At 43.6% G+C, this 72,089-nt stretch overlaps 1 long non-coding RNA gene across 2 annotated transcripts; it reads left to right on the top strand.

Moving 5' to 3' along the window:
* Positions 1 to 34,368: 34,368 nt before the first annotated feature.
* LOC147107567 (uncharacterized) lies at positions 34,369 to 65,027 on the top strand. 2 transcript variants are annotated; one of them, XR_015080832.1, is made up of 4 exons: positions 34,369 to 34,720; positions 34,838 to 35,031; positions 51,061 to 51,138; positions 60,665 to 65,027. It is a non-coding gene; the product is annotated as an uncharacterized LOC147107567 (long non-coding RNA). The 2 variants fall into 2 exon arrangements; XR_015080831.1 differs by lacking the exon at positions 60,665 to 65,027 and adding an exon at positions 51,221 to 55,896.
* Positions 65,028 to 72,089: the final 7,062 nt, after the last annotated feature.

Raw genomic sequence — 72,089 nt, 5'->3', positions numbered from 1 at the left:
CTACCTTTTGCCCTTCGAGGGTGATCTGCTTCGCTTGCGAGATTGGCCCCTTCCCACCCTGCAGCTCCTCCGCAATGGGACCCCAGTGGCTGCAGCAAGGTTGGGGGAAGGCTGCTGAATGTCAGAAACTGAGTCGGAACCTGCCCTTGAGGTACGGCCTGGAGGGCCCGGCTGCTGACTGCTCCAACTTTGCATGGGCGGCAGCAGTCTGTCCTACAGCTGCAGTGGAGAAGTGACAGTGTTGGCAGCAGGAAGGCTGCCATCCTGACAGAGGACAGCCACGGTCCCTGGTCGGATGACACACTGGCACTCCCACGGGGCAGCACTGCAGCATGCAGAGCAATCTGCTGAAGCGCAGATTGCTGGCCTGCTGCGGCGCGGCGAGGGCCGCGGCGATTCGTGCCTGATCCAGCGAGGGTGGCAGCAGTGAGTGCTCGTGTGGCCTCAATCTGCGTCTGCATCAGACCAGCCACTGACTGCATTGCACCACTAAGCACTTGCGTGGAAGCCGCCTGTGCTGCCTGTGCTGCACCAAAGTCCTGCAGACTCCTTGCCAGTGCTGCGCCGAAGTCCTGGACAGACTCCTTGCCAGTGACTCAATGGATTCGGGCATCCTTGCCACTGTAGCCATGAGCTCAGTGTGCCTCTGCTCCACCTGGGCGCCCATTTCAGCGAGAAGCCGCACCTCTTCTGCACTCACTGTAGCAGGACTGGAGGCCAGACTTTCCCTCCGGGGAGAAGGCCACCGAGCTTCCCTAACCACCCCCCCCCCCCCCCACGTTGCTGCAGCCTGCTGGGCCCCGGCGCTTCACCCTCCAGGGAAGACGTGTCCCCATTATGGCCATGGCTGCCTCAGCTGAGGGTGGCACTGATGGTCCAGCTTCCTCTTCCTCCTCGCCTTCAGAATCACTCACAGTGGCAGCTTCAGGGCTCGCCTCCTCACCTGGCGAATCAGCATCTGAAAGCAGGGATGTACAAGAGTTGCTTTAGAGTGAGGACAGGGCGGCAGCGAGGGAGGCATGAGTGCTGCAATGCACTGTATTGGTTCGATAGTGGCAAAGGATGCTGGTGTGAGGCACAAGTGGAAGGAGAGAGGTCAAAAAGGTGATGACCTTACCATTGCTGTCCAGAATAGGGTCGGCATCTCCAGTGGCGACGGGGCCAATCATCCGGCCTGCCATAATCTGCTGGACTCGCTGCTCCAGATCGCTGAGGTCTTGAAGGTGAGGCCGGCCTCCCCCGGTCCGTTGCTGCTGCCTCCTGTTATGGGCCAGCTTGCCCTGCAAGAGAAAGGACGGGCTCTGAGTACAGTGTGAAGCCCTGAACTTGGCTGCACTGCCTCCCATGGTTGAATAACCCTTACAGTGTGTAAAGTGCTGAATGTGCGTGTGAGTTTCATGAAAGGCCCATAGGTGTTGGATGAGGGCTGGGCATTGGGGCTTTCAGGACCCTTTGGCCATAAAGTGAGGTGCACATGCAGGGATGAAGAGGGTACTGAAAAGGGTACTCACCCTGACGACCCGAGTGAGGTCGTTGAACATCTTCCTGCATTGCACAGGGGTCCTAGGCACCATGCTGCTGGAGGTCACTCTGTGAGCCACCTCTCTCCAAGCTTTGCGATAGTCGTTGGGCAGCGGCCTCCTGCCACTGTCCGAAAACAGGATAGATCGCCTGCGCTCCACTGCGCCAACCAGAACCTGCAGGGCCCCCTCACTGAACTGCTGTGCTCGCTCCCTGGCCCTCTCCATGGTCCTAGGCATTAGAATGTGGCAGCAGGTCTGTCCAGGCCGAGAATCAGGGCTCCGATGCACAGGGTGTGGCTGCAATCCAAGATCGAACCTCCCCTTTAAGAGCTGACCGGCGCCAGCGTGTCTGCTTGCAATCGCTAACTGGCCGCACCTGCGCTGCGCCCGCCCTCGGTGGTAGCGCCTCGCTTCTCCGGCTTAGCACCTTAGGACAGTCGTGCAGCGCCTGTTTTAGCGCTCCAAGCACCTCCTGGGGCGAAGCAGGTCAATTTAGCAGTAGGTGGCGATAATTTGCGCTGGGTGCTAAATTTCGCACCCGCTCGCGTATAACGCCCCAAACGTGGCAATACTGAATTTCTCCCCCTATGATTCTAAATTGCCCTGAATAGTGCATAAAAGTCCCACTGTTTTATCAGTGGTTGTCTGATTACCTGATGTTGGAAATTATTTAAAGCTGAATAACATTATGAAGTAAGTTACATGTTTGTGTCACTGAAGTCCACCTTAAGAACATAAGAACATAAGAAATAGGAGCAGGAGTAGGCCAATCGGCCCCTCGAGCCTGCTCCGCCATTCAATAAGATCATGGCTGATCTGATCCTAACCTCAAATCTACTTTCACTCTCCATCCCACTCGAACCCATGTGATCTCCCGGGAGAGGCGAAAAACCAGATAAAAAACCCAATGTGCCAATTTGGGAGAAAAAATCTGGGAAATTCCTCTCCGACCCATCTAGGCGATCGAAACTCGTCCAGGAGATCACTCTGTCCCTGTATTTCCTACAGTACTTACCTTCTGTAAGAGATGATCTCCACCCCAGCCAGGAACAGGCCCAATTTACTCTTGAAGGACTCCTAGCTGGCAGCCTGTTCCTGAGGTCTCCACTAATCCCTGTGAATAGAACCATCTCCTGAAATCTAACAGAATTAGAACACAAAAAGTAGGAACAGGACCATGCTACACAGCCCCTGGGCCCGCTCCGCCACCCACAGGGCCATGACTGATCCGAACTTGGCCTCATGTCCGATTTCCTGCCCGCTCCCCGTAACCCCTAATTCCCCTTACTTCTAGGAAACTGTCAATTTCTGTTTTAAATTTATTTAATGATGTAGCTTCCACAGCTCTCTGGGGCAGCAAATTCCACAGACCTACCACCCTCTGAGTGAAGAAGTTTCTCCTCATCTCAGTTTTGAAAGAGCAGCCCCTTATTCTAAGATTATGCCCCCTAGTTCTAGTTTCACCCATCATTGGGAACATCCTCACCGCATCCACCCGATCAAGCCCCTTCACAATCTTATATGTTTCAATAAGATCGCCTCTCATTCTTCTGAACTCCTCATATGTCAACCCCTCTCATCCCCGGGATTAACCAAGTGATCCTTCTTTGTACTGCCTCGAGAGCAAGTATGTCTTTTCTTAAGTATGGACACCAAAACTGTATGCAGTATTCCAGGTGTGGTCTCACCAATACCTTGTACAACTGCAGCAATACCTCCCTGTTTTTATATTCCATCCCCCTAGCAATAAAAGCCAACATTCCATTGGCCTTCTTGATCACCTGTTGTGTTTCGTGCACCAGGACCCCCAGATCCCTTTGTACTGCAGTACTTTCCAGTTTCTTGCCATTAAGATAATAACTTGTTCTATGATTTTTCCTGCCAAAGTGCATAACCTCACACTTTCCAGTATTATATTCCATCTGCCAAATCTCTGCCCACTTACTTAGCCTATCTATGTCCCTTTGCAGGTTTTTTATGTCCTCCTCACTCACTACTTTCCCTCCCATCTTTGTATCATCTGCAAACTTTGATATGTTACACTCGGTCCCTTCCTCCAAATCGTTAATATAGATTGTAAAGAGTTGGGGTCCCAGCACTGACCCCTGCGGAACACCACTAGTTACTGATTGCCAGTCTGAGAATGAACCATTTATCCCAACTCTCTGCTTTCTATTAGATAGCCAATCCTCCACCCATGCCAGAATATTACCCCCAATCCCGTGATTTTCTATCTTGAGCAATAATCTTTTGTGTGGCACCTTGTCAAATGCCTTTTGGAAGTCTAAATACACTACGTCCACTGGTTCCCCTTTGTCCACCCTGTATGTTACGTCCTCAAAGAACTCAAGCAAATTTGTCAAACATGACTTCCCCTTCGTAAAACCATGCTGACTTTGTCCTATTAAATTATGTTTATCCAAATGTCCCGTTACTGTCTCCTTAATAATCGACTCTAAAATTTTACCAACCACAGATGTTAGGCTAACTGGTCTATAGTTTCCAGCCTTCTGTCTATTACCCTTTTTAAATAAGGGTGTTACATTAGCAGTTTTCCAATCTGCCGGGACCTTTGCTGAGTCCAGGGAGTTTTGGAAAATTATTACCAATGCATCCACAATCCCTACTGCCACTTCCCTCAAGACCCTAGGATGTAAGCCATCAGGTCCAGGGGATTTATCCGCCTTGAGTCCCATTATTTTACTGAGTACCACTTCCTTAGTGATTTTAATCGTATTTAGCTCCTCCCCCCCTAGAGCCCCCTGTTTGCCCAGTTTTGGGATATTCTTAGTGCCCTCTACTGTAAAGACTGATACAAAATATTTGTTCAGCATTTTTGCCATCTCCATATTTCCCACCATTAATTTCCCGGTCTCATCCTCTAAGGGACCAACATTTACTTTAGCCACCCTTTTTCTTTTTATATAGCTATAGAAACTCTTGCTATCTGTTTTTATATTTTTAGCTAATTTACTTTCATAATCTATTTTCCCTTTCTTAATCAATCTTTTAGTTATTTTTTGCTGTCTTTTAAAGACTTCCCAATCTTCTATCCTCCCACTAGATTTGGCTACCTTATATGCCCTTGTTTTTAGTCAGATACTATCCTTAATTACTTTACTTAGCCACGGATGGCTGTTTTTTCTTTTACACCCTTTTTTCCTCAGTGGAATATATATTTTTTGAAAGTTGTAAAATAACTCCTTGAATGTACACCACTGATCATGTACCGTCTTACCTTTTAATCTATTTTCCCAGTCCACTCTAATCAATTCCGCTCTCATACCTTCATAGTCTCCTTTATTCAAGCTCAGTACGTTTGTTTGAGATCCAGCCTTCTCATCCTCTAATTGAATATGGAATTCAACCATGTTATGGTCACTCATTCCAAGGGGATCCTTTACTAGGACATTTTTTATTAATCCTGTCTCATTACACAGGACCAGATCTAAGATTGCCTGCCCCCTGGTCGGTTCAGTTACATACTGCTCAAGAAACCCATCCCTAATACACTCAATGAACTCTTCCTCAAGGCTGGTGCTAATGAATAAAAACCTGTTTGTTCACAACTGAGCAATTCTATCATTGCCTATCACATCAACCATAATACTTGTTGTGACAGCCAAACCTGTTTAATGTTTGAGGATTGCATTCTCTTCACAAGTAGGGTGTTTCCTATATATAAATCTATATATAAATCTACTGCTAAGTATCCAACAGTGTTTATAGTGATAGTGCAGGGCTTCATTCCCCGTGATTGTCTAAATAAGATTTAAAGGACTGTTGTCTCCACTCAGAGGGTTGTGAATCTTTGGAATTCTCTGCCCCAGAAGGCTGTGAATGCTGAGTCTTTGAGTATTAAAAAAAATTCAAAGCTGAGAGATAGATTTTTGGACTCTAGGGGCATCAAGGGATATGGAGACCGGTCGCGAGAGTGGAGTTGAGGTCGATGATCAGCAATGATCTTATTGAATGGTGGAGCAGGCTCGAGGGGCCATATGGCCTACTCCTGCTCCCATTTCTTATGTTCTTATAAATGTTTGGCAAACCTTATTTTGTTTGGAGACAGAGAAAATCCATTTTTGTTAGAAGATTGTGCGGAAGTGATGTGATAATGTGGCATGTTAATTTTATGTCATTATACAATTTGTTTGTTAAAAAGCAGTGAAAGATTTGTTAAATACTTTCTCCATGAATGCAGTGGCGTTTTAAAAATTGTATCTTAAAGTTTCCCACTTTTATACAAAAATGCTACCATCATCACCGATTAACAGACTTTAAAAAAAATGATTACCAGATTATTAACAGAGGGAGATTAACAGAGGGATGTGAATTCCTCACGTTGATAATGTCTTAATTTGTACTCTTTTTTGTTTTATTTTACTGAAATTATCAACAGAGGAATTTTGCCACCAGGGTGTTCAAAGACACTGTCAAGGAAACTGCAGGAGGGATTCTGTGAAAGTGCAGGCAATGATTAGCAAAGAAGCTCCTGTGGTCTGAGAAGTTAAAGAAGTCCATATGTATGGGATCTACCCTATATTTAAAGTGGAATTGTTTTGTGGATTAGGGGAAGCAGAGGGAACTTTATTGCAAACAGTTCTGAAATAGCTTGCATTATGATGTTGGTAGCCTTGGTTACACAGAAGCAATCCCTCTGCTAATATATGGGCCAGTCTAAATGATGTGTTGCAAACACACCCACCGTGGTATTAGGGTAATAATTTTATTGGTAAATTTGTCAAAATTCAGCTAAGTGTGAGGACTGAGGGCATGAACTGGCTTATAAGATTCTTCTGAAATACTAGTGCCCTATAATTACATTCAAAAGTACTTGATTTTTCTTTACTGAATTAGCTGATCTTAGTTACAGTGGAATGCTCCAATTGGCCACAGTGTTCCCCAGCAATGTCAAAAATCAGCCAGGGTAGCCTCATTGCTATCCTGCTAACAAATGCATCTGTGGGAAGAGATGAGAATAGGAATTGGTGCAACTATGATATTCTCCACAATTGAATAACTCGCCAGCAACACTCACTGTCAAGACTAACATCAGAGAAATGAAATTGAACATGGGCAAGGTACCATACAGATGTCAAAAAGCACTAATCCTGGGTTGTATTTTTGTCTGTCTTTCAGCCCTGTGCGTATGAATTTTATTAGAACTGCTTCATCAGAAATCAGTCTTTTCTTTACACATTTAGCACCTATACTGGTTTAGAAAATTCTGAAATAAAACTTAACCTACGCTGCTATTAGATTACATACATTGATACCTTCTTGACAGAAGTTTTGTTTTACCTTATTTGGTGTTTGATCATGAAGGAGTTTTTCAAATTAATTCTGCTTGACATGCAGTGCTAAAAATTACCACAGTTACCACCATAGCAATCCAGCTTAAGAAATGTCATTTCGACCCAATCTTCCCCACATTTAAACCACACTGACATTTAACTTTAATTTGCACTGACTAATATATTTTATAACATTAATACAATGAGGAGACCCATCTTGCATTGGCTCCTGGTTAAGCAAAGCCTCAATTGTAAAATTCTCATTCTTGTTTTCAAATCCCTCCATGGCCTCGTCCCTCCCTATCTCTGTAATCTCCTCCAGCCCCACAACCCTCCGCGATATCTGCACTCCTCTAATTCTGCCCTCTTGAGCATCCCTGATTTTAATCGCTCCACCATTGGCAGCCGTGCCTTCAGCTGTCTAAGCTCTGGAATTCCCTCTACCTCTCTTTCCTTCTTTAAGATGCTCTTTTGAAACCTACTTCTTTGACCAAGCTTTTGGTCATCTGCCCTAATATCAGAATTGGAGGAGTGCAGACATCTTGGAGGGCTGGAGGAGATTTACAGAGATAGGAAGGGGCGAAGCCATGGAGGGCTTTGAAAACAAGGATGAAAATTTTAAGATCAATGTGTTGTCAGGCCGGGAACCAATGTAGGTCAGCGAGCACACAGGTGATGGGTGAACGGGACTTGGTGCAAGTTAGGATACAGGCAGCAGAGTTTTGGGTGAGCTCAAGTTTATGGAGGGTGCAAGGTGGAAGGTCGGCCAGGAGATCATTGGAATAGTCGAGTCTAGAGGTAACAAAGGCATGGATGAGGGTGTCAGCAGCAGATGAACTGAAGTAGAGGCGGAGACGGGCGATGGTACAGAGGTAAAAGTAGGCAGTCTTGGTGATGGAGAGGATATGGGGTCGAAAGCTCCGCTCAGGGTCAAATAGGAAAACCTGGTCTACATGCGGCCTAATCAGCAGTCCTTAAAGGAAACTATTTACCTGAATGCATAGCTGGGAGGTGCAGGAGTGCTCCGCCTAGCTACACTGCAGTGCTGAAGACTCTTGCTGGCTCCCCTTCAACCCTTTCCTGATTGCGTCCCCCTTGTCCTGATCACTTCCCCCTCTCAATTGTCCTCTCCCTCCCGATCACTCTTTTCCCCTACTCCATCCCCAGGACCCACCATAGGCTGCTGTCAAAAATGCAGCAACTCGAAATACAATGTTGATTCATAAGTGAGCCTCCTGGGGACAGCCAACATGTGCCCGCAGATCGGCGGTCTCATTTAACTGAGGCCCGAGACCCAATATCTGCTGGACTACGGGCCTACGCGCTCAGGCACAGGGATCATTCCCTGTGCCCAGTTCCCAACTTCTATGCCCTTGTCTTTATTCAAGACTGTTTTTGAACTGTGAAGTTTTTTGCGGGTTGTTGGCCAGCCTTTGCTAGCTTTCTAGATTGAAGCATGTGGCACATTGTAGTCAGGTACTAAGCCATATATGGACTTAGACGATCCCAGGTTCAGCACTACACTACCAAATCTCAGCTAGGGCAGCAGAGAGTGATATAATTTCCATCAACGTCCCTGGATTACCGCTCATGATGATGATGATTATTATCTAGTGATTGCTGATGGTAAGTGCACAGGCAGAGTCTGTTAGATTCCCAGTCTTCCATGAACCTTCGTTTTGGAGGCAATGCAATTGGTGTCTCAGAATAATAGCATAGGATTTTACCCATGCTGCTTTCGGTAGGTCAAATACTCTTTAGTTCACAAAAATATTGGAAAAGGCAAGAAGAATGCTTTATCTTAGAAAAGTGCCCCTCCCCCACTGTCATTGTAATAGAGGTTTTAGGAGTCATGCAGAAAGTATATTTCAAATGGGGCTCTTTACACCAATGCATGTGATGCCAAGTGAAAATAGAAAACGCTGAAAGATAAGGGTTAATGTTTCAGGTGGGTTCTGGTGAAAGATTCCACCAAAAATATCAAATGCTAAGTGACATCACTTGAATTTTTAGCCTTTTCTGTTTTTATTTCAGAGTTCCACCATTCTTTTTTTTCTCTTTTTATCAGAAGCATTTCATACAATTTCTGCATTAGCAAGGAATCCGAAAGCAATGATTGTTGTAGAAGAAGGAGTCAAGTGCGCAGTAAAAGTCGGCGCTACTGCTGTCTTGCTCTGCAGGTCACTTGTGTTGATGCAAAAAGTGCTTATTGCTATTCAATTCACATGGGATTCCCCACATCAAAAAATGACCCCTTTTATCAGCAAACGTGGGACTGTATTAGTGAGAAAATGAAAGACATGATCAAAAGGAAGTTTCAAAACAGGCAGAATGAAACTGAGATCAGCTCATTCTGGTGCTGAATAATATCAGGCTTTCACATTTACAGTGAGGACTTTCCTAGCAGAAATTCCAGTGCAAAGTGGCATACCGTTTGGTTTCTGATATCACGGCAGACTGCACAAGGGACTGTCCCTGTGGAGAGTGGGGATTTTAGGGACAGTGGCGGAGGGCGTAGTGTGATACCGATGTGAATGGGTAGCAACACATGCTCCTTTTAACGGAAGAGTCTGATAAAGTGGCATTTCCTACAGAACAGTGGAGAAATATGTATGTGTGTGTGAGAGCCTCTGACCAGCAAAGAAAGATACGGGAAGTGCTGCTCAGATCAACTACCAATTAGATCGTGAGGATTGTATTAAAAAGTTCTAATTTTTTTTTTAGCTAGCTTCATTGTGGATTTGTTTAGTGGAAATGTGTGTGCAATGGGTGCTATTGCAAGACATTCCATCGCTGGATTGAAAAGAGAACCACAAGACTAACACAGGTTAGAAGTGAAAGAATATGTGGTTTTGGAGAATTTGAATCATACAATAATACTTTCACTTTTTTCTGAGCCATTATTTCCTATAGTACAAACCACGGGGAGACTGAAGCTCTGATTTAAATAATGTCTCAGTCTCAGAATAAGGCATTTTGTTTTAGGGGAGCTGAGTAAAAGGATTGTAAGGAACCAAAATCTGATAGTTTGTTAACATTTTTGCATATGTTCTGCATTAAAAGTTCTGCTTTCTTTTGAGAATTATTTTAAATTTAGCTTTGGTAGGCCCAGTTTACTGTTTTTTTAAAAACAGAAGTGGTTGTAATCCCTTTCTTCCTGTCGTTCAGTATGGGCTGCTCTTGGTGTGTATGGTAGGGGTACAAAGTGTGTGGTCTTTAGCTCTGACTAATGCAGTTTATGTTCTGTGACTGGAAATAGTCTTGGAGCCTAGCAGAATTGACTGAGTGTTCAGGAATGCTGAGTTTTCCTTCCTCTCTGTGCCTCACACTCTCTCTCACACACACTGAGGTGAATTATTACAAATGGATGTTGCTAAGTTTGCTTTTATAGGAACAATTTGAAAATGTGAAGGGAGCATTTGTGTGTGGTTTAAACTGTGACTTCCCTCGGGAAGTATGTTAGTGCATAGTGAGACAGAGAAAGAAGAAAAGAGACTGAGTGTGGGGCCCAGTTTCTCTTCATTAGAAATGACAGCTGGTGCTGTCACAGCTCACATGACAGAGTGCTATGGAAACAAGCTGTTTAACTGAAGCAAGCCAGCAAGGGCGGTCAGCTGATTTTTCAACCATTAGTCAGGTGATCATATGATGTTGACTAATCACATACAGTACTTACTGTGAAGACACTGAAGGCTGCAGGTAGGAGTGAAGAGATCAGCAATGATTCATTTCTTTTATTTAAATGGTATTACTGCTGGGGTTTGCTGTTTGCTTGTACAAGTCCAAGCCTCTCTTGTATGTTTGCTTAGTGTTGTTTTAAGGGTGCCTTTTTCCAATAATTAAGTTTGCTCATCATTTAATATGTCTCAAAGTGTCAGTGTGAAGTATTCTGTGCCTTCATAGATTTTGTGTCTGCAAACTAATGATTTCTATAGTAGGCTGGAGGGGGGGGGCACTCATGCAGAGTGTAACCTTGAGACTTGCGTTAGTGGCCAAGCGATTTTAGTGAGAATTAGGTTGAGATGTAATTTATGTAAAATAACTCTTGTATAGAGGTGTTGGATCTGATTGCTTTGGTGTAGAATCTGTACAGCTTTAATCTGCATCAGCAGTAAAGCTTTGGAATTGGTTTAAAGTAGCGGTACTGCCCAGGGAGATGTTGAAGGTTTTACTGTATTGTATTGGTTAGTATCTGTAATCTTTTTCAAAGCCATGTTTTAAAAAGAAAGGCTTACATTTATATAATGCCTTTCATGACTTCGGAACATCCTAAAGCGCTTTACAGCTAATTAAGTACTTTTTGAAGTATACTGTTGTAATGTAGGTTCACAGCAGCCTGTTTGTGCACAGCAAGGTGCCACAAACAACAATGTGATGATGACCAGATAATTTTTTTTAGTGAGGGATTAATATTACCCAGGACACTGGGGAGGACTCCCCTGCGATTCTTTGAATTGCGCCATGAGGTCTTTTACGTCCACCTGAGAGGGCAGACGGGGCCTCGTTTTAACGACCCACCCAAAAGACGACACCTCCAACAGTGCAGCATTCCCTCAGTGCTGCACTGGAGTGTCAGCCTAGATTTAGTGCTCAAATCTCCGGAGTAGGACTTGAACCCACAACCTTCTGGCACAGAAGTAAAGGTACTACCACTGAGCCACGGGTGACATCTACATGCTACTTTTAACAATAACAGTATTTATGAGTTGTGGTCCGTCAACCCCAGGGATCTTGGACTTTCCTGGGTTCCTAGTATTCAATTTTTATTTCTATTGTCTAAATTGACATTTGAAAAAACATAATCATTTGTACCATTAGCTTTGTTTTTAAATAGCTTTCACTTTTTCTTAAATTATCATTGGGTGGGGATCTTAATCTCTGAGTGAAATTCAGCTCTTGATCCAATAGAATGAAAATGTTTAGGCAATTCCTATCCCCTTTGACTGCATGAGTCTTTGGAACTCTCTTCCTCAGAGGGCGGTGGAAGCAGAGTCTTTGAATATTTTTAAGGCAGAGGTAGATAGATTCTTGATAAGCAAGGGGGTGAAAGGTTACCGGGGGTAGGCGGGATTGTGGAGTTATCAGATCAGCCATGTTCTTATTGAATGACAGAGCAGGCTTGAGGGGCCGAGTGGCCTACTCCTGCTCCTAATTCGTATGTTCGTATGTAGTGTGGCACAGAACCATTTAGATCAGAAAGATCCCAAATTTGATCTGTTGACTTGTCAAGTTGGCTAATGTCAGTTTTGGTGGCAATGAAGGTGCTACAATTGGCCTCAGCATTTCCAGACAACTTCCAAAAAATATATATTCCGCTGAGAAGAAAAGGGTGTAAAAGAAAAGACAGCCATCCGTGGCTAAGTAAAGAAATTAAGGATAGTATTCGACTAAAAACAAGGGCATATAAGGTAGCCAAATCTAGTGGGAGGATAGAGGATTGGGAAAACTTTAAAAGACAGCAAAAAATAACAAAAAGATTGATTAAGAAAGGGAAAATAGATTATGAAAGTAAATTAGCAAAAAATATAAAAACAGATAGTAAGAGTTTTTATAGTTATATAAAAAGAAAAAGGGTGGCTAAAGTAAATGTTGGTCCCTTAGAGGATGAGACCGGGAAATTAATGGTGGGAAATATGGAGATGGCAAAAACACTGAATGAATATTTTACATCAGTCTTTACAGTAGAAGACACTAAGAATATCCCAACACTGGACAAACAGGGGGCTAAAGGGGGGGAGGAGCTAAACACGATCAAAATCACTAAGGAAGTGGTACTCGGTAAAATAATGGGACGCAAGGCGGATAAATCACCTGGACCTGATGGCTTACATCCTAGGGTCTTGAGGGAAGTGGCGGTAGGGATTGTGGATGCATTGGTAATAATTTTCCAAAACTCCCTGGACTCGGCAATGGTCCCGGCAGACTGGAAAACTGCTAATGTAACACCCTTATTTAAAAAGGGCAGTAGATAGAAGGCTGGAAACTATAGACCAGTTAGCCTAACATCTGTGGTAGGTAAAATTTTGGAGTCCATTATTAAGGAGACAGTAACAGGACATTTGGATAATCATAATTTAATAGGACAAAGTCAGCATGGTTTTATGAAGGGGAAGTCATGTTTGACAAATTTGCTGGAGTTCTTTGAGGAAGTAACATATAGGGTGGATAAAGGGGAACCAGTGGACGTAGTGTATTTAGACTTCCAAAAGGCATTTGACAAGGTGCCACACAAAAGATTATTGCTTAAGATAAAAAATCACGGGATTGGGGGTAATATTCTGGCATGGATAGAGGATTGGCTATCTAACAGAAGGCAGAGAGTTGGGATAAATGGTTCATTCTTAGACTGGCAATCAGTAACTAGTGGTGTTCCGCAGGGGTCAGTGCTGGGTCCCCAACTCTTTACAATCTATAGTAACGATTTGGAGGAGGGGACCGAGTGTAACATATCAAAGTTTGCAGATGATACTAAGATGGGAGGGAAAGTAGTGAGTGATGAAGACATAAAAAACCTGCAAGGGGACATAGACAGGCTAAGTAATTGGGCAGAGATTTGGCAGATGGAATACAATACTGGAAAGTGTGAGGTTATGCACTTTGGCAGGAAAAATCGTAGAGCAAGTTATTATCTTAATGGCAAGAAACTGGAAAGTACTGAAGTACAAAGGGATCTGGGGGTCCTGGTGCACGAAACTCAAAAGGTTAGTATGCAGGTGCAGCAAGTGATTAAGAAGGCCAATGGAATGTTGGCTTTCATTGCTAGGGGGATAGAATATAAAAATAGGGAGGTATTGCTTCAGTTGTACAAGGTATTGGTGAGACCGCACCTGGAATACTGCGTACAGTTTTGGTGTCCATACTTAAGAAAGGACATACTTGCTCTCGAGTCAGTACAAAGAAGGTTCACTCGGTTAATCCCGGGGATGAGGGGATGGACATATGAGGAGAGGTTGAGTAGATTGGGACTCTACTCATTGGAGTTCAGAAGAATGAGAGGCGATCTTATTGAAACATATAAGATTGTGAAGGGGTTGGATCGGGTGGATGCAGGGAAGATGTTCCCGATGATGGGTGAAACTAGAACTAGGGGGCATAGTCTTAGAATAAGGGGCTGCTCTTTCAAAACTGAGATGAGAAGGAACTACTTCACTCAGAGGGTGGTAGGTCCATGGAATATGCTGCCCCAAAAAATTGTAGAAGCTACATCATTACATAAATTTAAAACAGAAATAGACAGTTTCCTAGAAGTAAAGGGAATTAAGGGTTACGGGGAGCGGGCAGGAATTTGGACATGAGTCTAGGTTCGGATCGGTCATGGCCCTGTGGGTAGCGGAGCGGGCCCAGGGGCCGTGTAGCCTGATCCTGCTCCTATTTCGTGTGTCTAATTCTGTTAGATGCAGGAGATGGTTCTGTGATAGTGGATTGGCGGTTAGGATCAGATCAACCATGATCTTATTGAATGGCGGAGCAGGCTCGAGGGGCCAATTGGCCTACTCCTGCTCCTATTTCTTATGTTCTTAAAAGGAAACATAGTCCGGGTCCCTGCTCCTGCTCGCTATTCAGTGACCCTTTGATAGAAAGAGCATGGGATGGAAGTCAGGTGATGCCCGAATTAGCTCAGTGGTGATGGAACCTGTAGTCAATTGGCTAACTGGAACTCACCATACAACCTCACTTCATGAATGGCCATTTGGACAAAGGTGTGGCTCGGGAGAAAAGAGCGAAGGGATATGAATGACTGTCTCTTGCAGGGCATTATCAGCTGATATAACGTCACCGTGTATAGTAGGACGGTGTTCCTTAGTACAGATCAACTGTACTGGGATTCAACTAAGGCATTTACTAAAAAGCTTTTTCTAGTCTTCAAAACAATGCTGACCAATTGTTTTTGGAGAGAAACAAATTGCATTTTGTATTTTCCTAGTTTCTACCATTGTCATTTTTAGGTTGAAAATGGGCAGTCACTGAATAGTTAAACTGAAACTGTGTCTAGAAAATAAAGGGGTCTACAAGCATATAGCAATAACAAAAATGATTTTCTGCACCTCCTGTGGTACTAACAAAGCAGTTGAAACCAGCAACTTGTAATATCTGTCTACCAATGTGTGTGTGTGTGTGTGTGTGTGTGAACCAGCAATTCCTTTCTCTTTATGTGGGCCCATTGTCCAGGTTATATTCCTGCGGGGTTCTTCAAAGTCAGTGTGACAATACAGGGTTGAACTCTGGACTTCAGAAAGGGTTGGAGAATACAGTGAACAAGTGCAGGCTCTGCTTTATTAAGTCGCTAAAATGTATGGGGCTTCATATTAGTGCCCCCTAGAGGAGTATAAGAAGTACAACATAAAAGAAAGAAAAGATTGACTTGCATTTATATAGCGCCTTTCACGACCATCGGACGTCTCAAAGCGCTTTGCAGCCAATGAAGTACTTTTGGAGTGCAGTCACTGTTGTAATGTGGAAAACGCAGCAGCCAATTTGTGCACAGCAAGCTCCCACAAACAGCAATGTGATAATGACCAGATAATTTTTATTTTTGTTATGTTGATTGAGGGATAAATATTGGCCATGACACCGGCGATAACTCCCCCGCTCTTCTTCGAAATAGTGCCACCTGAGAGAGCAGACGGGGCCTCAGTTTAACGACTCATCCAAAAGACGGCACCTCCGACAGTGCAGCACTCCCTCAGCACTGCACTGGAGCTGGAGCCCATCTTCTTCTTAGGCAGTCCCTCCGAACCGAGGATGACTTGCTTCCGCATTAAAAATGAGTTCGCAGGTGACTGATGAGTCCAATGCGGGACCTACAGTCTCTGTCACAGGGAGGGCAGACGGTGGTTGAAGGGGCGGGTGGGTGGGGTGCTTGGGTTGACGTGCGCTGCCTGCGCTTGGCTTCCGCTTGCTCCCGGCGAAGAGACTCAAGGTGTTCGGTGCCTTCCCGGATGCTTCTCCTCCACTTTGTGTGGTCTTGGGCCAGGGATTCCCAGGTGTCGGTGGGGATGTTACACTTTTTCAAGGAGGTTTTGAGGGTGTCCTTGAAGCATTTCCTCTGCCCACCTGGGGCTCTCTTGCCGTGCCGGAGCTCCGAGTAGAGCGCTTGTTTTGGGAGTCTCGTATCGGGTATGCGGACAATATGACCCGCCCATCGGAGCTGATCGAGCGTGGTCAGAGCTTCGATGCTGGGGATGTTGGCCTGAGCGAGAACACCGACATTGGTGCACCTATCCTGCCAATGGATTTGCAGGATCTTGTGGAGGCAGCGTTGGTGGTACCTCTCCAGTGCTTTGAGGTGCCTGCTGTACATGGTCCATGTCTCTGAGGCATACAGCAGGGCGGGTATCACTGCTGCTCTGTAGACCATAAGTGAGAGATAAGTGAGAGACCATAAGACTGGAGCCCATAAATCTAACTCAAGTCCCTGGAACTCGTAACCTTCTGACTTCGAGGCGAGTGTGCTACCCACTGAGCCACAGCAGATACAAAGTACAGTATAAAAGGCAGGAAGAGATGTGGAAATCAGGGAAGACTGGAGATTGTTCAGACAGGCAGCATATTTGCCGTGGGGTAACTAGTAAATGCTCCTTGTCTCTGCAAGGTATCCCACCATATTCGTGCAGCTGAGACTTAATGAAAACAATTCTGTATGTGGCTAATACATGTACAGAGGTCCTAAAATAAATGCTGCAAGATCACTAGACATAACCAGTAGCTGACTTAAAAACGACTGGTCCACAGCCAGACTCACCAGTAACCAGTGCATAAAAAGAATGCACGTTGAAAGTTCCTCTGCATGTCTGTGCAATGATTGTCTCCATCGGAAATTGTAAAACTGATCTGTTGCTCAACCTGTGGTCCAGTAAAGCACTTATTGTTCTATGGCTGTATGATGTTGTAGGAACGGAGGTTCCTATCTGAATAAAGGTATTCGACTCGATGAATCAAATCAACAGGTTTTAATGAACAACGAAGTTAACAGGGAAACTACAGGAGAAACAGTACACAGGTCTAATCAGCTTGCTGGGCACTCGACGACTGCTGGAAGATTCTGGAAGATGACGTCATAACGTCATCGCGTTCTTTGCGCCACTGGCGGTCACGTGATCGGCGTCATGACGTCATCACGTGGAGTGCAGGAAAGTACAATACAGTACAGTTAACAGGCAGTTTAAAGGTGCAGTCCGCGGCTGCACTACACTGTAGTTAAAGGGATTATTACTAATTGTTCTGAGACCCTTGGTGGCTCTGCCACAGGCGCCACAGGCGCCCCCCCAGAATCCACTTTAACGGACATTGTCAACCGAACAAGAGGTTTAATGATCCTGGCCGAACGACGACGAAAATCAGGCAGCGGAAACGGAGCGTTGGTAGACGAACCAGTGCCGGGTTGCGGCAGAAGCGGCGCATCGGGCGAGGCAGAAACGGTAGTCAGAGGTGCAGGCGCGTCTGAGGCCGAATCGGGCCGGTCAACTGTGGGCTGGTGCACGACTGGTCTGGCGGTCGACGGCGGTTGGCTTCGGTGAGGCGGTTGGGCAGCCACGACAGGCTCACTCCGATCTAGGTGGGCCGGTTTAAGCCGGTCGATAGAGATGGTATCGGACTTGCCACCCACTTCGACTGTGAAAAACTTTTCCCCCGATGAGATGACACGAAACGGTCCGGTATAAGGCGGCTTGAGCGGGTCTCTGTGATCGTCCTGTCTAATAAATACATAGTCCGAACTCATGAGTTCTGTCGGGACATGAGGCCTCTGCAGGTCATGATGCGAGGTTGGGATAGGCAGGAAATTCCTGGCCGCCTCCTGATGTAGCAGGAGCTGTTGAGCTGCAGACCATGGTTCGTTGTGTGGAGGGAGAAAGTCACCTGGCACTCTAAGTGTCTGGCCATAAACCAGCTCAGCCGATGAAGACTGGAGATCCGCCTTTGGGGCTGTCCGGAGGCCTAGCATCACCCATGGGAGCCTGTCCACCAAGTTGGGTCCCCTCAAGCTGGCACGGAGGGACGCTTTGAGAGACCGATGGAACCTTTCGCACAGCCCATTCGCCTGCGGATGGTACGCGGTGGTACGGTACAGCTTGGTACCCAGGCCCTGTGCCACTGCGTTCCACAGCTCTGATGTGAATTGCGGACCGCGGTCCGAGGAGATGTCAGATGGCACCCCGAACCGAGCCACCCACGACGAAAGAAACGCCCTGGAGATGTCTGCTGCAGTGGTAGCGGCCAAGGGAACCGCCTCTGGCCACCTGGTGGTCCGGTCTACCACCGTCGGGAGGTGTGTGAATCCTCGTGACCTGGGAAGGGGACCTACTAAGTCCACATGAACGTGGTCGAAGCGGCACTCAGGCACCGGGAAGTTGGCCACTGGAGCCTTGACGTGACGGTGGACTTTGGATTTTTGACATTCGACGCAATTGTTTGTCCAGTCCCGGACGTCCAAATGCATGCCTTTCCAAACAAATTTGCGGGACATAAGCCGTTGAGAAGCCCGCATCCCCGGGTGAGATAACCCGTGGATTGCCTGGAATACTTTCTTGCGCCATTCGACCGGCACAATGGGCCGGGGCACTCCCATGGATGTGTCGCACAAGAGCGTGGTTCCTGCTGCTTGAAACGGCACGTCTGCAACCTGCCAACTGGAAGGCGTGGTCCTAAACGCTTGTACCTCTGGGTCTGCCAGTTGATCCTCTGCCAGTCCGACGAAATCGATGCCCAGGTGGACTGCCTGGACTGGAGCCCGGGAAAGGCAATCCGCCACGAGATTATCCTTGCCTGACACGTGCCGCAAATCCATTGTGAATTCGGATATAAACGTGAGGTGGCGCTGCTGCCGAGCTGACCAAGGTTCTGCCGTATTGGCCATGGCGAAGGTGAGCGGCTTGTGGTCCACGAATGCAGTGAACGGACGGCCTTCTAGAAGGAAACGGAAATGCCGGATGGCCAAAAACAGGGCTAGCAACTCTCTGTCAAAAGTGCTATACTTTCGCTCATTCTTGCGCAGTTGGCGGCTGAAAAAGGCTAACGGCTGCCAACTCCCGTCGACCCACCGCTCTTGAACTGCCCCGATGGCGTAGTCGGAGGCATCCGTAGTGAAGGCGACAGTCACGCCCGGGAGTGGGTGTGCGAGCATAGTTGCATCTACCAATGCCGCCTTGGTATCGCGGAACGCCTGGTCCATTTGCGGTGTCCAAGTGAGAACATCCTTGCCCGACTTTCCTTTTAGTGCTTTGTACAGAGGTTGCATTAACCGGGCCGCCTTGGGGATGAAACGATGATAAAAATTTACCATCCCCAAAAACTCTTGCAGGGGTTTGACTGTGTGAGGCCGCGGGAATGTGGTAACTGCCTCTACCTTGGTGGCTAGCGGGACGGCGCCTTCCGGGGTAATCCTGTGTCCCAGGAAATCAATACTGGTTACTCCAAACGTGCATTTGGCCGGATTGACAATAAGGCCGTGTTGGCTGAGCCGGGCGAAAAGTGTGCGTAAATGAGCCATGTGCTCTGTCGTATCCTTGCTGGCTATTAGGATGTCGTCCAAATGCACAAAAATGAAGGGCAGATCCCGTAAGACCGAGTCCATCAACCGCTGGAATGCTTGAGCTGCGTTTTTCAGACCGAACGGCATGCGGAGGAACTCAAACAGGCCGAACGGAGTGATGATTGCCATTTTGGGGACATCTGGAGGGTGCACCGGGACTTGGTGATATCCACGAACGAGATCCACTGCGTGGAAAGTGGACGCATTAATGAGTCGGCAGTGTTGGACGTCGACCAGCAGACCGTTGGCACAGAAAAAATCAGCTCCCAGGATGGCCTGTGAGACCTTGGCTGTAATAAAGTCGCAGACAAAACGCTGACCAGCGAAGGTTAAGTTTACTGTCCGTTTACCGAACGTACGCATGGCAACGCCGTTTACTGCCATGAGGGAAGGCCAATGCCTGCCGGATAGTAGGTCCAGCTTTGAAGCTGGCAGGATGCTGCACTGTGAACCAGTGTCGCACAGGAATCGTCGGCCCATAACGGAATCCGTAACGTAAATGAGTTTGCCCGCTGAGCCCACCGCCATCGCTAACTTGCCGTGCTTTTCAGACCTTGTCGTCCATCTGGGAGGGCGCGGGCTTGTTGGAGTTTTTTTTTCTGGAGGGAAACTGCAAGGAGGCCGGCAGCATCGAGCTTTGGCGCCGAAACGGGTGTGGTACGCGCACCATCCTGCTGGGGGAGGGCTGGGCTTCGCTCGCGTGGGGGAAAGGCGCCTCGTGGCTGCACAACATTGCTGAGTAACAGTAAATATCTTGTCTGCCTCTGCGGCGAGTTCGGCACCGTCTGTAATGGCAGTGTTGGCCAAGGCCGCCTGAACAGGTTCGGGTAGCTGGCAGAGGAAAAGCTCACGGAATAAAAAGCATTGGGGTTCCGCACCCAACAGCGTGAGCATTTGACTCATCAGTTCTGACGGTTTTGAGTCCCCGAGGCCGGGCATGGAAATAAGCTTGTGTGCACGCTCCGACTTATTAAGATCAAATACCTGTAGCAAACGGGCTTTAAGCGCTTCGTACTTGCCCTCCTCCGGTGGGTTGCCAAGGAGGCTGACGACCCGCGAGGCCGTGGCACTGTCGAGAGCGGAAACCACATAATAATAACGGGTCGAATCCGCTGTGACCTCCCGGAGAGCGAACTGTGCTTCTGCCTGGAAAAACCATGCTGGCTGCTGTTCCCAGAACCGCGGCAGTTTAAGGGCGACGGCGTTCGTGTTCATCCTCGACGAAAGTTGTCCGACGAGATCGGGGTCACCAATGTAGGAACGGAGGTTCCTATCTGAATAAAGGTATTCGACTCGATGAATCAAATCAACAGGTTTTAATGAACAACGAAGTTAACAGGGAAACTGCAGGAGAAACAGTACACGGGTCTAATCAGCTTGCTGGGCACTCGACGACTGCTGGAAGATTCTGGAAGATGACGTCATCGCGTTCTTCGCACCACTGGCGGTCACGTGATCGGCGTCATGACGTCATCACGTGGAGTGCAGGAAAGTACAATACAGTACAGTTAACAGGCAGTTTAAAGGTGCAGTCCGCAGCTGCACTACACTGCAGTTAAAGGGATTATTACTAATTGTTCTGAGACCCTTGGTGGCTCCGCCACAATGTTTTCTTTTCTTTCTAAATGTCTTCCCTGATTTTCCGAATGTGGAGATGCCGGTGTTGGACTGGGGTGGACAAATGTAAGAAGTCACACAACACCAGGTTATAGTCCAACAGCTTTATTTGAAATCACAAGCTTTCGGAGCGCTGCTCCTTCGTCAGGTGAAGTGAGGGACGAAGGAGCAGCGCTCCAAAAGCTTGTGATTTCAAATAAAGCTGTTGGACTATAACCTGGTGTTGTGTGACTTCTGATTTTCTGAAGGTGCTGAACCTCTTGCGTATGGCTGCATAGATGGTGGTTGCCTTCCAGTACCTTGCCCCAGTGGTCATTATTCATGCGCAACTTCAGACCTTCAGTCTCTGCAGACTATCTGACTATGGAAGACCTCACAGTTAAGTAAAATTCTTCACCGGGTATCCACAGCAGAAGTCACTGCAAAGCAATCAGGAGCAGGAACCTTGATGATTTTTTCTTCTCTAACCCAGGAGCATTGAGGCCAGTTGTAATTTCTCTACCACTGGCCTGGCTGTGAGCAGGCATCTCAACACGAAACAGAGATCAAACCTGTCGCCTTCCTGATCTATATGGTTCAGAGATCCAGTTATGTTCTCTGTTCTTTTCTTACACATCCCCCCCCAACCCCTGCCCCCGCCCTCATCACCCCGTCCCGCCACGCCCCAAGAAGCTGTGTCTCATTCCTCAGCTAAGAAGCCATTCTAATGACCTGTACCCAGCCCTCTGCTAATGACACCCTGTAAAAAGCTTACTCTGTTTCCCGCCTGTCCCGGTTCACCTCGCCTCGCCCCGCCCCCGGCTCCTGCTCCTCATTTTTCTCCCTTCCTCTCCTGAAGGCACTGACTTTTACTGAACTTTGGTTCCATGAGTGTGGCAGTCCTCCAACACCTCACCTAAGTGTCCATTCTTCAAGTGTAGGATTAGGCAGTGGATGTTGTTCTGCTATATAGCTATGATGAGGGGACCTCAGCCACACCCAATTCTGTCCTCACCTGACTTTCACAAACACCCACCTTGAAGCAGAGGTCACAGGACAGCGATCAAGGCAGGAAGCCTGCTTGATTTTTTTCCCACCTCCCCAGGGCAGGAGCATTGAGCTCAACTGTAGTGTCCCCACCATGACTTTCTGAAATCACCTAACTCGGCACAGACCTGGGATTAAATTTGGGACTTTTGTGCTCTGTACAGCTTAGACATGAGGCATTCACTCACAGAACCATCAGGAAGCTTATAATGGCTTGCATCATTTCTAGCTTCCCACTTCTTTAGCACCAAAAGAATGAACGCATTTCAAATTCTGCTAGCAGATAGTGACTAAACCTGAATGTATTATCCTCCCTCTTCCACCCCCTCTCCCCCCCCCCCCCCCACACACACACACAGCATGTGGCAGGTGGTAATTTGTCATTTTTGAAAAGAATTATGCAGAACTTGATGGATAAATTCAGATTTGGCTTTGAGGTAATAAACTGTAAAGTTGCTGTGCAAGTTGTTGGGATTAAATTCCTCAACGTACAGATATATGAATTATTTAAAATCCCTATACAATATATATAACTTTATAGCCAAAGACGATGTGTATATATCCTCTTTGGCTATAATAGTGTCTGACATAAAATTACAGCAGTTATTGTGCATGTACTGATTTTTAACATGACCGTGTTATGTAATGGTTTTTAACAGGTGTCCAACGTGTTACAACAGAAATTTACTGGGAGAGAATTTCAATTTACAGCCACTTATTTTTATACAGTAATACAGTAAAATGTGCGTTAGGCCTCCAAATTTTGTGCTGCGATCTGTCATACCCGATCTGGACGGGAAGTGTGCCTGATGTCATATTGGCTCTGTGACTTTTAGCCGTCCAGAGTGCCTACCTAAAATAGGCATTCGGCTCCTTTAACTATGGCCATTTTGGGCACAAGTCAAATTTCTCCCGCACTACCTCAAAGTGCTATTCTATTTAAGCTATAATGACACATTTGTTTTTTTGGTAGAGCCCAGTATAATTCTGTCTTCCCAAATCATTTGTGTTGATGTAGTAAATACAAGGTGATACTTTGTTACTGTAAAGCAAGCAGCAATTTAGTGCAAATTTGTAAAAATTAATGCAGAATCTGTCAGCCTGTGAACAAAAAGATTCAGCTGGTTGCTGGGCATCCAGGATAGTATCAGAAATGGTTGCTAGGTAGCAAGTGGAGTACTAGGGTGGTTAATAAGTACCATGGGAAGCACCAGGATGCTTGCTAGGTATTCAAGGGCTTAACGGAATGGTTGTTAGACACTCAGTGGCTGATTTCTAGACCACTGGGGGAGTACCAGGCTGGATTTTGGGCCCCCACGGGAGTACTTAGCTCGTTGCTGTGCCTCTTAGGATGCATTGGGCTACTCAGTGGGCAACCCTGGATGTGGTTTCCTGATCATTGGGCTCTCTGGGAGCACTGTCATGCTCACTTCACACACTGGGGAGTGCGGGTCTTATTTCTGGGTACTCTAGAGACCACTGGCCTTGCCACTGAGTGCCCTATGGAGCAGGCTCTCTGAGTGCTGATAAGGATATCACCATTGCATTCAGAGCTCAGCAAGTTGGTGACCAAGGGCACCACACTAGGTTACCTCTGCCCAACCCCCTTTTGGTTATTCTTTAGCTTGTAATTCTGGATTTAGGAATCCAAGTCATTTAATTCCTCCACCTGGTGTAATGGTTAACTTGCCAGACAGGTTTGTGGAATTTATTTAGTAACTTTTAAAAGGAGGCTGAAGCATAGATGTGGGAGCACATAGCTAACCGAATGGTATTCCTCTACATGTCGTAACCTATATAATCAGGATTCATTTATTCTATCTTTTATACATTTGCTTTATTACATGATGAATATACTTAAATGATCTCCTTTTGACAGACTTTTAAAAATAATTATATTATTTTATTAACGCGTGTCCTTTCTGTACATGCCCAAAATTGTGTTCTGTCACGTGAAGCAACAACAGAACTGAAGGTGACTGGGTGCCATGACCTTTTGTTATGTGTGTTCATCTGTAAAATTAAATCGTAAAAAAGCCAACACAAGAATTTGAGATGCCCCCAAAGTACAAGGAGAGCACTAATCATGATATCCAATCATTCGTTATTTTTACAGCACTGCTTGTTCTCAAACCGGCTTTCTATTGCATGCTGTGCACCATTCTCAATCAGCCTGCTCTTTTACTTTCAATTCCGGTGTACAGTACTGGTATTGTCATAGAGACAGAGCCTGACTCCTCCTGCAAACCCACCCTAATGAGTAGCCAGGCTCCATTACTTTATCAGAATTATAGGAATTTTCTTAAATGTCCTTCACTGATGTAATCTCAACTGCTCACACAGATGGTGATGTTATTTGGATAGATGAGCATTCGGGCAACCAGATGTTGGTTTTCAAAATGTGAAATTGAGCAAAAGACCTGAATGTGGTTCTTAGAATGAGACATTTCACATGGAATGAAACTCTGAACAAACAGAAGTGTAATCTGCTGACATGCTCAATTGAGCTTGAATCCAAATGAACCCTCTGCCATACAGAAAGCACCATCCCATTGGCATTAATGACATGGGACTCTAACTGAGCTCACTGTAGGGTCAAAATGACTGCTGGTGATGTTACAGTGAAAGTCCACAAAATTTTCTGCTCTGTTATTTTATTGGAGGCGCTAACCCTCTAATTTTGAATGGGTTCATGTCCACTAAAGTAGCAGAGAAAGGAATTGAGTATGAGCCACAATAACATCACTAATCATTTCTACCCTTGCATCAGGGAAGCTAGGTTGGAAATATCATTGGATAAGAGAGGCTTCACATCCATTCCTTTAAAAGAAGTGAACTGAATCCATATTTAACTCACTTTCACTGTATTTCATGCAGTAAAACAGTGAAACTTTTTACTACAGGACTTATTGACACAAAACCATAGGGAAAATATTGCACAGAAGTAGCTTTGGTGCTGCAACTGACTTGGAAATATTGGAATACTAACCTTACTAGCTGCCCCCTAGATGTTTTAAGCTTTACTGCCGTTAACTGCCTGTCTGGTTGAGTTGGCTACATCTCTTGGAAAACCAATATGGATTGTGAAGATTTTTTTAAAAAGAATGAAAGCCAACAGCCCAGTTATTAATTCTCTTAACATTAAAAACATTATTTTTGAAGAAAATCTATTCTATTTAGTGTGCGTCTATGATAGGTAGATTTCCAAATGATTCACCAGATGAAACTTCAAGAGTGGCCTTGTGAATGAGCACGAGGTGAATACTGCCGAATCCCCAGAGGTTATGCTGACGCTGTATAGTGTCCTCATCATGCTTCACCTGAGGTCTGGTGTACACAGTTCCAACATAGAGACTGATCCATGTTTTAGGAGAAGCGCTAAGCTCTAAACTAGCCCATTCAAAACCAAGAAATATACATTACCCAAAGGACCAGTCTGCATGGCAGATTATTTGATGGTGGAGCATATCAAAGCTGAGCAATTGAGCCTGATCCCTGTTATCACCCAGTAGTCACTCACACGCGCGCACACTGTCTCTCACACACACACGCTCGCACACATTTTTCAGGAGGAGTCACAAGATTATGTTTAGGATCAGAAATCTAGACTAAATGTTGACCTCCCTATCTGGAAACACAGTGGGAGTGTTGCTGCTTTTATTTTTTTTTAATCCTTTTCCAGGGTCATTCAACGCTTACAAGAAAAAAAATCAAACTACTCCTGATATTGTAAATAAATTAACTGTTATGTTTCATACTTAGAAATTCTCAAGCCTTCCATGTGCAGTTGGAATCTCAAGAGTTAAAGATATGATCACATTGACCTATTCTGAGTTATTTAACAGCTGAAATTGGTGGCTGGGAGTGAAAGGCCTGTCATAAAAGGGAGTGTATTAGCAGGAAGCTCTGTCGGTGTTGAAGTAGAATGGAATGTTTAAAAGATCAGACTTGTAATTTCCAGGATAAGGGTGGTTGCTGCATTCTAATGGTGCTGTGGGAAGCAGTGAGAAGGACTGCCAGCCCACTCACAGGATATAAGGGGGGAAGTGTGACCAAGTGGGCAGGGGTCAGTGAATAGTTGCGTGGTAGGCTAGCCAGGGGCTGCTGTGGTCTTATATCCTGAGTTTCCATAGCCTAATACAGGGGTTGTGTCCTGCAGGATGCTGGGTGTGCTGCATTGCGTGGGCTGGTGTGGTAAGCGACAGTGGGTGGAGATTATAGTATTTCAGCTGCTTTTCCTCTGACACCTTTTAAAGTCATAGCCCACGACTTGCTTTGTAACTAGTAAGTTTGTAGTTTAAGTTCTAAAACTTTATAAAATTACCTAATTATACTTTGACTATATCTTTTTTATTTAAGTTGCAAAGGTCATAGCAATCTAACTTTGTGGCTCTTCCTGAATGAGCTAGAGAAATTAACAGAAATTGCCTTGAGAGTGCGAGGGGTACAAGGTCCCTGAATGGTCAATCAAATCCCCAAAATGTTGAATTTCAATACAAATTACACAACTATGCATTGCAAGAGCTAGTGTCTTGCCTCCTACCAACAGCTGTTCATCTCTCAAGACTGCCTGCTTTTTAAATTCACCTCCCACCTGGTTTACTTGTTAATATATTTTCAGTTCCTTGGCTAGAGATAGAGTTCAGGCATTCTGTCTCTGGGGATATATATAATTGGTACTGCTCAGCTCGTGCTGGCTGAATCTTATTTCCCATTGGCGGTGCTGGTGGAAAATGGAACAACCAAGGGTGGTGGAATCAGATTCCACGGGAACTTTTAAAAGGCAATTGGACATGTACTTGAAGAGGACTAATTTGCAGGGTTATGGGAAAAAGCTGGGGGTTGTGGGACTAAATTAGACAGCTCTTTCAAAGAACGGGCACAGGCATGATGGGCCAAATGGCCTCCTCCTGTGCTGATTCTAACCCAGGCTGCTCTGGTCTCCCCTCTGGCAGAGGATATATGGTCGGGAGTTGCCTGCAGATGGAAAACAGTGGGAGAATGCAAAAAAGGAGTATAGCAAATGAAAGGTTAGCTTTCTTTAAGGTAGAAAGTCAACCAGTCCACTAAACAGAATTGGCAGAGAACAGAAATAGATCAGTCACAATTGAGACAATCTCAAATGTTTGTGAAATAAAAACAAAAAATGTAGGAAATACACAGCCAGGGTATTTTTTTTAAATTGCTCACTGGGCAGGTTCAGGTGGGACTCTCGTTTACACCCCACCCAATTGAAGTCAATGAGATTAAAATCAGGGGGGTGTAAAATAGGCAGCTGACCCAAACCTGCCTGGCAGTGAGTTATGTTAAAATTATCCACCGTGTGTCAGTCAGCATCTGAAAGAGAAAGACAGTTCAATATTTTATTTTGGGTGTGGCCAACTATCGGAACTTTCTCCCATTTTCTGATGAAGAGCTGCACTCCAAACATTAAACTGTCTTTCTCTCAGATTTCCAGGGTTCAATTTTGCTTTTTATCTCATGCCTGTACACCTCTTTTGGACAATAATGGAGAAAAAGAAACATTCTTGAAGTGTGGCTCATATCAGGACTTAGTTTACTGTGTTCAAATATTTTGTTAAAGTGTAATTATTCATGTTTTGCTACAAATTCAATTAACACAAAATTGTTACAGACACCACTTCTCACATTGCACAGTCATGGGATATGGCAGAAACCATGTTGCTGCAAAAATGCACACAATGTTACAAAATATAATTTATTTTAATTGAAATTGAAACTGGTCTGAGGAAACCTGGCTTCAAGGGAATTTTTTTATAAAGTCCCCCTCAATACCAAAAACAAGCAATGTTGTAGTTTGCAGTCTAAAACGGAAGAGAATGTTAGTAATGTATAAAACGCAGGAGCTTAAAACATCCAAAAGCCTTGAGTAATGTCTGAATATGTTGTCAGTCAGGTTTTCCATGACTGCCTGTCCATTAATATGGGCCGCAGATACTGCCTGCCTGTATTCCTGGAGGCAAAGCCCTGTGTGACAGGATAACTTGTATTTCTTTTATTCTCTGTTTAATGCAAGGCCCCTTTCCACTAAACTACCATCAAATATATTTGGGTCATCCAAGTTCTGTAAAAACTTGGTATTTTCACATTGTAAAAATTTTGTGTTGTGACAGTTTTCGCTATTTTTGGCATCTTTAAAAATAGCTGCTCTTCACCAAAACATGATCATTCCAGCCATTGTTAAAGTAAATTTTAGTGGCTGCAATGGCTTTGCTGATGATGGGCCATCTGTAAACAACAGAAAAGTATTTTATTTTCTCTGTTAAACTTCCAAGTTTAAAGTCTAAAGAACAATGAGCTTTAGGCAGCGCTGGTGTTAGACCCGTGGGGGCCCTCGGCAAAAGCTAGGGTGTGGGTCACTCCCCTCCTCCACGTTATCCACTCCTCTGTAGATATGACCTAATTTAGCCTAGTTGGGCCCCCATGACCTGGGGTCCTGGGCAATTGTCCTAAAGCTGCTGGTACTGTACTGGTTTTAGAAGATTAGCTGAAGATGAGATTACAGTTTCTTTACAATTGTGGCCTTTTTTGAATTATAACATAGGGAATAGCCCAGGACCTACATGTGAGAGTTTGCACTGAGCTATGTGGTCAAGTGACCAATGGACTACATGTAAGAGTTCGCACTATGAGCTGACAGAATATTCCTAAATTAAGTAAATTGAGGCAAAAAAGATGTGGTTATAAGGACTCTGTTTTAGCCTTATGGTAAATTGACTTTTTTTTTTAAACGTCATGTGATAAGCTGTTAGGATTTCAACAGCAGTTCGGAGAGACATGGCCAAAGCTGCAGTTCCTTTTCAAGTGGACCATGTGAATTTTACAAAACTTCCAAATTGATTCAGACTACTTGTTAATCATGAGATGGACCAAGTCAAACTGAAAAAGAAGTCATATGTACACACAAGTGTGTGAGGGGTAAAAGATTAGAATGAGGTCTCGTGGTTTGAATTGTACAGCAAATGGTGAGGTCTTACAGTTGGGGTGGTGAAGTCACATGATGAAATTACATGCGTGTTTTGCAATGCTCGTTTACATTTATAAATAAGACCATGAAATAGTGATTGATACAATTGGCAATAAAATTATATAATTGCATCGAATGCAAAAATGCGATGTTTTAACTTTTTAAAAATAAAATAGATTTTATAAAATCTAAATTATTAATAGTTGCAGGTCTATATTCTGCTATGTAAACTTTCCCTGACATCAAGTATGGCAGTGCATTTTTCAATGGCGATGGTACCTGGGCACTTTACATTTCAGAAAACTTTCCAATGAGGTAGTGGGAGACTTTTAAAGAGTCATACAGTATTTCCAGTCTGATTTCCTCTGTGTTTCAGGTGTAGCAACATTATAAGTGCATTCTTTATAAACGTGTTTTAAGATTTTGCTACATTTATTGCACAGAGGAATATTTTTTTTCCCCTGCTCTATTTGATGCCGGTTCCTATTGTGTGTGCTTTTTTTTTCTCATTTGTAAATCTGCCCAAATATACAGAAGCAACTGCTTAAATGTTCAAAGAAAATTAGAACTGTAGATTATAGAAATGAGCTGGCATAATGCCAGTCTATCGCTTAGTTGTTGGTCTAATGTACCTTTTTGTCTGCTTTTCAGTAATTGCTAATCATTGGAAGCTTGTTGCCCTGAGCTCACTAAGGCTTTTGGGCCTGTGATGTTATAGTGGTTAGGACATTCGTTTAATCCCACAATGATGGGCAGATCAGTCTGGGTCCCAGATTTCTCCACAATGCTATCAATGTCACTCTGTGACTAGGCAGCAAAAAGGACAATTTAAACTGGGCAGCTTGGGCAAGTGCAACTTTTTTCGCCCTCTTCTTCCCCCTCTTGCCAGGTATATGTGTGCATCTGGAAATCCAGTCAAAACCAAACAAAAGCTCGTTTCATTGAAATAAGGGCAAAATGAATGCCAGTCCTAGCCAATTTCAGGTGGACCTGACCTTGACTTCTCAACACTCCAGTCATGTTTAATCCCAGCATTTTCTTCAATTCTGAATCATGTCAATGAAATCGATCCAATCAGATGATTACATATCCGGTTTAATTATAACTTCAGGTACCCGTGTCAATTACACTAAAACGCGTGTGTAGATTTTCAGGTACCCAGGTGGCCACCAGCACTGAATACCTACAGGAGCTTTACTTTCACAGCCACGCTACTTCCTCTGATTTATTTTTTAAGTTGTTCTATATAGGAATCAATAGAATTGGCAGAAAGCAATGCTGAGATAGCTCCACTGATGGTTTAGTGCATAACTGTATCCTGCCTGGTGTGGTACTGAGCCATACAGACGAGGAAGAGCGCAGGTTTGATCAATGGTTTGGGTTGAGTCTGCTGGTTAGAGTGGCAGTAGTGTTGACACAAGTGGTTTTCATGCCTCTGAGCTAATTGAGAGCAATCATCCATAGGTCCCATTTCTGATCACTATGCGGTCACCTCTGCTGAAAAGTGTGTCTGTCAACATGAGATGAGGACAGAATTAGCCTCAGCTTTGATACCACTTTCCTCTCTCCCCCCTTCCACCCCCATTCCCCCCCCCCCCCCCCCATCGGCGATTAGCCTGCCAACAGTGTTTCGGATCACACATGAAGAATGGCCATTCGGGCGAGGTACCAGAGTTCTGCAAGCATTTTGGGACTGTATCGCGGCCTATCTAACGATCAAGACATCCTGCCGTATTTATGATTATGGGAAGTGGAAGCCTTTCTTACATGCCTATCATGGCCACTGGTAGGTGCTGAGATAGCTCTATAGAGAAATAAGATGAAAACGAGTGAAACGATTCTACACCCTGTGGTGGCCACAGGTACGAGAACAAGAAGTGGGGCCATTCTGAGCTGCTGCTGCTGCAGTGGTGTTACCCAAATGCCAGAAACACGTGATCATGTGTAGCAAGGATTCATTGCTACATCTTATTAAAAGAGCTCAATTTGGCTCACTGCAGACAGCTGTGGTGAAGGGAGCCCGCATGCATTCATTATTTGAAGGAAGAACACTTTTGAGGTTAAGATGATACCAAATATGCAGATGTACACCCACAGAGGCATTATGGATGGCAAAGAGGAAATTCCTCCTATTTTAATCACACACACACACACACTGTCTTCAGATTCTCTTTAAAAAAGGAATAAAATGTGCTTAAGTCTCTCAATATGGCTTATTTTACATTCTCTGTCCGTCCTTACCAAACAGCTAAGTCTTTGATTAGGTTGAAGATAATTTGGTGACAGAAGTAAGGTGTTACCAGAAGTAAAATTGCAGTGAAGAATTTGTTACTTCAATTTTTAACCAATTTCAAACTTATTTTCATTTTCTCCCCATTAGGACTCTTTAGGCATATGCCACTTAAGATTTTTAACAGTGGCTCCTATTGTGATTCAGTGAGTAAATGGTGTTGTGCTAAGTCATCTAGACCACCAAATTCCCAGGTTCAATCCCCAACCTGTGATGAGTCAACTGATCTTAGGCAGAGTAGAGGTTGTTGCTACAGTTGGCCGCATGGCTTAGGGAAGTGAAAATTTCCCAGGGTTCCTGCTCTGTTCGCTATCCAGCCTTCTCTGTGAAACTGCACATGTGTGGATGTTGAGCGAGGCCAGGATCAGGCTGTGATGCTCTTTTTGGCCTGTTGATGCTCACTGTCTGAAATGGCACTGGCTCAAATTAAACAACTCCGCAGAGATAGGAGGCAAAACCTGGGACTTTCCTGCTCTGCGTAGCTCAGTATCGCACTGGGCAGTATATTTACCAGATGAGCCATTAGACAACCAGCTATTATTAGCTTCTTAACAAAGTTGGAGGGCAGATGCGACTAGTTATTTGTGTATTCGTCCAAGGATTGGACAAGAAAAAGTAGCTAACGTTTGGACAGAACCTGTCACCATACTCATGAATAGTGCATGCTGCGCATCAACCAGAAAATTATGAGTGATGGGGGGACCGCTGCAAAATTTTGTCCTGAACTATCCACCTGCAATTAAGAGAGGAGAAAGTTTGAGACATAATGAAAATAAGTACTTTGTTTTTATTTTGCTTTAATTTTTTTCAAACCACTTATACTTAATAGCACAGCATTTTTAATGGAATGAATTTAGCAGACATTTTTTATTTGTAAACAAACACATGATGTGATAAAATTCATTTTAGACACATCATCTTGTCACTTGCATGTGATACCATGGCTAAAATGACTCATGGCTTTTCTGGCACTTTACCCTGTCGAATTTAAAAATAAGGTCTGCTACTCTTTTTTTATGAAGACCTTTAAGTTGTAGCTGTGTTCCTCATTATTTGTTCTTTACTGGCTGTCTGGATATCAAGTGCTCTAGTAACTGCATGTAATAAACTGCACAACCCTGTATGGAGTAATTAGACTGATTCATGCTATTCTGACATCTTTACTTAATTTGACCTACAGCAAAACAAACTGTATTGCATGAAATGCACTCCATCTGCCTCAAAACCTCAGTGACACATCACACATGATTCAGCCGCTGCCCACTCCCTCCCCCAGAAGCAGCCCCCTCTTGTTTATGCTTCAGTCCTAGTAGTAAACCCTTTAACTCTCTCTGAAGCTTGCAGTCACAGTGCTGTGTGTTAAGCTAACCAGACCACCAGTGCCCAATTGTAAGGAGAACTGCAACATTAGAGAAGCTGTGATTGAACGGTATTGGTACCCGGATTTAATTTGGGTTGGTATGTACTGATACTGTTTCCAGAAATTGCCAGTTAGTTTCTGTTCAAACAAAACAAGAGACAAACACTAATAGATAGATTTTTGTTTGTTATGTTTGAGTTCTGTCAAATTTGTAAATTTACCCATCAAGATGGCGTCTTTTCTCTGGGTCTGCTGTCACTTTATTTATTTAAAGGGACACTCTCTTCATAAAATAGTGTGTGGCAAACAAGTTTTTTTCTGCACAGAAACACAAGAAGTGATGACATAAATCATATATTAAAATGGATCATTTTTTCATTTGCGCATGACATCAGGATTAAAATGACAAGAGGTTATGGTGACTCTTCCTCCCAAAATGCCAAATTTATCATTATAATAGTCCTCATTTTTTTTAAATTAACCCTTTCCTACACCCTCCATCCCAAAGAGCCTCTGGAACTCAGGCAGGACAGTGACCTTCACCACCCCACCCCACACACACAATGACAGTCAAAGAAAAATAAACTGAAAGCAGGATAGAATGTAGGGGAAAAGCACCTGCTTAAGCAGTGTGTTACACCCAGTAATGGACTCTATGCTCAGAGGATAGAATAACATAAGAATGAAGTTTGTACATTGATCTGGACTTTGTAGATGTTTAATTTGAGGATGTTTAATTTGAGCATGTTTTATCTGTGTATGTTTGTTTATGTATATATTAAATGTTTTAAATAGTTCATAGGCACCATTTTTGTGCAATCTCAGTCCCTTGCAGTGTTTATTAATGATGGTTTTGATATAGCTACTAAGTAGCACAAAAGTGAATAGTTAGTTTTAAACTATCCATATGTAGTTATAATTTAAGGCTAATATAGTATAGGGTCTGAATGTCACTCTCCTGTTTGAAATGATATCTTCATTGATTATGCCTCAGTTCAGATTCAGTTTAGTATTTTGTAATGGGAGGGTTTGTAGTGTTTAGGAGTAAAATTCAATTAACTACTGTTGACTTATTGATTAGTGGGCTTTAACATAATAATAGTATGGGGCAGTTAGCCATATAGCAGCTCTATTTTATTTAAATTTATAGTTGAATTATAATTATCTGGTTGTCAATATAAGCACTGTGGAGTCACAGTGGTTTTCTTATGATATCACACAGCTGTTTAAAAGGAGTCAGTGATTATATATTTACAGACTTGAGATTACGTTTTTAAGTACAGGCTAAATCTGAAACTAATGTCTACATTTTTACATGTGGTCTCGACAGAATAGAGAGTTGGGAACAGTGGGAAATAGGTTCTCCTAATTATGAATAAATCCTTCATAACCTACAAATAACAGTCATTTGTGGGATAATCTATCAATCTCACTGTGTATCCTTTATGTGTGGACTAACTAACCACACCATGTTGGTGTCACAATAGTGTTAAATAATCTTGTCAGATTGTCTGTCTTTTATGTAGAGGCGGGGGGGGAATAAATAAAAAGGATAATGGCTGCATTGGAAGTTGTAGGTCCACTTCAGGATGTACTCCCAGTGTGGGGGATCGTTCAAAGAGCGCCAGACATTTCCCTTATTTGGATGAAGGCCATTCCTCTTATGTGTAAGGCAGGGGAGTTTCCTGCTTGAAGCGACTGTAGGCACAGCCTGGGCGTTTTCTGCCTGTGCTGCTGGATTTTTTTTGAATGGATGCCCTTTTCCTAACCCCAGCCGAGCCCCTGATTCAGAACTTTGTGTAATGTGCAGGGATTGGTCATGTGATTGACAGACTGTGTGTTGGGTGAGACTCAGCGATTGGCCAGTTGTGATTGGCGCTTCTCTATAAGAACAGCCGTGTCTATATTCCGAGCTGCCTGGAGCCTTCCTCTGCTATAGCCAGTCGCTCGGAAGCTCCAACAAAGATGAGTGAGACCGGCATATGCCAAAAGCAGCATTGTCATTGGGGCTGGCCACAACAATAGCAGACAGTGCACTCACCTCGGACCTGGATTACTCAGCGCCATGCAGCGTAACCAGCTTTAACCGGCAGGTTAAGATTTGTTCCCTGGTTATAGTAAGAAGAAATGTTTTTAACCCACGAGTCGCGACATGTGTGGTCTGAGGTTTTTTTTTGCTTATTTATTTTCTGTTTCTTTTTGTTGAACAGGGGTTGAAGGAGCGATTTTCTTTAAGGAGTTCACGTGTCAGCAGTTACCAGAAGTGGCATCCAGTAGCAAGATTTGTTTAAAACTAAAAAACAAGGAGTAGTGTAACGGAGGGGACTTCCAGCTAGCAGCAGCCTGCCATGAGGAAATACTGATGAAAGAATGCCTGACCATAGAGATGACTTAATCAGACTGGGTGAGTGAAAAAAAAATCATCTGTTACTTATTCTTTTCCTTCTTCTTCAGTAAATCGTTTGCAAATATTGTACTAAATAATCTAGGGACTGTTCTGTATAGAATAATTGTTTAAATTTGAAAGTGAATGTATTAAATGAAAACAAAAGCAGAAGATGTATTTATATTGCAGTGAATTGTCAATGTGTAAGCTGCCTGTCAGTGCTGCTGTAATAACTTGCACTCTGTGTTGTGACATGTGGGTTGGTCAGATTGCCTTTGTTACTAATTCTTCAGGTACTGTGTGTTTCACAGCTTTAAAAAGTAGGTATGATTACAGCCATGTGAATTTTCTTCTGATGGGTTCTGTGTAAATTTCTAATGTTGAATGCTGCAAAGTGTAGTCGAAGAGGCCTAGAGAATCATGCAGCTTTTCTTAAAGAGCATTTAGGTGGGGAAAATTGTAACCTTGTTTTGTTTTCCTTGTGTTGGTACCTTCTTCAGTACTTGAAGGGTTAATGGGTAGTAGTTGGACTCGATTGTAATGGTCTTTGGTGGGGGGGGAGGGGTGATTAGGAAACGCACGGGAGCAGGGGTCAAAATGAAACTGGAATTCCAGGCAGCCTAATGGCTACCTGTGAACTAAGCATTGAACAGGAAAAGAATAATAAAGGAGCAGTAATAAAAGAAGTTAGTCTAAGATAAGCCTGATGATTAAGGGTGGAGCTCCCAACATCTATTCCAGAAATTGTGTGGGGGGCCTTGGTGCCAATAAGTGCCCTTATTAAAGGTGTGGTCCAATACCATATATGGTGCCTCACTTTCAATTTGTGTGAGTGTTTAATTGCCACTCCCTTGCAGACTGGCAGTTAATGTCAGGAAAAGGAGTGCATGCCAGTCCACAACAAGGCAGGTGACACGCCCACGCTACCTGCCATCCAGTATTTGCCTTTTGCTGGGAAGAATGTTGGCAGAGTCCAAAACGCACTTTCTTTTTCTCCCTGTACTATAGAACAAATCATAATCCTAGTAATGATTGGCATTACCAATTGCATGTAGCGAGGAATTGAGGCATGGAGACAATTTATTTTTAAATGTGTATATTTTTATTTTATTTCATTTTTAAAGATGGTAAGGAACCCTTTCCTTTTGGGTATTCCCTATACAACTGAAAAAATAGCCTTCAAGACAACCAAAGCCAGTGTGCCCTTATTTAAATTTATTTGTATTTTTTTAATCCCCCATGCCAACAGAAGATTTTTAAAATCACAATGACTCCCACCCATTAGGACTAGAACAGCAAAGTTGGGCCTTAATCATAATGTTGATGACGCCCATCTCACTGCCCACACACAATCTGACACTCTCACACTTGCACAAGAAAGCAACAAACTTCAAGACACGATAAATGCGGCACTCTGTACCTCGCTTGATACGTGACACAAAGATCAGTAAGCTTGCCGGTGTGTCGGGCACGGCCAGTCTCTTGATCTTATCTGTGAAGTGGGATGAGCCTATTGGTACGCTGTCGCCATCATTGTCACAGGCTGCTGACATAATGTCTTGGAGATTGCATAAAACTATATATAGAATCATATAATTTGATAGCACAGAAGGTGGCCATTCAGCCCATTACCCTTGTGCTGGCTCTCTGGGGGGAAAAAAACTATCCATTTAATCACATTGCCCTACCTGTCCTTCCCCCACACCTTTTTTTTACATTTTTATTTATCTGCTTTCCTTTTAAAACTATAATGGGTTTTGCTTCCACCACTGTTTCTAGTAGGGTAGTCCATGTCCTAGCAACCTTGTTTCAAAACTTCCATTGCTGATTATCTTAAATTTCAGTCTTCTAGTTACTGATAATGGAACTAGGTTTTGCTAAGGTAAATAGGATTTTTAACATCTCAATTAGGTGTACTCTTAAACCTTTTTCTGTTCTAACGAAAAGAGCCGCAGTTTCTCTAGTCTCTCGTCCTAACTAAAGCTTTTCAGCCCTGGTATCCTCATCACAAATCTCTTCTGTGCCCTCTCCTTGGTCTTGTCCAAAGCTGGACACAAAATAGTCTTTAACCAATGATTTGTATAGGTTCAGCATTACCTCTGCTTTTTTTGTGTAAGCACTTCTCGATGAGAAGAGTTGAATGAGACTCCTGTAGAAGGTCACAACTTGTAACAGAGCTGCAGAAAATATTGCTTGAGGGATTCCATAATGAACTGATGAACATCAAGAATGCAAGTGACTTACTTTTGAAGTTTCATAGACATAAACATGTAGTGGCCAGGTTTCCTTGGCAGTTTCACCAGACTTCTGTTCGTTTTTCCAAGCGGAGTTACAAGACCCAGAAAAGCCAGAATTTGTTGCAAAATTCCAGGGTACAGTCTCCACCTACACCTTGCATGTCAAAGATGAGCCCCACAGTGGGATTCCAGGCCAGGAAAGTGGTCTGGGCCCCTGAAAATTGGATACGTTTAACAAAAAAAATAATAAATTGGGGTCTGTCCCCTTTTACACAGGGAGCTGATGGGCAGAGTGCACAGGTCTACAGGAGGGCCTGGGCACCCCACCCATGGTGGCCAGGCACTGGAGTTTCTACCAACAGGAGGCAGATGAGCACCTGATATGCATCTGTGCAGGTGCCTGTCGGCCCCATGCAGATGGATGCCCTCCTGCTGATCCCGCAGCCTCTGGTGGGGTTGGTGCTAGTATAGCTGCCAGGATCATGGCCCACAAATTTTCGGTGTCATGGTATTCTATTTGTCATGTTGCTTGAAAAATTCGCGCTGGTGAGGTTTTTAATATTGAAAGTAAAGGATTTACCTCTTGGTCAGTTGGGTGCTATGTTGGCTAGTGTTCTGGTTGTTGTGCAATGGACTGCAGGGTTATTTTAGGTCAGATTAGTTTTAAGAAGCTTTTAAATGGTTTTTCATGTTGTGTGATGGGGACCAAAAGTGGTATGTGCTCAGGCCAAGGGTTACTGAAGGTCACATGGGATATTTGAGTTCAGCTTTCACTAAGTTCATGGCTAGGAATCGTACTGACTCTAATTAATTACCTCATACTCATGTTCAAGATGGCATAATGATCAGCCGGGTTTGATGCTAGAGTAGAGATCAGTCAATTTAATCACTGCCATTACGAGGGCTTGTATGTGGCATTGTGGTATTTTTGACATTAAGTTCTAAAACAAACATAACTTTAACATCAATTAATGTTCATCCTTGGCCAATAAAATTGCACCTTTTGTCTCTTCATACCAGCTAAGTATGACCCCTTGGAGGGGCCTTGCATGCGCTTTTAATTTGAATTTTTTCCAGCTAGTATGGTCGATCGAGTAGTTGTGGAGGAAGAGCCTCCTACATAACCAGTAATGTTCTACAGAATGGGTGGAGGGGGTGTAACTTAATGGGTAGAAATGTGAGTTCTTCCCACACAAGTTGAGATGCAGAACAAGTCAATCCTTGAAATGCTGAGTAATAATGATTTTCAACCCACTGTGGTTGGTGGCACTGAGTTACCTCCATCATAAAGAGAGAAGCATACGTTGTGTGTTTAACCTGCTACTGTTCTATTCTATTCATGATATCCCTGATCTGTTCACTAGTAATGTAGTTGTTAACTAAAATTCAGTTGATTTTTCTTCGAACGGTCAATTGTTATACTGAAAAATAATCAGTTTTTTAAATTTCCCATCTTAATTTTTAAAGCATTATAAGGATTAATGCTAGGACTAGACTGCTGTGGAGTATTAGCATGTGCTACTATCGAGAGGCACAGTCAATGTAGTGAGCTGCATGTTCAGGGTAGTCACTGTAGAGTAGCATCTGTCAGAAACCATTCGTGCTACTGTTATCGTTTGCATGCGCCAGGAATAACTTGACTTAAAATATTACTAACTTCAAGGATTGCCTTTTTGAGATCCATTTTAGCGTGGTTTCATGGGGATCTTCAGTCTTCTGGCTCACTCTTTAGTGCGCTTCATTTTGTGGTGGCAATTTTCCCACATATAGATAGAAAGTAAAACGCCAGAGTTGGTACAAGCATCACACATTAAGTAAATAGCCAGATCCCCTCCGTAGCCAGGCTCTGGCCTGCTGCCGTGTAGTGGTGAGATGGGTTTTTCCCAGAATCTTCTATAGAGAATCCTGATCTCAGTCATCTATTGGAGGGGAAAGGAAGGAAATGGGGAAACCCAGCCAAAATGCCTCACCATATGATGGGAAAATTACAGTCAACCTGGTCGGCCTTTTGGCATTTCATAATATACAGTATCATCCAATTAGAAAATGATTGAGACTTAAGGCAATTTCCTATTACTCTACACTAAGCACTGCTCTACATCCCATTTTAACTTTCTCGTTGGTTGTGAAAGCCCCATGGAGTGGGGCAGCATCAGTTCCTTTTTGGTGTGAACATTTCTCTCTGCAGTTGGTAGAATATTTTTATACCAGCATGGATCAAAAAGTATTGCTTGTAAAGATGGGATGACCCAGAAATTTAGCAGTGTCCTTTTCATTTTTGGGATTTCAGTTTGAATCCAGGCCAAACCAAGATGAAGATTCCCTTTCAGTTGGTTGTCTGGATGAAATGAGTTTGGTCACAACCCAAATCCCGCTGGCTGTAATTCTACAGCGAAAAGTTGTCCATAATTTGGCATTAATTGGCAATCTCTGACAGGCCACACCTACAAGGATGGCTAGTGTAAATAATGGTGCAGTAGATGGCATTCTCCTGCAATTGAAGGAGAGACTATCCATGGAAGCTGATCTCAATTAGGAATTGAGTTCCTATTTAGTGCACTGTTGATGCTCCTTTTTATTGCTCAATGGTCAGAAGATACTCTAACAGTATGGAAAGTGCTGCTCAGTCTTGTTTAATCTTCACACCCTAAGACATGCTACTCATTTTATCCACCTCCAAATGGTGAAAGGCTAAATGGACCTTGCTTTTCTGAAATTAGGGTTGAATTAAATCGTTGCACTGCATTTGTCTGTTAAATTTCAGCTGCTTGATGCTGTCCGGAGGTTACCAAGATGGAAAAATATTCTATTCAACATCGACCTCTCTCTCATATGAGATTGCTAGCAACAAAAAAGCAATGACTTTTGTAAGTGCTAGAAATGTCGTAAATGACGCTGCACCTGACTTCAGTGCCACTGGCCCAGATTGTTTTAAATACTAAATATTCATTGGCTTAAAGGGGTATTGTTTCATGCAAAAGTATTTAGCAGACTTTATTTTTGTTTACAAATAATGAAAATCACATCAGAGCACAGCATACTTGGATATGACCTCATTGCTTTGAAAGTGGCTCCTCTCCCTTCCCAAGCCAAATATTATGTCAATGTCAAACACTTTTTATGACCGCCGTCCCTCCCCAACCCCATTTGTTTTATTGCTTATTTTTAGGTCTTCTGCTGCAGCCATACATCTTGCGGAAAGGATGGGTCAGTCTATTTTCCTATCTCTGGCAATGCTACCCTGCAGCTGGTTACTCTTGCTGAAATCCAGGGTGATATGCCCTCTTGACTTTTTGGTCCCTCTCTCTCCTGCATTCTCCATTCATAGTTTTCCCCAACAAGTTAGCAGTGACTAGGATGCAATGCATGGTGACTCATGAGCTGAAAAATTCAACTCAACCGTCATGCTATAGAACCGTGCAATGTTATACAAAACATGTTCTGCTGCCAGACCACTTACTTTCTTTACTAATTTTGATATTTCAATTACTAATGTTTATTTTAATTTTCTTTACTTTTATCATTTCTTTTCAACCCTTTTCATGTTAACTAATGAAATTCTGACAATCATTACTGTACTGTAGTGCTAGATTCCTACCACTGTGGCTCTAACAGTTACCTGTATACAGAAACCTTGCATATTTACAGTACCTGATCCTACCCACTAGGGTGCTTTTCTATTTTAATTAATGACCACAACTGGATATAATGCTACCTAGTGTCCTCTCGCTAATTATTTATTTATAGCATATACTTATTAGTACTGCTTCTCTAGATTGGCACTCAAAGCTGGGTTTTCACCCATTGGTCAATGGATGGAGAATTTAGCCCACAGCTCTACTTGTACATCATAAAATTCTCCCTACTCTTGAATGTTGCCTGACAATGTGATGACACTTTCACTATTTTGGTAAACTACTGCATTCTAATTATTCAACACCCTACTATGATTCATTGATTTGTCATTTGTAGATAGATTACTGTACATTTCTGAACTTTAAGTATAAATCCAATCCTGCAGCTCAGACTAGTGGCACTTTTGGGCCTTGCATACAGTAGCCATTGCCTTTTTATGGTTGTAATCATTTATTGAGAACTGCTGGAAGTGATGTGGGTTGCATTAATAACTGTGCCAACCAGGGGTGCGCCGAGCTAGTACAGTGGGCATGTATTGTCTGTTTCTAGAAACTGCTAATGTCTTGTCCCAGTATAAATTTTTATTGGACATTTTTGCTGCTTCAACTTTTTGGTCATTTTAAGGGAAAAACCCTGCACAGATGTCAATCTCAAATTGACTAGTCGGAGCGATTTGTCTGTCTGGCGCCTGCATATCCCACTCTTCTGTCAAGAGAAGAATGTGCGGTGGTGAGCAGGCTGTAAGACAAGAAAAATGTTAACAAAAATAATAAATACCGGTAAAATATGTGTGGTGGGGGGGGGAGGCCTTTTTTATTTTAGCTTGTTAAAATGGTCAGAAAGTCCCTAATACTGTACCACAGGCCACTTCCAGAGACACTTGGGTTTCTATTGAGTTGACAGCTGAGCAATTCTACTATTCGGTTAGTTACTGACTCGCCAGTAATTAAATATTTAATTTTAATGGTTCACCACATTTCTGTATGAACTGTCTACTGTACATATTTGAGTAAGATGTTTTTAGACTGACAGGTTCTAACTTTTGGTGCAATCAGGTGGCTGGCCACATACCATTAAGTTAATGAATCTAAAGTCTGTAGATTCTAAATGTTGCTAAATCTGAATAATCAATTATGTTAAGGTGAACAGCAACTTCTCTATGTGCAGTTCCTCCTCAGCCCTTCATTGTGCACTCTTGCCTCCTGCTCTGCTCGGCTTGTCCTATCGCCTACCTTTTTGAGGGCCCCTCTCAAGACTTGTTTGCTTTGAAGTGCTCTAAAATGGAGTCTTGCACAAACTATCTGTACATTTTTAAAGTTTATGCATTTTCTTTATTAGCCTTCGCCATCTTTACTGAAGGTGCTGACTCTTGCTATGACACATTTCCATGGATGCTGGTCAATACTCTTCATTACCATGCCCAAGTTGCATTCTACATGTGTGATCCAAGACAGTAAGTGTCATCCAGCTATTCACCATGGGGCATCATCTGAACCTGATCCTGTTCTCACTCCACATATCACATGCACTTGGAGCACGTTAGAACGTTGCAAGGTGCTTGAGGCATCAGAAAAATGGATGCGGAACCAAAGAAGGAAATAAGCGGTGATCAAGAAAAGGAGGAATGGGAGAAAGCAGGGGTTTAGGGAGGGAATTCTAGAGAATGGGACTTAGGCAGCTGAAGGCACAGCTGCTATGGTGGGGTGAAACGGGGATGCACAAGAGGCCAGGATTGGAGGAATGGAGAATTTGGGGAGGGTTTCGGGCTGGAGGGGGTTTGAGATGGGGAGGGGCAATGCAATGAGGGGATTTAAATACCAGGATTGCATTTTAAATTTGGGACTCCGGAACCGAGATTTAATTTTGGTGAGCAAGGATGGGGGTGATGAAGAGTGTGGGATAGGACACCAGCAACAGAAGTTTTGGATGACCTGAGGTTTATGAAGGGTGGAGGATCGGAGACTGGCCAGGACAACATTGGAACAGTCTAACCTGGAAGTGATAAATGCATGAATGAAGGCTTCAACAGCAGACGGGCTGAGCTGGTAGTGAAGACAGGCGATGTTGGAGATGGAAGTAATTGAGAGGATGTGTGGTCCACAGCTCCACTTGGTCAGATCGGAGGCCAAGGCTGCAAACAGTCTGGTTCAGGCTGAGGCAATAGCTGGGGATGGGCATGGAATCTGTTGCAAGCATATGAAGTTAGCTTCAGTCTTCCCAGTGTTTAACTGGAAGAAACTAGTGGCTCATCCAAGACTAGATGTTGGACAACAGAGGTAGTGGTGGGGGTCAAGACAGTTTGTGCAGAGGGAGAGCTGGATGTTGTCAGTGTACAACATATGGAAGCTGACCCTGCGTCTGTGGATAATGTCGCCAAGCGGCTGCATGTAGATAGGGAGGAGGAGCAAAGAGAACCCATTGCTGGAGATGCTTTGAGTACAAATAAGAGTGGAACCAAACAAGGGAAGTCCTACTGAACTGGACAGCAGGACAGGTGTAGGAGGTGGATGGTATAGTTGACTGAGACTGCAGAGTGGTTGAGGAGGGATAGTGCACCATGGAGAATATAATTTAGTTTGGACTGTTTCAGTGTTGTGGCAGGGATGAAACCTGCTGGGTGTGGATTGAAGGATAACAATATGCTCCATGACTTTTTGAGGAGAAAGGGAGGTTGGAGGTGGGTTGGTAATTTGCAAGGTCAGAGGGATTGAGAGTGGGTTCCTGATAAAGAAGGAGATTGACGGCGCTTTTCAAAGGGAGAGGGACAGTATTTGGGGGGTGCGGTGGGGAGGAACCATTTACAATGTCGGCTAGCAAGATAACCGGAAGAGGTGGTCAGTAATTTAATGGGAATGGGCCAAGAGAGGAGGAGGTGGTGGGTTTCAGGGACAAAATGAGATGGGCGAGAACCTAGAGGAAGGTGTGTGTTCGGGGCTAGGGTAGAGCAGGAGGTTTGGCTTGTTGGGAAAGGGGGAGAAGCAGCTGAGCAGATGTCACCAATTTTGGTGACTAAGACATCTGAGGAGAGGAGTTTGAGGGGATGGTTGCTGTGGAGAAAATATATGAAGTTATCTTTACTCTAGGATCAACCTTTACTCCAGGATCGACCTGCAGAGCAGTGTGTGGTTTGAGAAGAGCGGCCCAATCGCACTTGATGTGGTCCAGCCAAATGCGATGATGGATGGCTCAACTAGTTGTGGACCAGATACAGCAAGTTTGTAGCTGTTGGACTTGGAAGAAGAGATTGGGACCATTCCAGGGGAAATGACTGGGATGAGAGTAAATGTTTTGCCGGGGACAAGGACATCAAGGATGGAGGTGAGGGAGCGGTTGAGTAAACTGATGGCTGCAAAAGTATCATTAGTGAATGGAAGGCAAAAAGCTAGGCAATTGGGAGTTTGAAAGTGCATTGTAAGTGACTAGGGGATGAGTGTTTTCCAGGGATTGATGCAGAAGCGAGTGGGATTGGTAGTGATGAGGGATACAAGGAAGTGGTTGGAGATGACCATGCCTGTGATCAAGTCTGTGGGAGTAGAGAGGCCACAGGAGATGGCAAGCTTGAATGGTGGCCATGAACATAGGTAGGAGAATTTGTATAGAGGGGGTTTAGAGAGCACTGGAGGGCAGTAAATTCAGAGGTGAGGGGGCAAGTGGAGATTGAAATAACGAGATGAGTTACTCTGCAGAATCTGAGGGAAGATATCTGAGAAATTTTGGGTGGGGACAAGGATTTTGAGGTAGGAGTGGGACAAGGTGTGTACTTGAGGTGGAGAAGGTATCTGAGGAATAGCAGGAAGAGACCAAGATTTGACTTGCTCACTTTCCAGCACATTTCACTAGATGGCAGTCAAAAGCAGAAATGCTGATTATTATTCTCCCCCCTCCCTCCCTCCCTCCATGGGCTGGGGGCAGAGATCAATTTTATCACCACCCAGAGTGAGCTCAGCTAACTCAACAAACCTGAGTCCCATCCTGGTCTGGACAGTTCAAAGGTTTGTTGTTTTCTGATTGGTTATTGCAGCAGCAGTTGGCAATTAAAACTGAGCTACCGGTAATAACATTGCAATAATGCAGAAGCTCATTTTTAATTTTCTAGGTTATAAACTATGCAAATCTGCCTCCATGACACTAGCGTTAATCTAACCTCTACACTTAATTTTTAAAATCTAACATTTGTGTTGAAAGCAAAACCCATTAAAGCTAAGGATAGGCGATAACTGCAACATTCCCAGTTCTAATTACAGTACCAGTGTCCCTCTAAAGGTTAGCTTTCAAGTCTTTGGCGGGGGTGGCGGGTAGGCTGCTTAAATTACAGAGAATTGGTGAATCGCAATTTTGATGAAACATTGTTCAATGTTCTTTTATTTGACCAAACAAAGAATTCCTAATTGAGTGAATAAAAGGTAGATATTCCTATCCATAATCTGTGGAGGCACTCTTAACCATTGCATATTTAGTCAAAACCACAATCAAAAATTGAGAATTCTAGTCACATCATTAGACATGTGTATTTGTACTTAAGACAGTTTATTGACTGATTAAATTATTGAATTAATGAGTTCATTACTATTGTGACCTCAAATTGCATTTGAAGTAATTCTCTCAAATATATCTTCCTACTTTGTCTTCTGAAAATGTTCAGACCCCCATTTTAAAATTCAGTTGGTGATTCTATTTCTACACTGGGAAAAGATAACTAATATTTAATGTTTTATCAAGTATCTATACTTGCTGAGGGATTACTGAACACAGATTTATTTAGGATGTGAGCTATTCCCACAGCAAATCATTGCATCTTGGATTCCATTCTAGAAATAAATCCAAATTAATCTGCTTGTATTTGAATCCGTCCAATTGGCGCCATGATTGAATCTGGTTCAATTGGAGGGGACCATCTATCCCAGAAACGAGATACTGTTTCAGTATACAGGGAGCCTAACCTGTTTCATATTGGGGGCATACAGTAGCTTACCACTTATTTGATGTAGGCATCTGCTAGTCTTTCTGAGCAGTTGCAGCCAGATGCCCATTCAGTCATGCCATTTAAAAGATGTTTCTCATTGGCAAGTTAGAAGATTCTTGTGGGGCTGTGGCATGTTCCCTGTGTTCTCTTACTATATGTAATCATGGAAGGATGAATCAGCACAAATAATTGGGGACTTTTGGGCATTTTGGCATCTGTGTTGTAGTTTTAACACAAGTGAAGTGACTATTCAGTATTTGAGTATTATGAATGATTCAGTTCCTGTTGGCGTGATCCTGCTGACAACAATTTGGTTAGGAGAACTCAAAAAAATGTTTTAGAATGTGGATGTGGTGAGCCTAGTCATCTTCGAGGTATTTCAGAGGAAACCCACATCAACTGTAAAAATGAACTTTGAACTCCTGGACTCCAATAATAGTTGCAGCACTGCTTGATGGGAACACTTAATCTTGACTTGTCCACCATTGGTAACTTTTTTACTTGGTATACTTATTGTAGCACAGCCAGTTTTAAGTGATTCGAATGCTCCTTGGATCATTTGGCTTTATTTAGTAATTATACTTACTAAGGGGCAGTATAGTGCTGTTGCAGTGTCCTATGTCCCTAAATTCCCACATGGTGAGCTTTTGATGCCATCAATGAAAGTACAAATCGAAACCCTATAGCAAAAGAGATGGAGACAGAAGATCAGGGGGCATTTCAGTTGGATGTTCTTTTGCATCTCCTAGAAGCTAGTTCCAGGTGGGCATTGGCAGAGACTACTATGTATGCTACTTAACTCCCAGTCTCCTCCTCCCCCACTCCCTCCCATAAACTAAGAATTGTGTAACCTTGAGGGCTTTTTTTTGTGTTCACATGAATGATGACCTGGTGGAACAGATTGCCTGGCCATTGTAGAACCTGTCTGATTTTTATCCCACTGATTTCAATGGGATGAAAATCGTGCGGGTTCTACGTTGGGGGAAATCCACTCCACTAGAAAATACCCTTCTGATGTTTGTTTATACCAAACTGACACTAACACTGTACTGCGCTAGACAAAACTAATAACTGCCTCCGCCAGATTCTCTCCGTCCTCTCCTGCAGGCATTAACTTAGAATCATAGAATGGTTACAGCACAGAAGGAGGCCATTCAGCCCGTCGAGCCTGTGCCGGCTCCCTGCGAGAGCACTTCAGCTAGTCCCACTCCCCTGCCCTTTTCCCGTAGCCCTGCAAATTTTTTTCGCTTCAGGTACTTATCCAATTCCCTTTTTGAAAGCCGTGGTTGAATCTGCCTCCACCCCCAGGCAGTGCATTCCAGATCCTAACCACTTACTGCGTGAAAAGTTTTCCCTTATGTCGCCTTTTGGTTCTTCTGCCAATCACTTTAAATCTGTGTCCTCTGGTTCTCGACCCTTCTGCCAACGGGAACAGTTTCTCTCTATCTACTCTGTCTAGGCCCCTCATGATTTTAAACACCTCTATCAAATCTCCTCTCAACCTCCTTCTCTCTGGAGAACAACTCCAGATTCTCCAGCCTATCTACATAACAGAAGTCCCTCATCCCTGGAACCATTCTTGTAAATCTTTTCTGCACCCTCTCTAAGGCCTTCACATCCTTCCTAAAGTGCGGTACCCAGAATTGGACACAATACTCCAGCTGAGGCCGAATCCGTGTTTATAAAGGTTCATCATAACTTCCTTGCTTTTGTACTCTATGCCTCTATTTATGAAGCCCAGAATCACGTATGCTTTTTAAACTGCTTTCTCAACCTGCCTTGCCACCTTCAATGATAGGAAGTCACACAACACTAGGTTATAGTCCAACAGCTTTATTTGAAATCACAAGCTTTCGGAGCGCTGCTCCTTCGTCAGGTGAAGTCATTGAAGTCACCTTCAATGATGTGTGCACTTGTGGTTGTATGCAGTTCCACAGCTGTCAGAACCCCTTTGGTACCTCCCCAAAGAAGCCATTCTTCATGAGTGAACTTTTTGGGGGTGAAGACCGACTTCAGCAGAGGTGCAAAACAGGTGGCAATAGAAAGGAAAATCAGGCAGGGTGCTGATCCACGATGGCCTGCTTTCCATCCCTGCTGAAGTTGAATTTTTGTTTTTCACCTTTTGACTCTTTATAGCCTTTTCCACTGTTCGGGCCATTACCCCATCTTGTCCTTACTCAACATTAAAATACATACACTTTGAAACAAGAAGCTCGTAATATGCTTTTTAATATTGAATTTAAATTTGTTTTCTGGTCCTACTTTCTTGGTTTGATTTGAAGTAATATTCTTGTTCTTATCTGTACCATTTAATAATGCATGTGCACATTAATATTGTATGTGCACAATGAACTTCCCTTAACTTTTCGTTCCAAGCTATATAATTAGAGCTTCTTTAATACTACTTCATTGTTCATTCCCTTTTTACATTTAGGATCAGTCTTGTTGCTCTTCTCTACACCCTCCCCAATGCTTGTATAAGTTTTCTGGCATGTTGACCAGAATTGAATACAGTACTCGAGTGTTGTCTGACTAGTGCATTGTAATGCTTCAGCATAACCTCTGAAGACTAGGGACTGGAATTTTTTTCTGCTTTTTTTTGCCTGGTAGTGGAGGAAAATATGGTAGGGAGGCCTACTAACACATCCTTGCCCCAACTCTCACCCCAGCAGAGAAGACCATTTGGCTACCCATTCACCAACACTGGCAGGGAGGTGGGGCCTGGCAACCTACCTGATTTCCCTGTCTTCTGCCAGTGGCACCCCTGACTCCAGGATGGAGGGAGAAGCTCTCGCTCTCTCAAACCTTATCTAATTTAGACTCTCTGGCCTCTTCCGGTGCTGCAGGTGTCTGTTGCAGAACTCTGGCAGTGGCTGACTCCCTTTTGTAGCCATTTTGCTTGTGCCTCCATGGTGAGCTGCAGGTGTCCCGTGCAGCATGTCTGATTCAGGCCAACCCAATATTGGGCAGCCTAGAGGCTGCTGGATCAACAGCAAGGCAAGTCTGGGGAGGGGGTGGGTGGGGTGAGCCTGTGACGGCAGCATCCCAGATAATTTTTATGGTGTCCAGAAGAGCACTCCTGCTGCTCCTGGCCCCACAAAAGTAATTACAAACTTGCATTTTCTGGGTCGCTTCGTCTCTATCACGAGTGAGTGCACGGGCATGACTAGTTCAGTCCTAAAATGGCAATTGAGGTCTGATGTACATCATAGAACCCTAATTTTCATATTAAAAGGTGGGGGGGCTACTGCCTGAAACAAGCAAGTGCTTCGACCACCCAGTGGTAAGCTCCTGTGAAAGTGGCAGCCGGCCAATCGCCGATATTAACCTGACAGTTAATTCTACCAAACCTCTTTTGGAAGCAATTGCCGCCTTTAACCCCAATTTTAACAAGTTACAATCGACTCCATCAAAACGTGGGTCCTGCACCACTGATTAAGAAAATCCACCTTTTCAGATAATTTGCTAAAGATTTCTTTCAAGGATTATTATTAAAGAATTAACCTTGTGTTTTTTGTTTTAGTATCCAGATTATGAATGTGGATTAGAAGCAACAGGGGTCAAAACACTGATTGCAATACTCCACTCAACACTTCCCTTCAATCTGACATTACAATTCTCATTAGTACTGTTTTCTATTTTTAACCAACTTATTCTTATCCAGTCACATGTTCTACACTAGACTCCCTGTGGCTTTTAGTTTGATTAAGGAACTGTTGCATGGGACTTCATCACAAGCTTGCTGAAAGTCCAAATAAACTATCATTGGGAGCTTGACTGTCGACTTTCTGTAACATCCTCAACTAAGTCAAGGAAGTTTGTCAGGAACTATCTTCCTCTTCCAAGTCCAAACAAGCTGTTTCTTATTATGTTATTGTTATACAGGACCTCTCCAGTCTACTTCTTGGAAAGGTCTGTTAATATTAGAGGGATGAGCTTGCTGTGGTGCGGTCCAGAGTTATTGCCCTTTGAAATATTGGCACTGTAGGGGTAATTCTAGGACACTGCGCTGCCAGCGGGAATTTCATCTGTCTGGAGTGACGATCAGAAATTGGATTGTGGGCAACCTGAGCCTAGACTTCCCTGATCAGCTGCTGGTGGGTGAGTCTGCTGCCGGTAGCACAAGCTTAATAAATCATCCCTTGTATAGGTTGCTTCTAGTCCTGCAGTATCTCGCTAGCGCCCAATAATTAGTTTAGGACAAGAGCCTGCAAACATTCCCTCAGTCTGCTTCATCACACTAGGATATATGCCATCTGGTCCAGGGGATGGTTAGTGAGTATATATATATATTTGGGCCGGGCGGTTTAAATCGAGTCCTAGGCTTTGGGGCCTGTCTGTCTGTCCCTGTGTGAATCTGCTGCCGGGCAACATTTCTACCTTTTTTTAATAGCTTCAAAGGTGAAAGTACTTGCATAACATTTACCAAAAATGTTTTATAATTTTTGAGATATTAACTTTTTCGAAGCTGCATCAGCAGATTTTGAGCTGGAAGTAAATGGTGTTTTTAGCTTGAGGCAATGGCTGCCACATCCCTGAGATGAAAACGATTAGTCCCGCCCCCACACACACCCCGATTGGCCAACCATCAGGGGTCTGTACTGTAGGATTGGTCAATCGTGACGGCACAGGATTGGTCGAACCTTGACGTCAGTCAATCAATGCTAAGTAGCAGATAATGAGTTTAACTTTGAAGGTTTTTTGCATAAGGCGCGAACAATTTTCGTCCAACCGAAAAGTAAATACGCTTACGACCGTCCCGGAACCGTAAGCTTTCTTCGGCGGTAATGCACGCGTAGGTACGCTCTAACTTTTGAGCGCATAGCCGGACAGACGCACACCCGAGGACAGAAGGACAGACGGACAGATAGACAGACAGATCGATTCGTTTATATATATATAGATTCCGTCTATTCAATCAAAAGAAAGCTTATCATTAGGGGACTCTAATAGGCGTATTTACTTTTTGGTCAGACAAAAATTGTTCAGACACTATACAAAAAATGGCAACATGCTGCTCATTAGCGTTGAGTGACGTGATGGTTGACCAATCGTACAGGGGATTAACCTGATGTTTGACCAATCGGTGCGTCGCGGGGGGCGTTTCATTGCGTGTGGGCGGGTCTAATCCTTCTGAGCTGAGGGGAGTGGCCGCCATCTTGGTTCCTAACTATTCATTTCTTGTGATATGTTTTGATTTTATTACTTCAGATGCTACAACAGATAAACCAACTCCAGACCACCAGCGGAGCAATACCTGCAATATTGCCACAGTTCCTGGCCTTCCAAGTAAGTGTTAATACTTTTCTATTTCCCCCCCCCCCCTGCCCCCGTGCATTTTAACGCACACTGAAGTAGTTATCCTCCGTAGGTGCTCAAGATCCAAGTATCAATGCTGCAAGTGACACTGGAGCATGCTGATAGAACACTACCAAATAAACTGCCTGCTCTAAAACACAACTGTGTAATTCCCATTGGCTGCTTTGTGGAGAGGGTCAAGTGTGGTAATCTGACCTTGTGTATAAGGTGAAAACCAACATTTCAAAAATAATTTTTGAAACCGTTTAATTACTTTACTTTTATCAGAATTTGGTCCACCTAGCCTTAATGACTGTTCAGTCAAGAGGGCAGTCTCACCCCAGGATGCTGTCAATGCCCATCATAGGATACATAGAAATGTGACGTTATCCACTTTGGTAGGAAAAATAGAAAAGCAGAGTTTTTTTTTTTTTAAATGGTGAGAGATTGGGAAATGTTGGTGTTCAGAGGGACCTGGGTGTCCTTGTACACGAATCACTGAAAGTTAACATGCAGGTACAGCAAGCAATTAGGAAAGCAAATGGTATGTTGGCTTTTATTACAAGAAGATTTGGGCCCCAGCTATTCACAATCTATCAATGATTTGGATGAAGGGATTAAATGTAACATTTCCAAATTTGCTGCTGATACAAAGCTAGGTGGCAGTGTCAGATGTGAAGAGGCTTCAAGGGGATCTTGACAGTGAGTGGGCAAGAACATGGCAGATGGAATATAACATGGATAAATGTGAAGTTATCCACTTTGGTAGAAAAAACAAAGGCAGAGTATTTCCTAAATGGTGAAAGATTGGAGAATGCAGATGCTCAAAGGGACCTGGGTGTCCTTTTACACGAGTCACTGAAAGTGAATGTGCAGGTGCAGCAAGCCATTAGGAAGGCAAATAGTATGCTGACCTTCATTACAAGAGGATTTGAGTACAGGAGTAAAGAAGTCTTACTCCAATATATAGGGCCTTGGTGAGACCACACCTGGAGTACTGTGTACAATGTTGGTCTCCTTACCTAAGGAAGGATATACTTGCCATAGAGGGAGTGCAACAAAGGTTCAGCAGACTGATTCCTGGGATGGGGTGATTGTCCTATGAGGGGATATTGAGTAGACTAGGCTCTAAATTCTGTAGAGTTTAGAAGAATGAGAGGTGATCTCAATGAAACATACAAAATTCTTACAGGGCTTGACAGGGTAGCTGCAGGGAGGATGGTTCCCCTGGCTGGGGAGTCTAGAACCAAGGGTCACAGTCTCCGAATAAGGGTTCAGCCATTTAGGACTGAGATGAGGAGAAATTTCTTCACTGAGGGTGGTGAATCTTTGGAATTCTCTACCCCAGAGGGCTGTGGATGCTCAGTCGTTGAGTATATTCGAGAGAGATCGATAGATTTTTGGACTCTAGGGGAATCAAGGGAATTATGAACTTCCTGATGTGACTTGCCCCTCTGACTCCCCCACAAGATGTTGCTACTTCTGCTTGAGGTGAAACAATGTATTTTGCCTTTTTCATGTGTGATTATAACATACAAAACATCATCAATATGATTTTCATCTAGTGATGATCTTTCTTTAAAATCTTGCTCTATATTCTGGTGGAGATCTTGGGTGCCTACTACCATGCAGGGTATAATCCACTAGCTTCTCTTGCAGCTGCTTGCCATCCGTTAGGGATTTTGTTGTTGCAGTGCAAGGTTTTTTTTAATGTTTATGGGACGTGGGCATCGCTGGCAAGGCCAGCATTTATTGCCCATCCCTAATTGCCCTCTAAGGTGATGGTGAGCCGCTGCAGTCCATGAGGTGAAAATACTCCCACAGTGCTGTTAGGGAGGGAGTTCCAGGATTTTTACCCAGTGACAACGAAGGATCGGCGATATAATTCTAAGTCAGGATGGTTTGTGACTTGGAGGGGAACGTGGAGGTGTTCCCATGCGCCTGCTGACCTTGTCCTTCTAGGTGGTAGAGGTCGCTGGTTTGAGGTGCTGCCGAAGAAGCCTTGGCGAGTTGCTGCAGTGCATCTTGTAGATGGTGCACACAGCAGCCACGGTATGCCAGTGGTGGAGGGAGTGAATGTTGAAGGTGGTGGATGGGGTGCCAATCAAGCAGGCTGCTTTGTCCTGGATGGTGTTGAGCTTCTTGAGTGTTGTTGGAGCTGCACTCATCCAAGTAAGTGGAGAGTATTCCATCGCACTCCTTACTTGTGCCTTGTAGATGGTAGAAAGGCTTTGGGGAGTCAGGAGGTGAGACACTCGCTGCAGAATACCTAGCCTCTGACCGGCTCTTGTTGCCACAGTATTTGTGGCTGGTCCAGTTAAGTTTCTGGTCACTGGTGACCCCCCAGGATGTTGATGGTGGGGGGGGGTGTGTATTTGATAACCTTGTGTAAAATTAAGGTTTGGATTAACTAAGGAAATTTTAAGATTCTGTTTTCAGAAGTTGAAGACTTGTATGCATTTGTTTCATAGTTTTCAGTTATTTTCCAAATGAACTACAAGGGGCACTATCTCACTAGAAGTAGTACTCCATACATAAATTATGCTGGAAAGTGTTGTCCTTGATGATTCACTATGATGTCTGTTTAAACTCCAGTCAAGCACCTCTTCAAGCCTTCTCATGCTAATATACTCAGCCAAGCTACTTGAAACAGTCTTGGGAACAGTTTTGTTCTACCTTACTTAAGCTATAGGTTTACTGAGATGTGGTAGTCGAGTGACCATCAGCTACTGTTAATATGTTTTAATCAGTACAAGGTTTGTTATATGGGACTGCAATAAATACCAGTTTCCAGGCCATAAATGCACTCTATTTTCTAGAGGAACCGCAATTAGCCATGCACTAGTAGTGGCTGCATTCTGAGTAGATTCTATAAAATTACACTTAAGTAACAGATTAATAACATCAACTGGAGGGCGTAGTCTTGCATAGTATTTACAGCACAGAAACTGGCCATTTGGCCCAACAAGTTCATGCTCCACATGAGCCTCCTCCCACTCTTCATCTAACCCATCAATAGATCCTTCTATTCACTTCTCCTTCATGTGTTTATCTAGCTTCCTCTTCTATGCTATTTGCCTCAACTATTCCTTGTGGTAGTGAGTCCCACATTCTACATGTTTCTCCTGAATTCCCTGTTGGATTTATTAGTGACGATCTTATATTTTATGGTCCCTAGTTCGAGAGTCTCCCACAAGTGGAAACCTCTCCAGTCTACCCTATCAAACCCTTTCATAATCTTAAAGACCTCTATCAGGTCACCCCTCAGTCTTTTTTTTTCTCTAGAGAAGAGCCCCAACCTGTTCAATCTTTCCTGATGGGTATAACCGCTCAGTTCTGGTAAATCACTTTTGCACCTTTTTTAATTGTATCCCTCTAGAAATGAACCCAATGCTTGGTTTGCCTTTTTTCCTGGCCTTATTAAACCTGTGTCACTAGTTTGCTTTTTGGGTCTCTCTACCCCAGATCCCTCTGCTCCTCTACCCCATTTAGATACTTGGGGCTCGAGTTTGTCAATGGGGAGCTTTTGGAGGCAGGATGCCAACTTTTTGGGTTGTAGTCCCGCCTCCATCGACTTGTGGCCAACCCACGCTATTTTCCCTTGACTGACCTTGTTAAGCCTGCTCAGCAGGCCAATTAAGGGACATCTGGTTACTGGTGATGTCAGTGATTGACATTTCATCTGTCAAGAGCTTTTGACAGATGAAAAATCAGCATTTGACAGCTCTGTGAAGCTGTCAAACACTGACAATCTGTCTTCTAACTTGAGTCCTTCTACTCGGACTCAGTTAGAGAGCTCCAGATCAGAAAGCAGCTTTTGACAGTTCAGTGGCCATTCTGCTTTCTGTGCCAGTGAACTGAGGGACTCCTGAGAACTGAAGGAAGGAAGCCTGCAGGAGAAAGTAAAGTTAAGTATTACCTCTGCACACATGCACCCATCACTCACCTGCACAACAGACATCTCGACCCCTGCAGACAGACGGTCCGCCTCACTAACTTGGTGTGGTTTGGAGCCTTTGGACAGCCCACACTTCAGGGCTGAAAATAGGGATTAGGCAAAAAACTGCCTGTTAACTACTTGTTAACAGGCAGTTAATTGGCACTAATCCCCTTCCCGCCTCAGGCGGCTCCCAGCACAGGTCGGGTACCTGCCTCCTGGGACATTGGCACAGAGGCGGGTTGGGGGCGGGATGTGTTCCTGCCCCCCCAATTCTGCAATTTTCCCACCACTCCCGCCTCCTCGGGGCTTGGACAATCGAGCCCTTAATTTCCAAGAAGTTTCCACTTGTGGGGACGAGCATACCTAGAGGCCATCAATATAAGACAGCCACCAAGAAATCAAATAGGGAATTCAGAAGAAACTTCTTTACCCAGAGGGTGGTGCGAATGTGGAACTCCCTACCACAGGGAGTAGTTGAGGCAAATAGTATAGATGCATTTAAGGGGAGGCTAGATAAGCATATGAAGAAGGGAATAGAGGGTTATGCTGATAGTTTAGATGAGGACAGATGGAAGGAGGCTTGAGTGGAACATAAATGCCAGCATGGACTGTTTGGGCTGAATGGCCTGTTTCTGTGCTGTATATCCTATGTGTATGTTGGCTCCTTATTCTTCCTACCAAAATGTACCACCTCACACTTGTCTATATTGAAGTTCATTTACGCATTACATGCCCATTCTGCAAATTTATTAAAATCTCCCTGTATTTTGTCAGTCCTCTTCTGTATTAACTACACCACCCCCCCCCCCCCCCCCAAAAATTTGGTGTCCTGAGAATTTTGAAATTGTACTTCTGATTTGTATTTTAATAAAACCTGTGTTTTATACTTGAAAGGTATTCATTTTTTTCCTAATAAATTGAGTGATTTGTTCCAATTATCATGTACTAATGCCAGAGTGAACTTATATAGCTGAAGCAAATTTGTAGTAAAATTTCAAATCTGGCAGTTAAATGTTAATCACGTAACATTCAGACCAAAAAAACTCCATCTTTCATGAGTCATGTAAATGTTTGATACCTGTTGCTACATGCTACACACTTGTCTGTATAAAAGCAGGATCATTTTTATTAAAAGGTTTAAACAGTACTGCAAACCTACACAAATATACTGCTACTTATCGGCCTTTGAAGATTTAGAAGTGATGAGTCGGCATTTACACATAGCACACATCACCATCTGTTATTCTCTCGGGTGTAAATTTTATATTCAAGTTGACATATATTGCATAGTGAAACATAACATGAAATTGTAGATTTAAGCCTGGATATGTAGATTAAACTTTGTTTAGAAATTTGCTTATCTCTGTTTCTAATTGCTGCGCATCCACCTGTTTTCTGGTGCACACACATCCTTTTTTTAAATGCAGACATGATTTATCCACCGAAGGTCATCCAAGGGACTAATTGTTAGTTTTGAAATGGAGGTCACTGCACGATTCTGGGAACTGAGACTGGTTTGGCTTCTTCCAAAGCATTGAGAACCTTACAAAGGAGTTCTTTATCTCCTGGAGACACTGAAGTTGCAATCAGATGCAATATAAATGTTGAAATAGGCTTAGCCCATTGTTTACAAAAAAGGAGGGAGCATTTTGTAGTGTTATCGCAGGTTATAAGCAACACTTAAATGGGTCAACTTCAAACGACTTAATATAGCATTAGTGTCATTCTGACTCCCATTTGCTGCCATGATGCATTCCATCAAGCAAGACAGGAAAAATATCCACCATCCATCTAAGAGAATGGTACATGTGTTACAGCCTACAAAATTGAACTCTGGGCAAAATGTCTAGGACAAAATGAGCATGAGGGAATGAGCAATTCACCTCCCAAACCTCTGCCTAAGTAACCCATAAACTAAAGGGTACAATCCTAAAGTGGATGCAGGAACAGAGACCTGGGGGTATATGTGCACAAATCGTTGAAGGTGGCAGGGCAGGTTGAGAAAGCTGTTTAAAAAAGGGATCCTGGGCTTCATAAATAGAGGCATAGAGTACAAAAGCAAGGAAGTTATGATTAACCTGTATAAAACATTGGTTCGGTCTCAACTGGAGTATTGTCCAATTCTGGGCACCGCACTTTAGGAAGGCTGTGAAGGCCTTCGAGAGGGTGCAGAAAAGATTTACAAGAATGGATTCCAGGGATGAGGGATTTCAGTTACCTGGATAGACTGAGAAGCTGTGGTTGTTCTCCTTGGAGCAGAGAAAGTTGAGGAAATTTGAGAGGTGTCCAAAATCATGAGGGGTCTAGACAGAGTACAGGAAACTTTGGTTTATCCGGAGGTTGTATGTCCGGAAACCTTGATCTAATGGCAGAAATCGGCAGCCATTTTGGTTAGGTTTTTTTCTTCTCAGTCAGGCTCTGGAAAGCGTCTTTGTAGCTTAGCAACAGCTTCAGAGACGCTTCCAAGGTACGGGCTGAGTGTTTACAAGCTGTTGCTAAGCAACCATGTTTGTTGTCAGATACGGAGATGAAAACCTCCGTATCCTTCAACATTAGCACTGGTCTATCCGGAAGTTTTGATAGATCGGCAGCAGCTCGGTCCCGTCGGTGCCGGATATCGCGAAGTTTCCTGTAGATAGAGAGAAACTGCCTATTGGCGGAAGGGTTGAGAAGCAAAGGACACCGATTTAAGGTGTTTGGCAAAAGAACCAAAGGCGACATGAGGACAAACATTTTTATGCAGCAAGTGTTAGGATCTGGAATGCACTGCCTGAGCAGGTGGTGGAGGCAGATTCAGTCGTGGCTTTCAAAAAGGAATTGGATAAGTACCTGAAGGGAAAACAATTTGCAGGGCTATGGGGAAAGGGTGGAGGAGTGGGACTAGCTGAAGTGCTCTTGCAGAGAGCCGGCACAGGCTCAACGGGCCGAATGGCCTCGTGCTGTAACCATTCTATAATCCCTAGGATGTACATATGAGAGGCCTCTGTCACACACCTGAATTTTCTCCTTCCCAATGGGAAAGTGTCTAGTTTAGGTTCATTGGTTCTCCTTGATGGCAGAGCTGAGATCTGGTTCTAAGATGTGCGGGTTAGGTTGATTGGCTATGATAAATTGACCCTTAGTGTTAGGGGGATTAAATACGTGGGGTTACGGGGATAGGGTGGGATTTGTGTTGGTGTTACGGGGATCGGGTGGGATATGTGTCGGTGCAGGCTCGCTGGGCCGAAATGGCCTCTATCTGCACTGGGGTTTCTGTGATTCTGTGAAGTGCATCATAAATTACATGCATGAATCTGTCTTGCTGGTGCTTTAGCAAACTACTTTACCATGTAATCGCAGCATTGGTCTTTTTCCCTCCTGCAGTTTTCTCTTCCCAATGATCTGATCAGATCAGGAGTAGGAATCCTGGTGGTCTCTCTGCTCCTCCCCAACCTAAAAGCACCAAGACCAATTGTACACTCAGTCAAGATCACCTAATGGCACAGAATGGGCATAAAACCTAGGGCCTTCCTGATCTACATTAATCATTACCCTCAGGCATTAAAGTTGCATGTCAAATGATTTTTGTGACTGGTCTTTTGACTTTTTTTTAAACAGCACTGAAATAAAAGGTGAAGCAATTCTGTTAATTTGTCTTTTTTAAGCAACTTGTAAAACATTGACTTTTTTGTTTAAAATAATTTAAAATTTAACTTAAATATTCTGTCCCTGATTCTTCACTACAGTGACATGTGATATTTCCTTTTGACAGGGCTGGTATGGCAGAATGACAACTGTCCAATTTCACTCCACGTTTTGGTGTCCATCACTTGCTCAGTAGTCAGTGTAGATTCTGTCTCCATCCAGCAGCTACATCTGGCTACTGGGTCTCTGATGGTATCCCACTCCTCTTCTGCTGGTTCATTTATTTCTAATTTAAGTGGCTTCATATCCAAGGTGGATCCAAGATGCAGTTTTCAGCCAGTGTTCAGATATTCCCTGCCGTTACTGAATCGGCGCTCTGACGATTCCCCACTCTTGTCATTAGGAATAGAAACTTTCAGCTGCAACTCTGTACCCAATAAAATGCCAGATTTGGTCATCAATTGCATGTTATCTGCAACTTTTAAAGTGGTGTTTATGGTAATATCTTGTATGGGAGGAACAGGCAATAAATAATCAATGGCATCCATTGGGCTTTCGCCTTCAGGTTGCAAATGCATTTTAGCTGCATCCATTGTTTTGTTGCATTCCTCTCGGTCAATCTCTAACTCTCTTTCCCATGTGGCTTCCATTTCCATGTTTGCTTAGAGATCCTTGTGTCAATCATTCTCTGAATATAATCACTGTTGGTTCATCATCTTCTCTTCTGGATTGTTATAGTCATCTGTGCCCTCTGAAGTATCCTTTCATATGTCACTTTGTTAAACCATCTGATGTGAGAGCTGTTGCAGGCATCTACAATGGAAGCTGTTGAGCTGCATTTGGGTGGCTTTGTTGGGCCGCCATGTTTCTGAACCATGTAGAAGCCCAGCCAGCACATTTTACTTAAATCCCAATATTCTTTTTTCTCCAATCACTTTGATTTCCAGATTAAGTGAAGCATTTCAAATGCTCCACTACCTTTTTCCCGGTATGAGCTTTGACATCTGACCTCCATTGTCTCGCTCCAATTTGCCTAAGTAGGTGAAAGAATGTGCAGTTTGCAGTCGGTCGCCTTGCAGGTCTCTTTTCGTCCGAGTTGCCATTAACTTTCATGGCCTGGGTTTTTGCACTATTAATGTATAATCTTAACTCTAGGGTTCTGGTTATAAAATTGAGTTTCTTTTTGTTTCTGTAGCAAACAAGAGTTTGACTTGGTTAGCCCTGCACAAAACCCTTCTCCTTAGTTGGGCTGTAGGTAGTGTGTCACAGGCAGAGCTCCTCACTCTAATTCCCATTATTCCTCTAGAATGTGGTTAATTGCTATTTAGTAGCTTTACTGCTAGACAATGCCACAACTAACCCAACAATGTTTCAAAGGATGCTAATTATCATGTGCAAAGTTTTCTACAATTGAAGATTGAAGTAACAGATGGACAGTATGTTTAAATTGCAGTATTATAGCGCCTGTCACTGCAGACCACTAAGTGCTTACAAGGATCACTAACAGCCCCTAGTGGCAAAGATCAAGTCCTGCATCACTCATTTTTCTGTCTGCACTTCACTATTTAATGCTATGAAGATCTGTTTGTCCATACAATGTTCAACTATCCTTTTCTGTTAACTCACAGCTAATGATACCACATTATATTTCACTAGGATATGGGTTCAGACTGTCGAGGACTGATATCAGGAAGAATAGTCATACTTCAAGAGTAGTGGGAGGCAAAAGCCTTAGTCATTCCAGAGCCTGGGATGATGTGATGGGAATACAGTAGATTTTTTTTTTTTGGATGGATAACCATCCTCATCTGCATTCATCCTGTGCTTGTCTAATGAACATTTTCTCTTTACATTAACTGTCCATTAACTTTCAAACTTTACCTGTTTTTAAAATCATTCATATGTTCATTATTGCCTTCCACACACTGAATTCAGTCTTTGTATTCCCTACAGCCAGGTGGGTAAAGACTTGAAGAAAACATCCACAGGCACTGCAGCTCATGAGTTCTCCAATAGAATGTCATTTATCTTTGAATTTTGATCCAATTTTCAAGTAATAAAACTTTATATTCCATAAAAGTGATACAATACAATCTGTGTAGTGGTGACTGTCTACAAGTACAGAGACAAACTAAAGCATTGAAATCCCAGTATGTTTCTCATTACAAGAAGGGTGCATCCAGAAATTTTAATGAGCAGATACTGTTTGTCTTGTCCAGTGTGGAAACATTCCAGACGTGGTGAGGAATGATGCTACTGGGAGCAGGCTGAAGAAACCCTTCTGAACTTCACTTGAAAACCCAAGATGACATTAATATTTTTTTCCCAGGTTTGGGCCTGAACCTGGCATACAATGTAGAATTCTGTGTTAGTATACCAACAGCTACATTGTCTGCTGGGTTTCAGGCTACCTGGAACAATAGAAAAATCACTAACATTGCAACGTGGCTAACTGGAATAAGCCATAAATAGGTAAGCTTTTTTGCTTGTCACCATATTTAGACAGCCTAGTCATGGAGAGTACTCCCTTCCAGCTAAGATTCCGTTCCAAGGCTGCCTATCACTCTAATTGGTACGGAGCCTGGGGGCAATACGGGGAGGGGTGGGGGGTACTGAGCCCGGGGCAATATGGAGGATAATGGGGGGGGGCTCCTAGGGCGACTAGGATTAGTGGGGGTATTAGCAGCAGCCTGCTGTCAGGTCTGTTGTCAACCCTGGAGTTACTAGAATGGTTCCAGGGATGAGGGATTAGTGTTATGTGGATAGACTGGAGAAGCTGGGGTTGTTCTCCTTGGAGCAGTGAAGGCTAAGAGGCGATTTAATAGAGGTGTTTAAAATCATTGAAGGATTTAGATAGAGTTAATAAAAGAGGAAACTGTTTTCAATGACTGAAGTGTTGATAGCGAGAGGGCACAGATTTAAGGTGATTGGCAAAAGAACCAGAGGCGACATGAGGAAAAACTTTTTTATGCAATGAGTGATTAGGATTTGGAATGAATTGCTTGATGGGGTGGGGGATACGGATTCAATAGTAGCCTTCAAAAGGGAATTGGAAAAATACTTGGAGAAAAAATTGTACGGCTATGGGGAAAGAGTAGGGGAGTGGGACTAACTGGATTGGTCTTCAAAAGAGTCGGCACAGACTTGATGGTCTGAATGGTCTCCTCCTGTGCTGTACGATTCTATGATCTGCCAGCTCTATAGCGAATCAGTTTTCTAGACCTGTTATGTGGAATACCTTAAAGAGAAATGTTCCACCTGAAGCTGTTTTAGAAACTGAGGTGTTTTCCTTATCCTGTCTTGGAAGCAACTCCTGAGAGACTTTGGAGAGTTACATTTGATAATTATGGAACCGGTCATAAACAGAACTGGCTGCTTCCCTTGCATGTCTTTCTGTCAACAGGAGAAAAGCACCATCTGTGTTGGATGAGGAAGATGGAAACATAGAAGATAGGAGCAGGAGTAGGCCATTCGGCCCCTCGAGCCTGCTCTGCTATTCAGTGCGATCATGGCTGATCATCTAAATTCAGTACCCGGTCCCTGCTTTCTCCCCATACCCCTTGATCCCTTTAGCCTTAAGAAATATATCCAACTCTTTCTTGAATAAATTTAATGAATTGACCCCAACTGCCTTCTGATAATAATCTGTCTTCCTGTTTTTGCCACCAAAGTGGATAACCTCACATTTATCCATGTTATATTGCATCTGCCATGTTTTTGCCCCTGCCATGTTTTTGCCCAATCACCCAACCTGTCCAAATCATCCTGGGGTTTCTCGGCATCATATTCACTGGTTCTCCTTTATCTAATCTATTTTACCAGTTACATCCTCAAAAAATTCCAGTAGATTAGTCAAGCACGATTTACCTTTTGTAAATCCATGTTCTGCTATTACATCTTTTATAATGGACTCTTAACATTTTCCTCGCTACTGATGTCAGGCTTACTGGTCTGTAATTCCCTGTTTTCTCTCTACCACCTTTTGAATAGTGGGGTAACATTAGCTACCCTCCAATCCATGGATACTGTTCCAGATTCCATCGAATGTTGGAAGATGATCAGCAATGCATCTACTATTTCTAGGGCCACTTCCTTAAGTACCCTGGGATGTAGATTATCAGGCCCTGGGGATTTATCGGCCTTCAATCCCGTCAATTTCCCTAACACCATTTCCCTACAAATACTGATTTCTTTCAGTTCCTCCCTCTCATCAGACCCTATGTTCCCCGACATCTGTGGGAGGTTATTTGTGTCCTCATTTGTGAAGACAGAACCAAAATATGTAATTAATTGGTCTTCCATTTCTTTGTTCCCCATTATAAATTCCCCTGATTCTGACTGCAAGTGACCTACGCTTGACTTCACCAATCTTTTTCTCTTCACATATCTATAAAAGCTTTTACAGTCAGTTTTTATGTTCCCTGAAAGCTTACACTCATATTCTATTTTCCCCTTCTTAATTAATCCCTTTGTCCTCCTTTGTTGAATCCTAAACTGCTCCCAATCCTCAAGTTTACTGCTTTTTCTGGCCAATTTATATGTCCTCTCCTTGGATCTTATATGCTATCCCTAATTTCCCTTGTTAGTCACGGTTGAGTCACCTTTTTTTTGTTTTATTTTTATGCCAAACTGGGATGAACAAATTCTGTAGTTCATCCATGCGGTCTTTGAATGTTTGCCATTGCCTATCCACCGTCAACCCTTTGAGTGACATTCCCCAATTAATCCTACCCAACTCACGCCTCAGACCATCGTAGTTTCCTTTATTTAAATTCAGGACCCTAGTCAACGACTTCATTCTCCATCTTAATGAAGAATTCGATCATATTATGATCGCTCCGACCCAAGGGGCCTCGTACAACAAGATTGCTAATTAATCCTTTCTCGTTACACAATACCCAGTCTAAGATGGCCTGATCGTTGGTTCCTCGACATATTGGTCCAGGAAACCATCCCATAAACACTCCAGGAATTCCTCCTCCACAGTATTGTTACTAATTTGGTTAGCCCAATCTATATGTAGATTAAAGTCACCCATGATGACTGCTGTGCCCTTATTGCACGCTTCTCTAATTTCCCTTTTAATGCTATCCCCAACCTCCGCATTACTGTTTGGAGGTCTATATACCACTCCCACTAACGTTTTCTGCCCCTTGGTATTTCTCAGTTCTACCCATACAGATTCCACATCATCAGAGCTAATATCCTTCCTTAAAATTGTGTTAATCCCTTCTTTAACCAGCAATGCTACCCCACCTTCCTTTCCTTTTTGCCTATCTTTCCTGAATATTGAATACCCCTGGATGTTGAGTTCCCAGCCTTGGCCACCCTGGAGCCATGTTTCCGTAATCCCAATCAAATCATATTCGTTTACCTCTATTTGCGCAGCTAATTCATCCACCTTATTGCGAATGCGCCTCGCATTAAGACACAAAGCCTTCAGGCTTGTTTTTTTAACGCTCTTAGACCTATTCGAATTATTATTTACTGTGGCCATGTTTGATTTAAACCGTTGATTTCTCTGACTGCCACTTTTGTTTTTTTCCTTCCACCTTTTACTTTTATCCTTGTTTTCCCTTTCCTCTGTCCCCCTGCTCAGGTTCCCAACCCCCTGCCATTTTAGTTTAAACCCTCCCCCAGAGCACTAGCAAACACTCAAGATCTAAGTGGTTACAAACTGTTGATAGAATGATACAGCACAGGAGGCCGCCATTCAGCCCATCCTGCCTGTGCCGGCTCTTTTGAAAGAGCTGCCCAATTGCTTTTTCCCCGTCAAGTATTTATCCAGTTCCCTTTTGAAAGTTGCTATTGAATCTGCTTCCATCATCCTTTCAGGCGGTGCACTCCAGATCATAACTTGCTGCGTTTTTTTAAAAAAATGTTAAATCTCTATCTTCCCTCTGGTTCATAAGATTACCGAAATATTTCAGTGGAAATGTAACACTGAAAACAGTCAAGTGCAGAAATTTCCAGTAGTTTTTGTCTTGATCGCAAGCTATTTTCAACTTCTCAACATTAAATTCATAGGCTTAATATATGAATTTGCTTAATGTGCACCAAAATGTTATGCACTAGTGGTATGCATATAATACAAAACTCAGCCCCAGAAACTAAGCCACTGAATTTGAATGTATTTGTGATGGAGTAGCAAAAATGTTTTTATTTCCAGATACCTATCTGTTAAGTTGATAGAGTGAGATTGCAAGCCCACAGTCTGAGGATATGGAAATAACCTGTAATGTTACAGTTTAAGTACCACACAAATTGCATGCCTGTTACAAAGGAATCAAATAATAAAAGAATAACTAAAACAGGACTCCATTGTTTTCTATTTATATTGTATGACGATGTAACCTCAGGGCAATAACACAATTCAAGAGTGATAACACCTGCCTATTGAATGGTGTACATCAAGGGTCATTTCTGTGGCGTACAATTTAGGATTCCTAAGTGCTGTCATGGAATTTAAGAGACAGGTGTTTTTTAAAGTAAATAAAAGTGTAAATTATGGTGTAAACTAGAATCTAATTCCCTGGCAAATTTCTGAGTTAAATCCTAAGGGATGTCATTGGTCAGGCTGCTGTTTTGTCACAATACATAAACTGCATCTTCTGAGCAGAGGTCTCATTTGTGTAGATTGTAAATCAAGTGATCAGAAGGGAATTGAGAAGTGTAGAGTTGCCCAGAGGCTGGGATACAGAAGCATTCACAGATTGACAATGGCAAAATGTCATTCTTTCACTCAAAGACTAATGGGCTACCCAATTCATAAAGTTTGGGATTAATTCTTGTACCATTACTCCAAAGAAGGTAATTGTATCCACATTGCCTCACCTGGTGCAATGTTAAAATACTGTATGTACTATAACTTTAACTGGATGATATTAAAACACCATGAAACACACAATCCTATGTCCTCAGTAGCATTACTTTTTACATTTATGTAAAAAAAACTGCATATTTAACCACATGTTTTAAGGAGGGTTCCGTTAGATTGGGCTCCAGATATTCCGGTAACGATGAATAATGACCAGTGTTCATATCTGCACAACGCATTGGAGCACTTCACAGAAACAAGGAGGGGCAGGATGCAAGTTCAACTCTGCAATGTCTCCATACACTGGGCCCCAATTTCAGCCATGCCACTGTGAGGAGACTGTTAGGCAGTTGTGAAGGGAGGAAAAGTGAGTCACCACAGAGAACTTTCACAGGCCTCCTAGAATAAACTGGCTGCTGGCTAGCTGGGGTGACCAGAGTTGGAGGAGAAAATAAAGTGCGATTACAAAATAATGTATGCTTACCCTAATTTAAAGTTGCATTATGAAATAAATATCTCCGCAGTTATTGATTATTTCAGACAGTTTATTAGCAAGTTTCATACATTTATTGCATATCTGGAAGTGAAAGGTAGGTTGACCATCATCTAATCAGAAAATAGGAATTGTGATACGCCACATGTCTCTGCAACCTCAACAACAATCTCTATCATATTTTGGTCCCATGAAAAATATACAGTAAACTCTTGTTTAAACGACACTTTATCATCCGGAATACTTTAATAACTGGCAAAATAGATATATCTCAATACAAGGCAACACCTCAATAACCGGTAATCTTGCCGATTCTACCATACATTTAACGGAACATTCTGTAGGTGAGTACCCAATTGTACAGTACATTTCTTGATTTTTTGTTTGTGTTAAAAATTGCCGTGGTAGGTATACCTCTCTGTTAGCCAGAATTTTTCATCAACCGGCACCATCCTGGTCCCATAGGTGCCGGATAAGAAAGAGTTTACTGTAGTTGGTTTTTCAAGCATTGTAGGGGTAATTTTCACCTAACCCGCCCAGTGGGAAACTGACCGGATTGGATTTGCTACCCATTTTACATCCTGCCCAATTTTACTTCCCATTGAAGTCAATGGAAAGTAAAATTGGACAAGTTAGGTTAAAATTACTCCATAGTCCACTTTGCATCTGAGGATCTCAAACTTGGATCATTGCCGGACAGATGGACTGAAGATCCCAGCTCTGCAGAATGTAAGGATCTAAAATTAATTTACAGCACTGCTGGCAAGAACATGGATGTATCGTTGCATCCAATTGTTGTGATTTTCTGCTGCTATCGCATCCAATTTTAGGTGGTACAGTTGAGGAAAATTTGTTTAGCAAGGAAATTTGGGTGGAAGTTATTTCAACGCTCCCCCTGGATTTCTTCTCTTTTTGAGCTTCCCTGCAATCCACTCGCCAAGTTCCCATTGGCTTATATTTGCATATGTTAGAGTGAACGACAGTGGCGAAGCTCCTGGTGCATTTCCTGGATTTGTACTGATAATGCGCTCGGTAACAGACTGAGATTTCGGAGGTGCAGCAGTTGCTAGGATCACCTCATACGGGGGAAGTGAGGAGTTCCTGGTGTAGAAGAGTCTGGAAATTTTTAATACAGATTACTGCAGCTGAGAAATGCTTTTTAAAGTGATTTATTTTTGCCATTCTGCCTACACAAACCTGGGCTTGCTTCTTACTGGAAATTGAGGGTATGGCACTGGGTGATTCATGGAGCACGAGGGAACAGGGGATTGGTTGAGGATCTGCCTGGAGGCTCAGGAGAAGGCTGACCATGGCTTCGGAGTCATAGGACCAAGCGCCTATGGGTAAAGAAAGACTTGCACTTATATAATGCCTTTCTTGACCTAAGGACGTCCAAAAGTGCTTTACAGCCAATGATGTACTTTTGAAGTGTAGTCACTGCTGTAATGTAGGAAACGCAGCAGCCAATCTGCACACAGCAAGCTCCCACAAACAGCAATGTGATAATGACCAGATAATTTTTGGGGGGGATGTAGATTGAGGGATAAATATTGGCCAGGACGCCGGGGATAACTCCCCTGCTCTTCTTCGAAATAGTGCCATGGGATCTTTTACGTCCACCTGAGAAAGCAGATGGGGCCTCGGTTTAATGTCTCATCTGAAAAATGGCACTTCTGACAGTGCAGCGCTCCCTCAGCACTGCACTGGAGTGTCAACCTAGATTTTTGTGTTCAAGTCTCTGGAGCGGGACTATGAACCCACAACTTTCTGACTCAAATGCGAGGGTGCTACCAATTGGGTACTCATGGAAAAGAAAGATGTTCAAGGAACACGGCACCTGATGGCAATAGGGGACAGATTAAATAGAATGCTGTGTCCCGGCTTCCAGACCCTGGGGGTCAGGATGTATGCCGCTGTCTCTCAGGGCTTGCAGGATCTGATAGTTACCATCAGACCAGCCATCCTGCTAATCATTGGGGTCACAGATCCATGTCCCAGTGGAATGGCAATGGCTGGAGTTTATCTGCCTCCGGTCAACAGGTCATGCCAAGCCTCTGGTCTTCCCCTCAGAGCACCTCAGCAGTGGCACATAGGAGGTAACATCAGGTGGCCTGGCACACAAGCTCCAGAAATGTAGCCAGCAATGGCTCCCTCCCAAGAGCAAGCTTCTGTGAGTGGAGAGCCACCCCAGTCCCATGAGCCTTTTTTAGCACACAGGCACCCAACTATCTCTTTCAATACTGACCATCAGGTTGCACCCAGGTGAAGCTCTAGAACAGGAGAAAGGAAGACACCTGGGGAAAGCACAATGTTAGGAAATCGTGGGTTGGCATCTTTCAATTGGGAGTTTATGCCAAAGTGACAGTGGCTGATCGGGAGAACGCCTAAGGAAATTCCCGGCAACAAGTATCTACAATTCCTAGGGAGCCCCAGTAGGCTTGTTGTAGATTTCTATAGCAAGCTATTAAAAATTGACATTCATGAACCACTCCACACTTTCCAAACATGAGAATTTTGAAATTTTATTCTAAAGTATTGGATAACTATAACTCAAAAACAAAACAGCTTTTCATTTTCAATAAAAGCATAGCTTGGCCAAGTTACAACTATTAACCAGTATGCAGGAGGCAACCTTAAATTTGATCCATCATCAAACCTAATCTTGGAGAAACCACAGTAATCTTCCCTGCTTATAGCAGTGAGAAGGTTTAATTATGCTTGTGTACACGTACCCTTGGGATAAGCCATTATGAGTGTGTTTTTAAACACAGTATTGGGATGTAGTGCAAACACCATCATGGCTGCACTTTTATTTCCACAAAATTGATCATTTCACACACATGTTTAGCAATGATATTGCAAGAATGGAATATTTGCATCCAGTGGTACTAGCTTGCCATCCTTGCTCAGGTGTGTCAAGATGTGTATTGCAGTAGAGAGCACTTAGTACAACGTCTCCATCACAAACCCCCACACACCATTCTCACATTTCCATTTGTTACGTTATCCAATACAACCTGAGAAAAATGATGGAGAGATTTACTGAGTTTTGTATTTAGGCTGGATTAACAAATTTTGCCTAAGAATCTTAATAAGAAAGATTAATTTAGCATTTATCAAAGGTAAACTATCCCTCCTTGTCCTTGTCGACCTGTCTGCAGCCTTTGACATGGTTGACCACTCCATCCTCCTCCAACACCTCTCCACCATCGTCCAGCTGGGTGGGACTGCACTCGGCTGGTTCCATTCTTTATCTAATTACAGCAGTGACTCCACTTCAAGAAGTACTTCATTGGCTGTAAAGAGCTTTGAGAGGTCCAGTGGTCGTGAAAGGCGCTATATAAATGCAAGTCTTTCCAGTCTTTCTTTCTAAACATAGCCAGAAAATCATCTGCAATGGCTTCTCTTCCCATTCCCACATCGTTACCTCTGGTGTCCCCCAAGGATCTATCCTTGGCCCCCTCCTAGTTCTCATCTACATGTTGCCCCTTGGTGACATCATCCGAAAACACGGCGTCAGTTTCCACATGTACGCTGACGACACCCAGCTCTACCTCACCACCACTTCTCTCGACCCCTCCACGGTCTCTAAATTGACACCATGCTTGTCCAACATCCAGTACTGGATGAGCAAAAATTTTCTCCAATTAAATATTGGGAAGACCGAAGCCATTGTCTTCTGGCCCCGCCACACACTCCATTCCCTAGCCACCGACTCCATCCCTCTCCCTAGCATCTATCTGAGGATGAACCACACTGTTCACAAACTTCGTGTCATATTTGATCTTGAAATGAGCTTCCGACCACATATCCATGGCATAACTAAGACCGCCTATTTCCACCTTCATAACATTGCCCATCTCTGCCCCTGCCTCAGCTCATCTGCTGCTGAAACACCTATCCATGCCTTTGTTACCTCTAGACTTGACTATTCTAACGCACTCCTAGCTGGCCGGCCACAGTCTACCCTACATAAACTTGAGGTCATCCAAAACTCGGCTGTCCATGTCCTAACTTGCACCAAGTTCCATTCACAGGTCGCCCCTGTGCTCAGTAACCTACATTGGCTCCCGGTTAAGCAAGGTTTTGATTTAAAAATTCTCATCCTTGTTTTCATATCCCTTCATAGCCTCACCCCTCCCTTTCTCTGTAATCTCCTTCAGCCCCACAAGCCCCTTGAGGTATCTGCGCTCCTCAAATTCTGCCCTCTTGAGCATCCCTGATTATAATCGCTCAACCATCGGTGGCTGTGCCTTCAGCTGCCTAGGCCCTAAGCTCTGGAATTCCCTCCCTAAACCTCTCCACCTCTCTTTCCTCCTTTAAGATGCTCCTTAAAACCTCTCTCATTGACCAAGCTTTTGGTCATCTGCCCTAATTTCTTATGTGGCTCGGTGTCAATTTTTTGTCTTATAACACTCCTGTGAAGCGCCTTGGGACATTTTACAGGCCTTTAGGGAAGAGTGACCATAATGTAGAATTTTATATTGAGTTTGAAAGTGATTTAGTTAAATCCAAAACTAGGGTCTTAAATCTAAACAAAGCAAACTATGTAGGTATGAGGGGTGAGCTGGCTAAGGTAGATTGGGAAAATACATTAAAAGGTATGATGGTAGACAAGCAATGGCTAGCATTTAAAGAATTAATACATAATTTACAACAAATATACATTCCTTTAAGGCACAAAAACCCCACAGGAAAAATGGTCTAACCGTGTCTAAGAAAAGTTAAAGATAGTATTAGATCTTCAATCTGTCATTGGCCCAGGCAGTAGTCCCTACATGCTTCAAGACCGCTACCATTATTCCTGTGCCAAAACAAACGGCTGTGACGTGCCTGAACGACTATCGACCTGTCGCACTCACACCCATCATAATGAAGTGTTTCGAGAGACTGGTCCTGGCTCACATCAAAGCCAGTGTTCCCGCCTCTCTTGACCAACACCAGTTTGCCTATCGTGCAAACAGATCAACGGAGGATGCAATCACAACTGCTCTACACTTGGCACTGAATCACTTAGATGGTAAGGAGACCTACATCAGAATGCTGTTCATAGACTACAGCTCAGCATTCAACACTATCGTCCCCAACAAGCTGGCCACCAAACTCCAAACTCTTGGCCTGAACACTTCCCTCTGCAACTGGACCCTGGACTTCCTAACAAACAGACCCCAGTCTGTCAAATTAGGTAACCACACCTCCCCCCCCCCCGACCCTGAACACGGGGGCCCCAAAAGGATGTGTGCTGAGCCCCCTCCTCTACTCCCTCTTCACCCACGACTGTGTGGCTGTTCATGGTTCCAACACCATCATCAAGTTTGCGGATGATACCACGGTAGTAGGCCAGATCACCAACAACGATGAGTCAGCCTACAGGGTGGAGGTCCAGCATCTCGTGAAGTGGTGCGCCGATAACAACCTGGCCCTTAACATCAAGAAAACCAAAGAAATCATTGTGGACTTCAGGAAGTCTAAAGGCGGAAGTCACACCCCCATCCACATCAATGGGGCTGTGGTGGAAAGGGTGGACAGCTTTAAGTTCCTCGGAGTCCACATCACGGAAGACCTCTCCTGGTCCCTCAATACCTCCTCTCTGGTGAAGAAGGCCCAGCAGCGCCTATATTTCCTAAGGAGGCTGAAGGGATGTAACCTGTCACCCCTGATCCTCTCTAACTTTTACTGCTGCACAATAGAGAGCATCCTGACAAACTGTATCACAGTATGGTATGGCAGCTGTAGCTACTATGACCGGAAAGCCCTGCAGCGGGTAGTCAAAACTGCCCAACGCATTACCGGCACCCGGCTACCGACCATAGAGCACATATACCAGAAACGCTGTTTACGGAGGTCACAGTCCATCATCAAAGACCCTACCCACCCCAGCCACAGTCTGTTCGCCCTCCTGCCATCTGGGAGACGCTACAGATGCATTTGCACCCGTACGACCAGATTTAGGAACAGCTTCTTTCCCAGGGCTGTCATCCTACTGAACTCCACAAATAAACTCTAAAGCCTGCACATCTGCCAATGCACTTTATTATGGTTATGTTTATGTTAATGTATTACAAGCC

The sequence above is a fragment of the Somniosus microcephalus genome, chromosome 14, assembly GCF_052327205.1.
Source record: "Somniosus microcephalus isolate GS21.2 chromosome 14, FLI_Smic_1.0, whole genome shotgun sequence".
Classification (NCBI taxonomy): domain Eukaryota; kingdom Metazoa; phylum Chordata; class Chondrichthyes; order Squaliformes; family Somniosidae; genus Somniosus; species Somniosus microcephalus.
The sequence above is the reverse complement of the archived record's forward strand: the minus strand, read 5'-3'. Positions and strand labels throughout refer to the sequence as shown.